The sequence below is a fragment of the Protomyctophum bolini genome (assembly GCF_963924005.1).
Source record: "Protomyctophum bolini genome assembly, chromosome: 4".
Taxonomy (NCBI): Eukaryota; Metazoa; Chordata; class Actinopteri; order Myctophiformes; family Myctophidae; genus Protomyctophum; species Protomyctophum bolini.
The window spans coordinates 30668356-30724726 of record NC_137865.1 but is presented as its reverse complement, the minus strand read 5'-3'; the positions used below and the strand labels follow the sequence as shown (position 1 = coordinate 30724726).

Here is a 56371-nt window from a genome sequence, read left to right as displayed (position 1 = left end):
AAATCCCTATGTTCCAGAGTAACATTTCATGGTCTCTGTCCCCCTCATGTGGATCATCTCTTCAGTTACAAATTCCATGCAGTGTGCTTGTGACATTTTTCTCATAGTTATACTTATATCCAGATGGAAAGTGATTTTCCAAGGATGGTGTTCCAACATATTAACACATAAGCTGTAAAGATGAGTCGCAGCCACAACAAAGATGTATATTGTGTGCATTATGAAACAATCACCCATGCCAGAAGGATGTTTGCAACATTTTGCACTTTAATATTTTCTCCAAAACAGACAACTAATTTCTTCCACATTTTTACACTATGTAAATAGGAAATAAAACACCTTTGATAGCATAAAGAAAAGATATATGTAGAAAAGTATTAAAAGTTTTTGGATGTTTCAATTAAATGAAAGTAGCTGCTTCTGTTACGTTCAATGTTATCTTGAAATGTTGATGAAAACTACTAGCAGACACGAAGAAAACATTGAGCCCTGTTGAGCGTGTTAGCCTAAGGACCACAGCAGTAGCTGGTGTGTTCTATAACTGCAAGACAGCTTAAAGAAAATAAATTGCCCTTCTGTCATTATCCAAACTGAATTGTCATTAGTTTGTGGCTGATACACAAAATGAAGTTGGAAAAAAGTAACATTTTACAAACAACCACATCCTCTTATGAACAACCTGCAAGTCAAAATGAAAACACCTGCAAGTAAAATAGGTGCAAAAAGGTTAACATTTTTCCCAACAGAAAATAAAAGGAAAAAAAATCTTATTGACCATGAATTACCACATTTATTCATAAAGCTACTATTCTGGAAGACAACCACAGTTCTCTGTAAAGGATTGTAGAATACACTACATTTCAAATACAAAGCGCAGAAATGCATCATGGACATTTGGGTAATTCATGATCGAGACCAAGCCTACTCTAATGACTCACACAGTACTCCCAATAATTCTCATGACATTTATTCAAAGAAACAATACAGTTTTTTTTATTTTTGCTAGGTTAAAATAATAGTTTGTTGAACACATAAGAAGCAATTTGGGCAAGAATTCCCCAAAGATCTGATACTGGGGGGGGGGGGGTTGGGCAAAGGATGTGTTTGAAAAATGTCTGACACTTTGTCATCTTCCCACTTGCACTAGTAGCTGTATATTTCGTGTCTCCCCTGCAGTTAGTCTTGTGAAGACTGCTGCAGTGCCGAGACATATGCGAGCATTTACAAGCAGAGAGCTTGCTATCCAGAGCAACCAACACAGAACAATGCAATACCTGGAGGGGCACTGACATTTCGTTGCCAAATCCTCAATACCATGTGCAGAAAAACATCTCAAAAAACGCAAAAGCATAACAGCAACAGCATTATAAAATGATCCTAGAACCCTCAGAAATTTGAACTATCACTCCTCCGCTGTCTACTAAGGCTCATGCGAGTCCATCTATGTCACTCGTGTTAAAGCAATGTCCAGGTTCACTGCAAGGTTAAGAGATCTCTTCTAAGAGCAGCACGGCCATCATGAGCCCCACGCCATCCATAATTCTCAGCTAGAGTGATGCAAGTGCCTGACCCTGTTAGACAGTTATCCAGTCCCAAATTACCAGCACCCAGAGCGGTGCTGCCTGGTGCCAGTACATTCCATTACCTTCATCGTATTCCTCAAGGTGCGAGCAGAGCTTTGAGAGGGCTACCTCAAGCCACGTCGAGAGAGAGAGAAAAAAAGAAGAGTGAATGTCACTCAATTTGGCTCTTGTAAATAATTAGTAATGTTAAACATCTCTAAAATCAACTAAGGGAGGGTACAGCAAAAATGTGGATTAGCATAGAGGGAGACAGAGCAGGTACACTCCACCTAACCTGTACATTTTACACTTTTAAACCACCTCTTGGATTTCTAAACCCCGCTGTGCACTTTCAAAGTCCTCAATGTCATTGCTTGGCAAGTACAATGAACCCGTTCTATCGTTCCCCGTTTAGAGTTAACCGGTAGGGTGTAACTTGTGCACCACTCTGGAGAGATTGGACGATGATGGAGGGGGTTGTGTTTTTTACCATAATGCCAAAGACTTGACATAATACCACACTTGTATGTAAGTTGCGGTGGGTAGAGAGACTCAAACCGTACACAGCAAATATACACCTTCTCGAATATTGGTAAAGAATAAATATTTTTAAATTTAAAAATTATGCAAACACGTGCCACTCTTGCTCTTGAACTTCCATGCATATGGAGTATTTACAAATTGAAAAATACAGACTTACTTTTTGTTCTTTTTTAACTTTTTTCCTTCAACCCCCTCCCCCTGAAATGTCTTTGCCCCATTTGCGATCAGCTTGATCAACATTCAGCAACCCAGACAAAGGATCTCACCACATATAGCAGACATGGCCAGGACAATTAAAGCTGTGTTGAAAACATGTTCACACAAAAAAAAGAAAAAAAAAATCAAAACCTAAAAGATTCACAAGGATAAAAAGAAAAAAAGAAACAAAACTGAGGGGAAAAGGAGGTGTTACAATACAAGCCTAGTGGATGTATTCTGGTTTAGATGGATCTTCTGCTTTCTCAGACTTCACTCTGTTGCTAACAATACTGTAGTACACTTACTCTTTTTTCATTATTCTATTTATATATAATTTACTTTGAAGATTTCATTAAACAAATCCAGGGAGGGAAAAAACAAAAGATGCAAAAAAGTGGTTGCCGGGGGAGAGGCGGCAGAGGCCCGTGCTGCCCAGTTAAATTGCATCAGCGCTCTAGGTTTTGTCGAGATACTCAAGAGTCCGTTGCATGGGGGGGGACGTGTCCTCAATCCTCGATGTACTCCCACAGGTCCTTCTCATAGCCTTCGTGCACGTGCTGTAGCAGCACTCTTCGCCTGCTTTCGCAGTATCTACAGGCAAACGAAAGAGGGAAAGCCACAAAAGTAATAATATTAATAATACATCTGCTTTATAAAGCATCGTCAAATCTCAAAGTGCTACAAAGCACGGACGGCAAGGACAAAATGAAAGGACAGCTTAAGTTGGACAATAAACCACAACCCATGCCTTTACTTGAAAGCTTTTTTGTGTATAGTGTTGAAGCTCTTTCACGCATCTTTTTAAAATATATATATATTCACCAAAACCAGAACCGAATTCCCACCACGGGATTTAGCCAATGGAAAATTTAATATCGGTATATATATATATATATATATTTTTTTTTTGTATTAAATCCACAAAACAGTACACCAACATCTCCTTCAACTGAACTTGAGCCACTGGAACTGCTAAAAGTGGAAGTTAGATGCAAAACAGCTGAACAGTGATTGGACCATGTGGAGTGGTGCTAGTTCCTTCACCCACCTGTACTTATCTTGTACTTTCTGCTTGATGTCCTGCAGGGAGTCCTGAGAGATGTCCCTCTCTAGGTAGCCAGATAGCACCTCGGTGGCGTTTTCCAGATCTGCCTGGTTGTTCTGATGTCAAATGGAGACCAAAACCATATTATTAGTCAACTAGACTACTCAATGTTGTATCGAAAGGTGTGAGTGAAGCCTAAGTCCTCACTCACACCTTCGCATCTAGCATACAACATTGTTGGGTGCTAGATGTAAACAAAGGGTAAGTGTCATGGCCGCCCCAATGCATTTCCAATGGAAGTCACATGGTTTGACAACATTTGTTGTACGGCATTAGTCTGTGTTTCGACTGCCCCCCCTCCCCCTCATACAACAAAAATGTTGTGTCAAACCATGTGACTCCCATTGGAAATGCATTGCGAGCTTGCATCAGTAAACAAGTCTCATGCATCAGCTATACACCAGTAAGACGCGCATATTTGGGTTTTTTTAAGATTTATTTTTAAGTTATTATTTTTTAAGTTAAGTTATTTTTAAGTTAAGTTTTTAACTTAGCCATAACCATATAAGGAGTCCCCAAAGCAGATATACGTCCAAATATGGAGTGTGTTGCATCAATCACAAACAAATCACTCAGCTCCATATATGGGCACAAAGGGGGGGGACACGGACACACACACAGACATGATCTGCTAGGTCTCATAGTAAGTGCTCACTGCGTTCGCAATCAATCTGTTGTGAAGGTGTGAGTCAGGCCTAAGGCTTCACTCACACCTGCACAACAGATTGTTGTCCATTGGAAATGCATTGGGGCGGCCATGACACTTACCCTGTTTACATCTAGCATGCAACAATGTTGTATGCTAGTCCTGCTGTCAAGGTGTCAAGGTAGTCAAGGTGGGCCAACACTTTTCCACTCGTCTTTTCCGGGTATTCAGGCCTAAATTTATGGTAATGTTTGGAGCTGGGCAGAGCCTCGGGCCGGCCCAATTTGGACCCAGTATGGTTGGGCTTTAAATTTCAGGCCCGTTGAGAACTCTACCCCAGACCCCGACCAAATGACCGGTAACATTTTCCAAAACCAGAACATAACTCCCACCACGGGACTCAGGCAATCAATTAATACCGTAAGTTTGCAAACACTATATTAATGGCAAGTATTTCCTACAGCTTTAAGTCCAAAAATCATCTGAACTAACCCTTTAAAGACTTTGGCAAGTCCAATTGTTCACCTTGTGTAGAAGTATTCAGCTTCAGTTAATCATATGCAAAAGTTGTGCCTTCTTGTGACAGTCCGAGTCACAACACGTGACCTGACAAGATAGCATTTCTCAGTACCTCAAATATAATGGACTGGTTGTTCTTCTTGAGGTAGAAGGCAAAGACATAGGTGAACATGAGTGTTGACCGGCACTGGCACAGCACATCCACAGCCTTCTTCAGGAACTGCACCTCGATCCAGGACATGTTGTGCTGCTGCATCTCCTCCATTTTCTGCTTAACCTGAGCATAGAGCTTGTGCTCAAAGCGTAGGCTCTGCATGTGGTTCATGTAGCGGTTACAATAGAACAGGTACCTCTGCAATGCTGCCCTGGAGCGCTGCACATGACACCAAACACACCAAACTTGATTTAGTTACATTGCAGAAGCAACGCTGCCCTCCACACTGTCTGTATGTACTGGCAGCAAACACAAATTATGGCAAATGAAATCAGGGTAGATATTGAACAAGGCATCCCATGGAATTCTGAATTTGAGTAAAGTTTCACCAAATGATTAGCAGACATCAGTCAACCAGTGAAAAGGGGGGACGGGTTAGGCAAACCTTATGCAAAAGACATGTCTTGGCGACATGTCAGGCTCCAATGTAGCCTGACAGCGCGACGCGGGTTCGAGTCTCGATCGCGACTGCCTTTGCTGCGTGTCACTCCCCCATTCCTCTCTCCCCGTTTCCTGTCTGACTTCATCATCAATAAATGCATAAAAAGGCACAATATAAAATATTTAAAAAATAAAAAGACATGTCTTACAGACGTTACCTCTTGTGCATCTCTGGCCGCCTTGGCATCATCTTCATTGTAACGATTGCAGTTATACCTACAAGACATCAGAATTCACATAATATACCACTATTAAAGTATCATAGTATTAAAGGAGATAATCATTACTTAAATCACTACTTAAAGTGGGTGTTATTACTAGATACTAGTGATGTGCGGGCCGGCCTGTTGCCCGCAGGTCCCACGGGGCGGGTAGACGGGTCAAGGTTTTCAGCGGGGCGGGCCCCCCCTCCCAAAAAAGGAGAAAAAAAGTATTCCGGTACCTGCTCTCCTGTGTCTACGGTCTACTCCTGCTGAAACCACCAGCTTGTTCTGTTGTTCATCAATGTGTAGCTTATGAAAGGGCGCGTTCTGAGGCTCTGAACCTGACCATCATCAGCGCAATGAGCACATCTGCACCAAATCTTTCTTAATTGCGCGCGGTGCTGTGCAGGCGTGCACAGTGGGCTGCACGCACAGAATTATAGGAGATCTATGAGCTCACAACACGTCGCAGGCGACGCGTAGAGAGCTTGTAGAGTGGCTATTTTGGCTGTGCAGTACCGCCGCAAATAAGTAGCCTATACACAATCAAACTAAAATGAGCACGAGATTCATTCATTTCGAGCACGACTGCAGTGCACACAAAACCCAAACGAGTGAAGTGAACCTCTCTCTCCTCTCCTCTCCCATATGGTGCCCTCCCCAGCTGTCACTCTCTCTCTCTCTCTCTCAACACAATTGAATGGACTAGACTTGCTGGGTGTTGAAAAGCCGGTTGTTAGGCTACTTTTTGTTTTTTCAGGGCGGGCGGGCCGTTGATTAATATATTGTTTTGCGGGGCAGGTGGTGCAGGCTGGCTCCCGTGGCGGGACGGGCGGGTTATGAAAAAAAGCCGGCCCGCGCATCACTACTAGATACTATATGGTTGCAGTTTCTTTTTTTAACAATATATTTATTGACATTCTTTTTCAATTATATAAAACATTACAGTTTAGCTCTCTTGTTAATAAAATGTCCAGAAAAAAACAAACAGATACACAAATACAATACAATGACAAAAAATTAATAAAAAATACAATCATAACAAACAACTAAAACAGATATGGTCCCCATTTTCCTCCCCACATTACTGTGGATTATCTAATACAGGTCCTAATGGATTGCTGTCCATAACTGTCCCAATATTTCTTGAAAGTCATCAGATTTCTCTTTAATGGCTAAAGACCATATGGTTGCAGTTTTATAAAAAAACATTTATACCTCTATATTTTGCAGAGAAGATTCAGATTTTTGTTTCAAAGTAGTTCTGCTCATTAGATTGATGAAAATATAGTACAAACACATTATACTAGAGTGAACAAATGACTTCTGTGGTATGCATGTGGGTAAAGCTATGATCCAGATAGATGATGAACGAGGTAAGGGTATGCTACGTTAACAAGACGCACTGCTTAAGTGAGGTGAAGTGATGCAGTGGCTTAGTGTTTGAGGGACGCTACCCTCTTATGCTCAGCTTTGTGTGTACCACATTTGTGATGATTTGATTGGCCAGCTCCGTGTGTTTGTAACTTTGTGTACCACATAGTATTAATGATTGAATTGGCTGAGCACGGAATGTGATGTACGATGATAAGAGAGCCCCTCACTTCACACAAGTGTGATTTTCTTTTTTTTTAATGACTTACCAGGCAGAGCCATGGGGTTCCCATGGACCCAAGCAGACCCAACAAAACTCAGCTTTGCAGTTCTGGTTCCGACAAACCATGTGATTGCAGCCACCATCTTTCTCGATGGTGACGTGGCATTTTGGACACTCCTGGTTGTGGGGCAAAGTGTGATTGAGTGAGTGAAAGTGAGTGAAAGTAATAAATAAATGAAGCAATTCTATTTTTCTTTCCCCCAATATTATGTTAAATTAACATTTAGAAAATAGTTTTGTGCATCGATTCACTATCGGCCATGTCCGCATTGCAATGAATCCAAAAATCTATGTTTCCACCCCACTACCTGTATGTGTAGTAGCATCTGCTTTGTCACAAGATGGGGCACTTTCCTAACATTCTGTGCAGTCTCATTAGTACAGCATGTCCAAAATAAAACGTTCTATTGCATACACCACTCAAAAGTATGTTGAAAAATAGTATAATATATTTAGTACCGGTATGTGATTTCGGACGCAACCAAGGTTTAATAAAGGCATGTGGATCTCAGACGTCATGTGGCAAGTCTGTGACGACCACAGCCATCTCCATATTTTGGCTGCTCCAGCTCAATCTGACGTCCTCTGACTTCTACTATAAAAATGGAAGCTGCGACATTCTCTACCTAATGGCAGCGTGCGCAACAACAGATAATTCTCTACCTAATGGCAGCGTGCGCAACAACAGATCATTCTCTACCTAATGGCAGCGTGCGCAACAACAGATCGACACAAGAAATCCCACCTCCACCCAGCACCTACTGCAACGACTTATAGTTTGTAGCCTAAATCTTCTACAGTTCATTACTTATTAAGAACTTGCAATGATGTAGTTTACGAATTAATAATTTGTGGACTATGTAAATAGCTTTATGACTAACAAATTGCTAACCCAACCAACCTTGCAAATGGACATACCTTGGTATTTGCTGCAATCCAGTTTGAAGTTTCACTGTCATCGTCACATTTCTTGATCCATTTCCTCAGCCACTACAAAATAAATGAGAACTAAAAATGACTTAGGCCTTCCCTTCAATAGTGTGAAAACATTCAGGTATATCGCTTTCTCAGTTTTACACTGGGACTCAAGAGGCATTGTTGCTGCCAGGACTGCCTCTGCAATAACAAGGCTAGTCTTATGAGTGTCCTCCATCAAAATGTGTGGGAGCCTGGCAGTCTGCTGTCTTGCTCTATGTTAAGTAAAAGAAAAAAATGTCTTTTCATGACATGTTTGGCCATATAAAAAGGGGCATTCCACAGCTCATTGACCATGTATGTAATTTAATTACATTAAATTACCTGCCATTTGATTACAACCACCTGTATAATTTACAACCAAGGTCGTTAATATTAATTTTAATAATGTCATGGATTTCCTTGTTGAATTTACTCAATGTCAAATTTTCTGACAAATATTCTTGAAATCAATTGTGCATACCTTGCACTTGACAGGATCGTGCCAGTTTTCCCCACAGTTGAAGCTGCAAAAAAGAAAAAGAAAATAAACACTCATGTTCAATTTAGTAGTGTACAGCATTTCAACACATCCCTGCTGGGAAAGAATTCTCTTGCATGAATGCACATCATTCATTACCTGTGTGCAAAAGAGGAACAGCTTTAACTGATCGTTTTGGAAAGAGATTAAAAGCAAGTAATAAACCATGACCCAACCTGCCACAGCTCCTCACAATAAAGAGATTTACATTGTGCATGTTGATATGACTCCAGGTAATCTGTGATAAAATTTCTCCATGTTCTAGTTGCAGGGATTAGGAGAGCTATGACCTGCCAACAGGAAACAAGGATGCAAGGGGAGCGTACTGCAGCGCCAGGTGGGTACAAGCTCGTTTATGGCAAAGCCTTGGCATAGGGGATGCCAAACCTGGCTACTGGCTAGCATAACTAAATAAGCCGGAGGGGTGTCTTACCAGAACTGACGGCCACACTTGCACCTCACAGGCTTGGCATCTGGATACTGGACTTTGACGACATGATGGCAGTCAGGTGCTGGACACCACTTTAACAGTCGATTACACTATGAAGAGGAAGCAGAAACACAACATGTGACATGGAGCACCATGAGGGTCATAGTTATAACTTAAGCTCATATTCTTGATGCCATAAACATATTTCAATCAACATACCTCTACAAAACTATTTGTGATTAAATGCTGGTACTTCAACTTCACTTTTGAATCTGTTATGAGGCGCCTGGAGGAGAAACCAAAACAAAATGTTAGTCAACACGAAGCCCAAACCAATGAGTTCATGAATGAAGGCTATGCCGTGTACTCATAGGCAGACATGGAAGGTAACCCCTATAGTAGCTACAGGGGTCGCACAGTGTGCCTTTGATAGTGGGTTGTAGTAGTGGGTAGTAAAGCTGAAGGTAGACACATGCTGATGACCCTCATATGGACATAACCAATGTGGGAAACGAACAGATCCAGCTGCTGGAAGATTATAGAAACGTCTCAGCAGGATGGAGAAAGACGTTTCTTTTTATATTATTGTTCTGTCCACCACTGCTGCTACAACTTCATCCTAGGGTAAACACTTAATTTTATACTTTTACTCAAGTAAAAACAAAATTATTCAGAACTTACTAAGCTTGCTATCAATATCTAGCCGGATAATGCACATTACCATAGTACAATTTATAAAATCAACGTGTCTCCTCCTGCGCTCTGCCTCAACCGAGCCCGTCTGTGCAGATTGCAGAACAGAACAGAGAGCAGGCAGGCAGCAAGCAGCCCAGAGCAGATCACGTGATGGGAGTGGGGGAGGAAGAAAGAAGGCTCTTTACATGAGAAGATGGTAGAGGATTTGGGGTCAAAGCCCAGGTCAAAAGCACCCACTTGGCAAATTGGGGAAGATTTAAGACGATATAAAGAGTTAATCTAAAACTCTAGATGTAGTATAATGAATAAGTTGTTGTGAGAAATAATTATTAGAAACTACTCTTCTGTAGTGAAGCTTCAACCTGGGTGTGTTGAGGAGGACATCTACTGGTTGACAACTGCAATGAATTTAGCAGACGGCAGCTAGAATAATAAGAGCACTTGGAGTCAAAGTAGGCTATGCAAATTCTTTGATACAGGTAGTACCGGTGTTGACGAGATTTATTTATTGTTGGAAAATGTCTCACCATGCTGACCCTACTTCTTAGTTACACCATTAGTCAGACTCTCAAGCATAACTAAATGAACACACACAGTTACACATACACACACACTAAACTGTAAAAGAAAAAGAAAAAAGAAAAAGAAGGATTGCTCCAGAAAATAATTAGGATCACCAACCATAATGTAAGGAGCACCAATATGTAATTGATTTGTTTAATTATTAATAAAATCAGACGCCTATGAACTGAGTGGTGCTGTACTGTACTTGTGCTGTACAAGCCCTCTTCCCTGGCCGCTGGGTGTGTGTGTGTGTGTGTGTGTGTGTGTGTGTGTGTGTGTGTGTGTGTGTGTGTGTGTGTGTGTGTGTGTGTGTGCATGTTAGGCTGCACAACAGTGACACTTGGTGGTCAACAAATGCTATTTCCGTTCTTGGACGGACAGAGCCAGCCAGCGACACAATGCTGTCGGAGTGGCTAGCACCACTCAAAAATATAACGTCAAATGTTTAAAGTAGCCTTAAAAACATTCCGCTCTGTTGTGTCAATGAGTAAACAATCTACACGCTAACGCTATTATAAACTAGAGCTACCGGCGGCTCAGAGGGGAATGCACGTTTGATGGCAAGGAGCGCTTCTTTTGTTTCACTTGACGTACCGTTTTGGTCGCACCACAGAAATTATTTGCAGACTTATAGGTGCTCCCAATTATTTTTTTAGGTCGCACAGATTCAATTCCAGGCACATTGGCAACCAAAACGGTTGAAATTTTGAGCTCTGCACTTTATAGTAGCTGCAGGGGAAAAGTTTTAGTTTCCTGCCTGGACCCAACTATACACTGATATACAAATAAAGAGTAAATTGATGTAAGCCTAGCCAAAGACCATAGTTACATACCCAGTCTTTTATGTAAAGATTGATGTGGAATCTTACCATGATGCCACATTAATGTTTGGTCCAGTGGTGGCACCTGGTTTTGTGTTTGGTTTATAATGTAGCATAACCTAACACCAGCACATTAACCTTACTAGCTACGGGAGACCAGGATGTAGGTTAAAGCAATTACAGCCTTAACGCTAGGTCAAGAGATTAGCTTGCAACGCATTCAATATGGGGCAAATTCAAATTAATATAGGCCCCACAACATGTGGTGTGAAAATACAAAAAACATAGCACTTTCATTTGAATAATATAATTCTTGGATGAAATTACATGAACTTACGTAAGATCACTTTAACCAACTTAAAGTATGATCAAAACCTGTTAACACAATTTTGCTTTTCTTTGGGTTAAAAGGTCACAAGCTCAGCATGTCACAGTAAGACATGTGTTAAAGTGGGCTGTTCCAACAACAAATCAGGACTGACCCAGTTCAAGAGTAAACTGTCAAAACATACAAATTAAAATACGAATAATTCAGCATGTCAAAACAAGCCAAAACAAGGTACTCACATGACTGTGTTGTCATCAACCAATATGTCACAACTATGGGCAGGACAAGAAATGGTCTGAAACAGAAGCATACAAGGCCATAATTTAACTTCCGTAATAACCGTATGTTGTCTATAATAAAAATAAAAAAGTCTTAATAAATACCTGTCCCATTCCTTCTTCTATGATTTTGGTGGTCAGGTAATCTCCCCAGCACTGCATACAGAACTTGTGTCCACACTCCAGGCCTGTGAAGTACTGTGAAGAGCACAAATATTCTGAGCATTGAAGTGGTAAAAGTCAGCAAATAAAGGGCGCTAATCTGGCGCCAAAACAACATTGAATAGGGGTATGTAAAATACATGACAAATGCCAATTCTCTGTTCTCACAGTCCAATTATAGCAATCCAGTTAGTTTTTTTCAGGATTTAAATGGAAGCATTGAGTGGATTTGTTGCTATTTTCTTTTTACATTTATGCAGAGAAAAAACAACCAGCTAATAATTCACAGAATCAACTAGGATTTGGTTATCATCACTTATCATATCGTAGACCATATCTGATCCACAGAGACAGCAAATTGCTAATCACCCAAATGTGTACCATTCGAAAACACAAGACCCATGCCATGACAGCAGGTTGACAACAAGCAATCTCACCAGGTAGTAGACAGTATACAAACATTTTACCACATGGCACCCATAATATTACTGGATTTCTTTTTAAATGGCAAAGGGAGTGGATACTTATTCACAAATTTGCCTGCATTCCATGTATAACTTCCATATATGTTTTTCTTAAATTGGTTGGTTGCATTACAGACGTGTGGCTTCTCTACAGGAGCATATACTTCACAGTACGTTTCCCATCCCATTCATTAATTTCCCCATAGATAGAGAATTGTATTATCAGCTACAATGTTGTAACAATCTAATGGAGACTTTGCAGTAAATGATGGTATATAGCTGCAGTGTTTTTTTGGTTGCATCAATTTGGAAGTTAGATGGAAGTATAATCTGGTCTGGGTCCCTTTCCTTCAAATAGGTAGATATTGCGTTTCACCACAGCCAAGGCCGGGGAACCTGAGCTTAAAATGGTTAATCAACTTGGGCACGTTTGGGATTCTCCGTACATAGTCTTTACAAAAAGAGACGCAGACATACACATAGATTCCTGGATCTATAGATAAATATGAACACCCCAAACTAGTGCCTGTCATATATTTATTAAATTAGTTCACTGGTGAGGTGACCACACACCTGAGCTGATAAGTGATAAGCGTAATTAAACAAGCTGAAATGTTTAATGTGCAACCCAACAAAACAGGAAACAGTTGTATAACTATTTATTCAGGTCAAGCTGTAAAGAACAGCGGAAAGTGTTTGTAATGCTCAAAGACATTACAAATGCAAGTCATACCCCAGTTTATTTGCCTCCTTTGCGGCCAATCAATTTATTATTAATTAATTAAAACTATCCAAAAAAACACTATGAATCATTACAAGCCAGCCACGACCTGGGCTCTCCACCATGTGTCAATAACATGTACTCTAGTCTACAATCCAACCATCAGCAAACTGAATAGGTATGAAGCCGCAATTAAGTGACAATGAAATATTTGATATATTTATGTATGACTGAGATTTTGTTCACTTGTAATAATGTAATATGCTTCTAAATACCTTTCTGGTGTTTATATCTTTATTCCATTTCTATAAGGACGAAAATTTCCTTTCAGAGTTTCACCTTGTATTATAGCTGCTGTATAATATAGAACCAGTCATATGATGGAACTCACAGTGTTGGGGTAGTTTAGATAGCAGATCTGACATGGCAAGTCCTGTGCAGATGATCTTGTGTTGATCGGAGGACGGGTCCTAGATTTCTTACTGGGGTTGATGACATGACACTCAGAGAAAAGCTTGTCCAGGTTTCCATCAAAGTACCTGTACAAATTGAGATTAAAAACATTAATACCAGTCAGAGTTACAATCAAGACTTGAGACTTACTGGGCAAATAAATATACATGTTGTTTAAAATGTTGTGTGCATACTGTGTGTGTGTGCGTGTGTGTGTGTGTGTGTGTGTGTGTGTGTGTGTGTGTGTGTGTGTGTGTGGGTGCGTGTATGTTATATAGAATTAATTGCAGAAGTACATGCCTTTCCATCAGCTTCTCTTTATCCCAGTTGAAGTGACTAAGAAGAATGCGTGTAATTGTCGCAGGGTTCTGGAAGAAAGGGAAATGGTTGTCCATAGATCAGCCCATACTTTACAGACATGCGATTCATCAGATATATGAAACAAATAAATGAAAAAACAAAACTTACGGCTAAATTCTCACTTTGATCATTTTACTTTGTGTACAACATGAAAGCACGGCAGAAAAATACAAAATTTAAAGCCTCTAGTTAAGAGGGCGGAAACACTGATTACTCGCATTGCAATTGATGCGGTTGTCACACAGTAACTAAAAGGATGCATCTAATATAACGATAACCCACCAGAAGAACACAGAAGAGCTTTTTGTAATGTTATAATTTTCACCGGGTTGGATCTCAAAACTCTGTGCTCGTTTTGGTTGGCATGATAACTTATTCCATACGCACTACAGCTAACCAACTGGGAATGATGCCTTGATCGACACACAAGGTCATTGGCTGCTCTGTGCGGGCACATGCTCACCTAGCAGCTTGCCTGGGCACACTTTACGAGCCTCAAGGCCTCGCTTTGTCGGCACACCTGCCTTAGTTGTCGTCAAGTGACTTCAAAAGTTATGCATTTGTTGTGAAACTAACATTATGTAAGACACTGAGTGAACCTAAATGAGCTTGCGCTTCAGAGCTTAACCCGGTAGAAATGAAATGTATGCATTTCATCCAGTTGATGTGGTTCTTCAGTTTACCTTACACAATGGGATAAGAATTACTTGAATTAAATCATTGAGCTGTAGGTAAGTATAATTATGGGACTTTTTTTTCTCTCCAAAAAGTACGTTTGGACTTTTGATTGATCTCATTGTCGACAGTCGGCAGCAGTGTGGGTTGTGGCCAATGGCAGTAATAATTATTAGCACCAAACATCGGAAGTCAGCCGGGGCAAATGGCAAAAACAGACATTGCCCCCAACATCCAAGATTGCTTTCAGAGTTGCGCAAGAATGGACAGCTGGCACTACTATGACACACACGAAACAGCTATTGTTCACACTACATTGCTGTTACAATACCTAGTAGAGGCCAGGCCATCTTTCACACACAGCTGCAGTGAAGTTCAAGTTAGCTTCTGCATTGGACTAGTACCTCATTAAAAATCACATCCGTGTGAACTGAGTGGTGCAACTCTCTCCCCCCCCCCCCCCCCCTCTCTCTCTCTCACTCACTCTCTCTCATTAGCAGGCAACAGTGCAGCACTATCTCTCTCTCTGTTTCTGGCACAACAGCGCCCCTACAGGTACTCAGTCATATACTGGTGCTCATTAACCAACACATAGGTAGGTGAACACTGACATTGCGGTTCCTTGGAGTGGTTGCACCACTCAAAAATGATCTTCCGTTACCAAAGAAAGGGATAGCCTGGGCCGTCATAAACACCAGAAATAGATAATATAATTAATCCAGATTATGGAGTATACTGCATGTATCACTGATGGTGATTTCAAACACAAATTCCAACAGTTTTGTTTGTATCATATTATTGGCAAAGAGCCTAGATGATACATAGTTCTTTGTCCTTACCCAAATTTCATACTCCAACTACGGTAGTGAGGAGGCTGTATTAGTCAAATCGATCAAAACTGACCCCAATATTACAACACAAGTTGCCAGTAGGTTTACCATAAGTAAAGTACGGTAAGCAGTTATGCACACTATAGACCAATTCCGTAGCGGGTCTCATGGTCTCTCTCAACTTACGTATTTCCTGTAGGCGGAGACGACACATCTGCAGTTTCCCCGCACCAAGCTTCTACTACAGTGAATGTAAAAGTGACTGATGTTAGTCTAACATTACAAAGATGCCCAGAACATCGGGATGAACCCGTGTAGTTTATGGCTGCTCCAACAGTAGTGGCAACATTACACAAAAAAAACCGGAATGTCAAAATATCTACCGCGGTGGCTGAGACCAGAGTTTGAAGCACACTAACATCAGTCACTTTTCCATTCACTGTAGTAGAAGCTTGGTGCGGGGAAATCGCAGATGTGTCGTCTCCGCCTACAGGAAATAAGTAGGTTGCGACCATGAGACCCGCTACGAAATCGGTCAATAGTAAGAGTCTGACACTGAAATAATGCTTGTGCCACCTAGAGGGCAGCGCTCTGTGGATTTGTGTTTATTTGTGAAATTTAAATATAGTTTGCTTCCGAGCATAGTCATGGTAACGCCCGCCTGCCTCTGATTGGCCTACCGACACTGCCCGTCTTGACTGTACTCCGAGGTGGATATAGCTATGCTGGATAGTCTGATGCGAGGTTACTCTCCGTGGTGGGAAATAATTCAAGTACGGTATGATACAAGAGAACCGTCTGTAACTTGTAAGTTTTATTTTTGTAGAAGAGGTAAACTAATATAATTATTGTTTATACCGTTTGCTTTAATGGAATAATTGATTGAACACACGTGTACGTTGTACTTATACTATGATATGGGTGTGTTCTAAATAAAGTGTTAGTGTTGATTCGTGTATTAATCTAATTAGTAATTATAGTAAACTAATACTATATTATACTAAAAAGGATAAAGGTGAACGGAAAAGAGACCTTTTTACAGTACAATGTTTCACGTTTACTTAAACATACAAATAAATTACACAATCAACACAAACTTTATTTAGAACACCCAAATCAAATCATATTACGGCGTACATACATGTTCAATCAATTATTCCATCAAAGCAAACGGCATAAACAATATTAGCTTGCCTCTTCTACAAAAATAAAACTTACAAGTTAGTTACAAGGCTGCATTCTCGCATTCTGTCGAGTGTGCCAAGCTCGCATTCTCTTGTATTATTAATTATTGATTATTTCCCACCACAGAGTTACCTCGCATCTCGGAGGACAGTCAAGACAGGCAGTGTCGGTAGGCCAATCAGAGGCAGGCGGGGCATTACCATGCCCAGACCATGCCTATGCTTGGACGCAAACTAGATTCACGCTTTTTATCCATCCTAGTGGCTGCTCACTGCACAGTGAGCAGCCATTGTAAAGCGCTTTGGGAGCAGTTAGGGGTTAAGTGTCTTGCTTAGTTTGACACATTGCTGAGAGCTGGAATCAAACCTGGGACCATTGCCTTACGAGGTGGGCTCTCTAACCATTCAGCGATGGCATATGTGTGTAGGAGGAGGGGGCGGGTAGCCTGGAAACCAGACGAATCTTCCACAGGGAAAAAAATCCCTGGAGAGATTGGTCTGGCACTCCTCTTAGTTTGAATGACATTTAAACTTACCCCAGAGTTGTGGGTGACCAATCAGAGCCCACTATTCAAAGTGAGACTGTTTTGCCGTGACGTTGGAACCTGTAAAGGCTCATAAATAGTCTGGATTTTCGGTGGTGAGGTGCCCACCGCTCCGGTGGTGAGCTGACCACCGGCGCTGAAATAACGTTGAGCGGTGATGAGTAAAAACAGAGAGAAGGGCTGGGGCGGCTCGTGACGTGATGTCATGTTGTAGTTCGGTGGTCACCTCACCACCAAAAATCCAGACTATGAATGAGCCTTAAGAGTATCCGGAGAACTCGCCAGTTTACCAACTCGCCACAGTGAAAATTCTGCCCATTTAAATCGGTGGTTGATTGATCAGCTTACTAGTTCTAGTAAACTGTTTACTCTCCAAATTTACCTTAAAAGTTAAGGTTACGGTACTCTAGTTTACCTTACACCGGTCAGAAATTATAATTGTGGGTGCAGCGCAGATGCAGACTTGTAAATAAAACAGTGCATAGGGCGCCCGCTGGCCTAGTGGTCCAGGCGTCTGTCACATATAGACTCTGGCCTGACAGCCCGTCATGTGTCCGAGTCCCGTTCATAACAACATTTGCTGCATGTCTCTCCCCTTGTCTCTCTCTCTCCCTCTTTCCTGTCATTCTTCACTGTAACTATCAATAAAAGGTATAAAAAGGGGAAAAAGTGCATTTTTATTACCCGATACATTAGGCCACTGGTGCACATATTAGTTAAAAAAAAAGTTAAGATTGTAGTGAATATGTAGTATCATTTATTTATTTTACTTAAAACAGTTTTCCAACTTGTTTAAAAGATTTCATTACTCAAAAGTAACTAAAGCCACTTAGTTCAAAAACTTAAAATGTAAGCTACAGTATCCAAGCCAACTGTACTGTACTGTCTTAATCTATGCAACTGGTGACATATCGTATGGAAAACAGTAAGCCATTTGTCTTTCATTGCCTGACAATATTTTGCATATTCAACCTAGTTCTAAAACAGGCCCACAGGACAGAACAAAGATATAGGAGTACCTCTCCATTCAGCACTGAATTGATACCATGTCATTTCCAAACAGCTGACCACTTACCACCAGTACAAATTCCTCCTAGTATTAGCCTTTATTTAAAATAATCCCATCTCAACGTCCTTTCAGAATACAAAATGTTAACTAATTTTTTGCCCATTGAACATAATGTACAATGTCAACTAATTTGTCCTACTGATGGATGTATTTGTGGAATTAATTGGGCTGCAAAGATCCTTTCCATAAATATTATGGGATCAGTGAAGATTGATCTCCCTCTATTCCTGGATTAAACATAATTGACTGCTAACATTAACTCCAAGCCTCTTCACAGGCTGAGAAAACTCCTGATTGTGTTCAACTGCTAAAAGCACAGGCAGAATAATAAAATGTTTATACAACAGTACGTTCATGTCTGTCCACCTTTCCTGCATCTTTTATTTAATCAAGTAAACTCGGCCGTGCATCTTTTCTGTAACACTTATTCCATGATATTGCATAAAGAAACCTGAAACGAAGCAGGCCTGAAATTGCTATTTTTAGAAGAAGCACTATGGCAATTGTATTTATCTTAATCTTAAATTTCGTATAGAATAATGTGGTAGTGTTGTGATTCTTCGCCTCCTATGTCACCTAACTGAAGTGCGACGATGACAAACAATCAAGTTGATAGTGAGGGTATCGTTCAAATGTAACAGTTAATGAGTTTGTCAGGGCCTAAAATGGGGTCAGTTCAAGACGAGTTCACTGGGAGCCATGTAAGGGTATTTGAAGTGAGTGCAGGGTGGGGTGTATACTGTGTAGACGATTCCATTTGAATGTTTAAATTGGTTAACAAGTCAAATGTCTCCGATGGGCCTCAAGTAAACAAACTTGTAAGCCACTCGTTAGCCAACACGCTAGCTGAACTTGCTAACTAGCTCAATGACCAAGCCTCACTCTCGCAGCATGAAACTAATCGCAAATTAATGTTAGAATGAAAACACACCCGCTGAATGCATGACAAAACGCAATACTACGTGACAATATGGTTGACAAGTAGTCAACTGCGTTAACGTCACTTCACTCCGCTGTCCGTCTTTATCTTCTAGGTTAGCAAACTGGCTAATCCTGCAAGCTAGCAGCATTCACGTTCGCGTAGGAAACATCAGCTAGCTGCCAACTTCTGTGGCTGCTGGCTGGGCTCTGGCTATTTCCTGAAACACAATCCTTCTGAGAGCTGTTCCACGTCTCAACTCTCAACTATCTCTAAAACCTAATAAAAAAAACGTACATCCATGGAAGACAGTGGAAGTACTAAATCACAATGCAAGAAACCGGTCCCAAATATATCTGTGGGTTATATTTCATTGGCACTCCCATTTTAGAAACTGTAAACGAGCATGTAAGGTAATTTTGGTAGTCAAATCCTCAAGTGTTCAATTGTAACTCCATTTATAACTCCCGGGAGTGTACAAATGGACCGTCCTGGGTCTGTACGCTCTCGGGAGTTATAGATGTATGTACAGGATATAAGTTAGCTAACAGGCTAGGCTAACAGGCCTGTTGGTTGAGACCACGGTGTTTCCTGCAGCTCGCATACCAACAATGCCTACCTGGATGACCTCGTTGACCTCCCGAATACACTCCACCATATGCTGGAGGATCTGCTCGGCGGTCAGCACCTCGAAGCGGTAGTCCTCCTCCTCCTGGCCCGGGCCGTGGCCGCTGCCGCCCGTGTCACCGCACGAGTCGTCACGCTCCCCTCCGGCGACCACGGGGTCGACGAGCTCCACCTCGCCGAGCTCCAGGGTATCGTCCTCGGGTTCCTCCTCGGCGCTGTCTTCGCTGCATTCCTCCTCCTCGTCGTCGAATTCATAGTTATAACCCTCGTCCGAGTCCATTCCTAGTCCTACTACCAGAGGGTCGATGAGGAACCCGCGACGACGACGCCTCGACGGCCGTGGGAGCGTCGTGTGAGACGGGAGGGGGGATAGGGGATTATTTGACAACACAATACGAGTGGGTATCAGTTTGATCCGCACCTATTTTTTCGTTCAACTGCAGCGAAAAATAACAACAAACCGTCGCCGCTGCTAAGCCAACAAAGAGACACGGCGTCACGGACTGACGTCACGGCGACCTGGCGTCACATGGTAATATGTTGCGTTCACACAGGCAGACGCAAAGACGAATGGGAGTATAATTTGGAGCAGCTACATGCAACATTACGTCTTTGCATCGTCATGTAGCTGGTTTCCATTGAGAATGAATGGTAGACTGCATCTTTTACATCTGCCCGTGTGAACGCACCAACCACCATTATATATTAGACTGGGCTGGGGTCGATTCACTTTGCAGGTTGTTGATCCGGTCGGTCCCCCACTCACTACTGGCTTCTACGGCGAGCGGATAGTGTGTGCGTGCGTGCGCGTGTGTGTGTGTGTGCGTGTGTGTGTGTGTGTGTGTGTGTGTGTGTGTGTGTGTGTGTGTGTGTGCGTGCGTGCGCGCGCGCGCACGCAAATTACCGGATACGGAAGGCGGGCTCTAGACCGGATCACACTGGGTAATGATCACGCCTCGGAGTCGGAATGAAAACCAGGTTTTCCACGGGATGGGTACTGCGGGAAGCCTGGTGCGTGCCCCGAGTTACAGTTGAATAAAAAATCACACCTGTGTGAACTGATTGGTGCAACTCCGTGTGGGGGTCCCCGGAACTTACAGACTTCAAGAACGTGCGGCGAGCTACCGAAAAGGTCGAGAAATGACAGCGTTCTGTGTGGGGGAATTTTACAAAAATATTTAGATTTTCATTATCGTGAAGAACGATGACTCCCATTTTCGCATTGCAACTTTTCAGGACTAGAAAGCCTGCAGTTTTTATTAGCTTGTATTCCCCATTGATGATGTCACTGGAAGACGGTTTCTGAACTGCCCACAGCTCTCCTACAGACCGAGTAGAAAAAAATTGCACCATATATACCAATATATGGCAAGTAATGCAGAATATAGCCTATGCTGCATTATATTATGCCATATTCAGGATAAAAAGGAAATATATGTCTCTATATAGCTTATGCAATTAATATTTCCATGTGAGGGGGTGCATCAGCTAGGTCGGGAGGTAACAGGGGGTGCATGGCCAAAAAGGTTTGAGAACCGCTGGCCTACTAGAATACAATGAATAGGCATTGTACTTGCTCTCTCAAAGACATGCAACATACATAAAAGGCACACGGACACACACACACACACACACACAGGCCTGCCCTACATACATACATACTGAGCTTTTTAGTCATGTGACTATAACTGTTGTACAGCACCTGTCCTGACTCAGTAGTCAACAACACACGTGAATGCCCTTTCAGAGTGGAAAGGACCTTGGAAAATAGATGTAATGTCGAATGTCCGTGTGAGGCCTTATTCCAATCCAGAAGTTAGTTTCTTCTTGTTTATAATTATCTTACAGTTACGTCTGCACACAGTGACAGGAGTATGGCCTTTACCTCAGTCTTTAACCATCTCAATGGAGCGATATTCAGTGAATCCAAAGGATTTTAACTTTGGAAGGAACTCATCCACGCAAATATGTTCTGTCCTGGACGCTGCATTCAAGAGATACTTCTCTCTCATTTTTCCAGATTACATTTCAGGTACGTGAAATACTGTTGGCTTCAAGGAAATCTCAAGTGAGTGAAACTCAAATTCACTCAATATTCACTCAAATAGCGGACATGATGAAATTTCAAATAGGCTATGTAAGATTTCCCCCTTAAAGGTGCACACAAAGTGATTTTATGTTGTTAAAATAAGTTTTGAATAGTCCTATACTGTGATAGGTATCCTGATACACAGTTGTCAGTATCCTCATTAGTATACCTAAACTGAAAATGCTTTAAAAGGTTGAGAAAGTCAAACGCTATAAAATAGAAGCTGATATAGGCACTCTCTCCTGAGTCCTGATTGGATGGAATTGACAACCTATACTGAAAATGTATTCTCTGGAGAGTGAACCGAGACCACCCCTGTTACTGTTAGCGAATAAACACTGTTCAGTGAAGTGATCAAGGGCTCCCACTGTTTCTTGTATGGAAAAATAATATTACAAGATGTATAGCCAGATGACTTATTACGTTATCATTTACTGCTCTAAACAAACATTAAAAGTCCATAGACTTGGCTGCCACATCTCAAAAATATGATCCACCTAAAAATATCACTTACACAACACAATTTATGGTTTTGTTAACTGGAGACGTGGTTTTGTTAGGTCCATTCTGTTTGCTTTTAAAATAGATCAATGGGCTTTGTAGAGGCAGCAACTTTGTGTGTCATTCAAAGCAGTGGTCATTCTTCTGCAACTGCTCTGAAAACATTAGAAAACTGTTTTAAAAGTAAAATAAATAAAGAATACTGTAGCAGTTAACTACAGTGTTATAATGTTCATTTTTGTGACCAGTAGAAAATGATGGCCTGTCATCACATGATGCCAAACCATTTCCATTGGTGGTTAGCTTGGACCATGATGACTGTGAGGGCTACCCAAATGAAAACTCTTCAGAAAGATGTAAGTATAGGCTATTGAGTATAGTGACCCTGCACCTATTCTAACTAAAGAAGTCTTAAGAAGGACAACATGTCCCTCAAGTGGCTCAAGTTGCTCTTCTACACATTGTAGGCTCACAGCAGTAGGCCGTAATGTGCTTGTTTTTGTCTTTCAGACACACTAATTGTATCCGCAGGTAAAGCGTTCCTGAATGCAGAGACTGTTTGGGGTGCGCTGAGAGGTAGTTATGATTTTTTTCCCCCAAAAAAGTGTTAAAATTATGTTTTTAACTTTTTATATGGCCACACCCACCAGTTCATTCTAGAAAGTAGGCATATACAGGCCTGGTTTTCATTAAAGTCCCAAATAAAAATAATTACACATATATAGCATAGACTAGCAGGTACAGTATGTAGGCCTACTTGTGGTTAGACCTATGGGTCCACATTAGCAGGAGTTATGCACATGAGATACTTTAAAGGGATAGCCTTTATATTAGCTCTGTTCCATAGCCTTCCTGCTTCCAGGAAGGCTATGCGACTTACCGGTTTAAATCTCAAATCGAAATCAGACCAGCCTCTCCTCTTTAGTGGAAATCTCACGAACATTTGACCTACTCACCAATACAAAGACGGGTTGTGTCAATAGAAAGCCTACTTTCCTTAGTGGATGCACTCTGAGCCCCCCACCACACGTATAAACTGTACTTTTTGGCCAAAAGGGGATTTTGTTTCCATCGGGAAAAAAACATTTTTAGTTACTCCGCTGCGCCCTCTACTGATATTGTCCAGAGAACTGCCTCATAGAGAATATTTTTCCTCCGGTGGAAAAAAATCCCTTTCTGCCCAACAAGTACCGTTTATATGTGTGGTGGGGGGCTCAGAGTGCTTCCACTAAGGAAAGTAGGCTTTCTATTGACACAACCCGTGTTTGTATTGGTGAGTAGGTCAAACGTTCGTGAGATTTCCACTAAAGAGGAGAGGCTGGTCTGATTTCGATTTGAGATTTAAACCGGTAAGTCGCATAGCCTTCCTGGAAGCAGGAAGGCTATGGAACAGAGCTAGCCTTTATATAGAGTTTATGCTGATTTATTTGTATCCGTTAGCGGTAGGAGACTACAAGATACACTGCTGGTCATCAAATTATTTGCTTATATACAACAAAAACACAAAAATCTCCATGAAATCAAGGCTCCATGGGGTGGGTAATCGATAGGGATTTTATTTTTATTAGTGTAAAACCAACAAATGAATCAGTGAAATGCGACCAAGCATTCACTTTATGTCAATTAGAACCCTATAACCATCATTTCATCAGCATTTCATTTTTTTCTCAATACATATTTATTGATTTTTAGATCAAACAAAACATATATAATCATTTCAAAGCATACAAAATTGAACTTAAAACATACACACACTCACATGCACAGACACACACACACACACACACACACACACACACACACACACACACACACACACACACACACACACACACTCGCGCACACACACACACACACACACACACACACACACACACGCACACGCACACGCACTATGCACGCACGCACACACACACAAACACACTCATCAGCATTTAATGATATGCCAACTCAATGTCATTTAATTAACTCCAGGTTTGGAAACTTTCAGTCAGCTGGTGTATCAAGATTACGTTGGCGCAGTAAGTATTTATTCAAGTGACCATCATTTTTTCAAGTAATCACCAGTAATAAATTAGTCTTCAAACTGAACAAACCAAATGGCATCTTGATACCAGTACTTTGTTGAATGCAGAAATGGCATTGGTACACATTATAATCCTCAGTGTTCATTTATACAATCCAATCCACTTTATTTATAGAGAACATTTAAAACAACAGTGTAACTCAGAGAGTGTAGTCATATGGTTACATACACTCAGGATGTTACTTTGTATATCTCTGCTGTCGGGCAGAAACCACCTAACTCCAAAATGTAAATTCTTCAGGAAATTTAAAAACATCCAACTTAAGTATGGAGTTGGGTTTTGGCCGAAGCGCTTTTTAATACTTCTCGGTTCAAGATTTGTTTTAACCAACACACAGACGGGTGTTCAATAGCACAAATGTATGGGGGGGGGGGGGATCTAAAACCTGAAAAGTTTAGTTAGCTGGTTTCTGCCAGACAGCGACACACTTTACCCATCCTGGCAATATAACTTTTTTTTTTCTTTTTTTTCAGTTTTTTGTTAACAAGACTGAGATTGAGGACTTTCCCCGTTTCCAGTTCAGAGGGCTTTTGTTGGACACTTCCCGCCATTACTTGCCACTAAACACCATCCTAAAGACCCTGGTAATAATAACTTAATAACACACAAGGTGCTTCAAGCGTTGCAAAGTGGTAAATTCCCAGAAATGTTTGATGAGAAATTTGCCATTTTCAATTATAACACCTCATCATGAATCATGAAACGTATTTTTGGAGAAGTCTTTTGGCATGCTTAATATATCTCTATTTAATTGAAATTCATGTTGAATTACAGCCATGCAGTGTGCACTCAATGTATTCTTACATCACATGTACAGATCATTTGTCAACATCCCATCTTGGGAATTCAGTAGAATGCATAGTGCATGCCATGCACAATCACACTGACAGTACAGATGAGTCTCCGCATTACTATTGTACTATTATTTAGCTCCAAATAAATAATGGAACATGATTGAAAATGGGAGGGGTTAATGTCCCATATGCTACATGAAAAAAAAAAAATATATATATATATATATATATATATATATATATATATATATATATATATATATATATATATATATATATATATATATATTTGGGGTCTCAGTTTTCTGATAACTGCTATATTTCCACTTTATTCAGTTCCCTTATCCCATGTACGGTTTAACTCCTTTACATATCCGCCAACTTTTGGATCCCAGTACATTTATACTAAATAATTTCAATTATACAATTTTTCTTGTCAGGATGCAATGGCCTACAGCAAATTGAATGTGTTTCACTGGCACATAGTTGATGACCCTTCCTTCCCATACCAGAGCCGCACCTTTCCAGGCCTCAGTGATAAGGTAAGATGAGAGGACCGCCACAGCAGAGAGAGAATCAGTATTGTGTAACACATTACCACTACTATTCATGAAGCAAGACTGATGTATTTTATTTATTTTTTATCATGACCTTATGTTTGTCATAAAATACTGTGAGATCGCCTCCACCCTTAAACAAAGACCGTTGGCTCTGGTTCAGGGGGCTTTCCACCCGATGACTCATGTCTACACTCAGGCTGATGTGAGAAGGGTGATTTCACATGCCAGGCTACGAGGGATCCGAGTGCTCCCTGAGTTTGACTCACCCGGTCACACCCAGTCATGGGGAAAAGGTAATATTTCTGCTATGAGGAAATATGTTAATATGCTAATAAATAACATTGTGTCTTTGGATCGCCTCCATCTGAAATTCCCTTTGAGTGCATATGCTGTAGCAGTGTTCCTACTTCCTGGTTTAGTTACAACACCACTGTAAATCACCACAGATTAAATCCTGACTGAGTTCACCTATATGTCGTCTAGAAGATTCTTACCTATCTCAGTACAAAAGGGGCCAGGTCCACATATACAGTAACAGCGGGACAGACACACACACAGACAGACAGACAGACAGACAGACAGACAGACATGATCTGCAGGGTCTCAGCTGCGTTCGCTTCCCGCATTTGCGCGTCTTACTGGTCTTATGAATTACTGTAAACCACATTCATGGACATGGTTTTAAAAGAGTACACCAGAAATATATTAAAAGTTGCGGTTTGGACCGTTACATGCAGGCCCTCACACTTACGTTGCACCCCCGATCTGACCGATAAGCCCATATATGGAGATCTCTGTATCTGTCAGTCTTTGTCCCATTCCCATATAAGGGCATGCCCCTTTTTGTGTCTAAATGTGGACCTGAGCTGACTGATTTTGTTTATCTGATGCCATGGCGACACATTGAGGTTTGACAACACACTCCAGCTGCATTGAGAACTCCTTATATGGTTATGGTTATGGCTGAGTTGTATAAGTGATGACATGGTCATCCTCCCATTACTTAGCCAATTTTAATATAGGACAAGTTAACAAAGTTATTTCTTTGAGGGGCTCCTCCTATGTCCAGCTTTGAGTGTTTGTGTAACTGTAAACACAAACATTGAATGCCATTGACAATGAATGGTCAACATTGCGTAAACACAAACATTAAAGACAAAGGTGAGGACGCAAATTCTAATTGGCTGGAATGAGATGATAAGAATGACTGATGATAAGAGTCACTTCACACAGGTGTGATTTTAGAAATCTGATGCAGTCCAGGTGGTGCACGCACATCAAAAATAATCGTTACGGATGCTGTATAAAAATGACAAATAAACTTTGAAGAAAAATATTTGCAAACTGACTTCTAAGCTCTCATATAACTAAATAAGAGATAGTTCACAACATTTCGATCTACACATGGTCTTCGTCGTCAGTGAAATAACTGTTTTTTACCCATCCTTTCATTCTAGGGCAGCCTGACCTGTTAACCCCCTGCTTCAAAGGGGGTATTCCGTCAGGGATATTTGGCCCCATCAACCCAGCTTTGGACTCTAGTTACAAATTCATGACCCGCCTTTTTAAGGAAGTGACCTCTGTGTTCCCTGACTCCTATATTCACTTAGGAGGAGACGAGGTCAACTTCACCTGCTGGTAGGACAGAATTGAACAGCAATGTACAGACAATACAATGATTCTTTTTTTCTGTTTTTTTGTGGCTTTCGCCTTTATTTTTATATATATAATAATAATAATGAATTGCATTTTTATAGTGCTCTTCCAAGTGCTCAAAGCGCTTTACAATGGTTCATTCATTCATACATTGGGAGGTGAAGCGGCGAACAGTCGATGCCAGCGTCCTCACTTCCTATATTTAGGGACAGACAGTAGGCTGACAGGAAAATGGGGGAGAGAGATAGGGTGGTGCCATGCAGTAAAGGCCGTCGGGATCGGGAGTCGAACCCGCGGCACACTACCAGACTTGGACTACTGGCCAAGGTGCCTGGACTGCTGAGCCACGGCCTAGGCTGATGTTTTTTTTAACGACCTTACAGTACATAATGTTCTTTTTTAACGACCTTACAGTACATGATGTTCCTTAAGGACCAGGGCCTTATGTTTTGGATCACTATCATTTGCTCCCCATAGGAAATCCAACCCCTATGTCCAGGGTTTCATGCAGAAGATGGGGTTTGGAAGTGATTACAAAAAGCTGGAATCATACTACATGGAGAAGTAAGTACCGGTAGTCAAAATAGGAAAAGCACCATAATACAATTTTCAATTTAGCAGACTTATCCAGAGCACTCCCTTTGCATGTAGCCTACCATACGTATGGTACATGCAAAGAGAGTTCATGCGAAGAGTGTATAGTGCTTCAGGAAACTAGAATTGTAGTTAAACCACCAACCTAGCATCAGTATAAACAATATACTCCAAATCTAAATAATTAAATCTGTAGATTGAAACTATATGATACCAGGTAAATGTATCTGTGTAAATAACATCCTCTCTAAGTACATTCATAAAGTTAGCATAAGTGGTATATTTTGTTTAAATCCATCCATCACGTCCAATTCCACTTGTTTAATCTGTATCCTGTGTGAGTTCTCTATCCTGAATCCTGGATACAATATTGTTATCCCGACCTGAAAATAAATGTTCTGTTTAATAAAGAGCTGGGGGGACATGGAGACTCATGTTACTGAACAAACACCCTATAGCAATGAGTAGCCTACTAACAGATTATAGAGCTATTTAACATAACCTTTATGAGACCCAAGTCATTATCTATATTTTCAGCATGGTGAACATAACGTTAGCTCTCAACAAGACACCCATTGTGTGGCAAGACGTCTTTGACTTCCATGAACCGGTAAGTACTGTTCATACTAGCAAATGATCAGCTATAGTTGTGTTGTACAAATAAAAGATTGAGAGAGATTAAATGTATTGTCAATGTACAGTACAGCGAAAGGTATTTTCGCATCTCACTAGAGTGCAAACATGCCAGTAAAAAAGTGATACATTAAAGATGGAGTGCCACGATTTTTTCCCACCCTAAAACATGATCATCAGGTATCAATCTAATAATTTATCGGACTGTCTGTCAGTCAGTCAGTCAGAGTACTTCCTTAGCATAGAGCAAGACAGCTACTCGCTTTCCGCGCCATCTCACAACGCCACGATGCACGGACCGCCTCACGGAACCTAAAACTGCCCTACATTACACACGAAAAAAGGGGGATTTTTTTTTTTATGTAATATTTTCATGTGTGAAAAAGTAATAAAAAAACTTTGATCAAAAAAAAACATTACCCACACTGAACATCATTTGCTGTTCATATATTCAGAACGGGTAAGGTCTAGTTATTATAATATAAGGAGGAAGAACTTTTTACAAAAAGTGTACAGTATTTGTTAAAACCATGCTTTTATATGGACACGCCCACCAGTTCATTAAATATGCCTGGTTTGGCTGGTGGTTGGTGATGGGTGGTGATCCACCTGAACTGAAGCCGCACCCACAGCTGTAGTTGTATGATAAAGGGGGAGGGGTTAGGGGAGGGGCTGATAGTGTGATGTCACTATATTACTGTTTATTTCATTGGCCTGTTTGACTGTTAAGGGTTCAGCCTCCAGGAAGAAATCCTAAATACAAAGTTAATACACCATTGCACATAAAAACGACTCCAGGGTGTATAATGAAGTACTGTCACCTCATAGACACATGAAAAACTGGAAAAATACAAAACTTGTGGCACTCCATCTTTAAGTGCAGGTCAGTAAGTAAATCGGCAAATAAGACGACAAACCGTATCTTTTCTTGAATATATCACAGTAGACCAGGGTTCCCCAATAGGCAGGCCATTTGCGGCCCGCGGAGCGCCCCCTTGTGGCCCCTGGAATATTTTTTTTTTGGGGGGGGGTCCCAGATATGTCATTAAATTAAATGGGGGTCAGTAGCCTATGCATGTCAAACTGGGCATCCTTTTCAAATGGGGTCTTGCCCCTCGACCTCGCGCGTGCAGACTCGGCCCCCAGCCTGGTACCCTAGTCAAAATATGGCCCTTGAGGAAAATTAATTGGGGAACCCTGCTGCAGAGCCTCTCAGTGACTCACATCACCTTCAGATGTCACACATGCACGCACGCACGCAACAAATTTATATCTGACCGACTAGAGGATTATGTTGCAGCACAGGTGCCTATCAGTGGTGGTGGTTTGGAAAGATGGGTGTTACCTCTGTAAGGTGCGCAGGGTGACTAAAGCAGGGCATAGAGTGATCCTGGCCTCTCCATGGTATTTGGATCTGCCTGGTCCCACACACAACTGGGCCCGTTATTACACTGTGTGGCCCCTCGCCTTTAAAGGTCAGAGCACAATCTGTGTGGAGTGGACAGTTGTGGTGGTGTGCTATGTACTATGTTTTGTTTGGTTTTGTGTTGTTTACCATTGATGTTTCTTTTGTGATTTTTCCCTGAATATTGACTGGCAAAATGTCTTTGTATATATGCTTTTTGTAGTTTCATACCACCAGGGGGCAATACAGTCTAAACGACTGTATACTATTTGCATACTGTCCCCTAATGTAGGGGATAATGTACTTAAAGAGTACATTATCATTATGTGTGTATAAATTAAAAAGGTACTGTGCTAAAATGAAGAGCATCCAGTGGAATACAGCCATGTCAAAATTGCTAAGTTACTGGCAGTTAAATAAACATTTACATTAAGTAAGGCCACTGTCAACTATATATATTAAAATTAACCAACACACAGATGTAGACAGATAACTATAGATTTGAGCTTCTATACTTGCAATACTGCTGTATCTTTCCCACCATTTTCCCTATAGTGCTGTGAAATCTAGTTGAATGCCTTTGGTTTCGCAGGCATTAAAGCATTGGATGCTTGGAATCATGAACAAAATCATGATACCGTACCATGACCATGAGGCTACACCAGATTGTGATTTAAACCAAATATAAGCAGAGAAAACAATACCAGTAGTCAGACACACTGATCAATGGCAGCAAGTATGAATGACCACACAGAAGGGCCAGACAATGTCTTGTTTGTCACCCTGCATGGTCAGATCGTCAAGGATGTTGCACATCTGGAAAGGCCTTCATGCTGAGTACAAAGGCAGAGCTGAGCAGGATTACCAAAATTGACCACATGGTCCGGCTGGTGGCCTCTATTATATCAACCGCATCACTATATGGTCAAGACTGGCGTAACTACTAGAGACTAAACTGTGCTGCCACAGAACTTCTCTGGTGGATGCAAGGCCTGGTAATAACAATGAAGTAAAAGATTACAAATTGTAGTCTAGTAAGCTACTGGTAATGATAATTTCCCTCTAGGCAAACCCAGACCTAATCAAGATACATGTTTTAAAACTATGAACTAAAGACTGCTAAATTGAGCGAGAACCTCGTTCAAATATTTAATGGATGGATTTGACCACGGTACTATTGTCTGAGTGATGATTTGCTGTGCTTTGGTATATATGTGAATGCTGTGAATCTCTCTGCCTTGGAAAACCATGAATACAGTACAATAATACTCAAACCACACTCTGTCATACTGTAGCCTGTATCCTCATTCATTAACGGATCTGTAATCCAGGTATCAAAGCCATTTGAAACCCCATTGAGTTAACAACACATTACTAATTGCAGGTATTGCTTTCCCTTCACAGGAACAGAGGAACAGAAGAAGCTAGTTATTGGGGGGGAGGTTTGCATGTGGGGAGAATATGTTGACGCCGCCAACCTCTCTCCACGGCTTTGGTGAGACTCAGTGAGAGTGAGAATTGTTTTAATCACTGCATCACTCAATGTACCATAACGGAATTGTTATTAATCCAGCTAACACCCTGATTGAGTGAGAAACATTATCACTGCATCACTCAACGTACCATATCTGTTAAAGGACAACTTTTTTTCAACCAAGGTTCATGTTTTAGGTTGTGATTAGAGAAAGTAAAAGGTGAGTGTACATTCTTTTTTCATTTGCTGCTTTCTTTCGTTTTAGGGATTTTAGTTGTTTGTGACAGGGGGGCGGGGGCATTCGAGCATGGGGCTAAATATGTATTTTTTTTGCAAAATGTTATAGTGATTTATTGTTATTATTATTTACTATAGTCCTACTAGACCCCAATAATTATATCTGGCCACAAAAGATCACAGGATCTATACTGAATGTGAAGGTAGTCTACTGGGGGGAAGCCACACAGTCACTATGTCATAGGCTCAATATGTCAGTTTGTCACATTCAGTAGACCCTGTGATCTTTTGTGGCCAGATGTAATTTATTGGGGTCTAGTAGAACTATAGTAAAGAATATAAAAATAAATTGCTATAAAAAATTGTAAAGAAATACATATTTAGCCCCATGCTCGAATGCCCCTGTCCCCCTGTCAAAACAGCTAAAATCCCTAAAACGAAAGAAAGCAGCAAATGAAAAAAAGAATTACGCTCACCTTTTACTTTGTCTAATTTCAACCTAAAACATGAACCTTGGTTGAAAAAAACTAAAGTTGTCCTTTAAGGGTACTTGAAGTACTTCCATGGCCTAGCTGGCTGCAGGCACAACAAGTTTTCATCAAACATGCAGTCCTGGTGTTTCTGACATTATTAGTCATTTACACATAGATAGACACACACACTGGTGTGTGCTCAGCCTTCAGCCTGGCAGAGATAATTAATACAGCTAACTCCCTGATTGAGTGAGAAACATTAAATCACTACAAATACTCAACATACCCCAACTGCAGAGTTACTTAAGTTACTCTATCTATCTCCTTGTGTCCTCCCCAGGCCAAGGGCAAGTGCAGCAGCAGAGAGATTGTGGAGTGATGAGAAGCAAACCTATAGCGTGGAGAAGGCTTTACCTCGGCTGCAGGAATTCCGGTGCAAGCTGCTGAGGTAGTTGGGTTCTCCATGTATTAGTATTATTGTCCTTTTATACAGTTACTGACAAAAATCTGTATATTTACCATGGTCTGTTCAGTTTGTTTATGCAGTCATTTGAATCAATGTTTTTTTTTTCCTGTTCCATTTCTCTTCCTCTCTGAGGCGTGGCGTCCAGGCAGAGCCTCTCTTTGTTGGTCATTGCAGGCAGGAGTACCATGCTATATGAAGACTGTGGACAGATGGAATCTGTTCTTTTTCAGATGAAATACATTTCATTCAAGAACATGGCTGCTTCCTTAAAGTATCTGGATTGAGTTGCTGTTGAAAACCTCATGATTTCAGTTTGGGTTAGGTAATGAGACTGAGATAGTCTGATATATAAGGAGTATGTAATAACCAGTAAGACGCGCAAACGCGGGAAGCGAACGCAGCTGATTTATTTTTAAGTTATTATTTATTTAAGTTAAGTTATTTTTAAGTTAAGTTTTTAACTTAGCCATAACCATACGAGTAAGACGCGCGAACGCGGGAAGCGAACGCAGATCGTTAATTGCAATAACAATTACAATAAATTACGAATTAGTGAGAACTGTGTAGTACTGTGAAATTAGTGATGTCACCATGACTCATGCGTTCGTGTGTCTGTGCCCTTTGTGCCCATATATGGAGCTGAGTGATTTGTTGATGCAACACACTCCATATTTGGACGTAGCTCCATATATGGGCACAAAAGGGCCAGGTCCACAACAAACAAATCACTCAGCTCCATATATGGGCACAAAAGGGGCAAGGTCCACATATACAGTAAGTGATGCAACACACTCCATATTTGGATAGCGGGACAGACAGACACACGGACGGACGGACGGACACACGGACAGACATGATCTGCTAGGTCTCATAGTAAGTGCTCACTGCATTCACAATCACTGCGTTCGCAATAAGGAGTCCCCAAAGCAGTTATACGTCCAAATATGGAGTGTGTTGCATAAATCACAAACATATCACTCAGCTCCATATATGGGCACAAAGGGGGGGGACACGGACACACGCACAGACATGATCTGCTAGGTCTCATAGTAAGTGCTCACTGCGTTCGCAATCACTGCGTTCGCAATAATGTACCTGTAGCTGGCCTGTTCTGACATTACAACACTTCATATTTGGGCATGCCTGACACTGAACTCCATATATAGGAATAAAGGGACACAGAGAGACAGATACAGAAATCTCCATATATGGGCATAAAAGGGACCCAGACAGATGGGTGGAATGGGTACTCCGACACGGGTACAACGGGTATTGCATAGCGGGGTGGGGCATGGATCTCCAACTTCCATCGTTTATGGACAACGGTGTATATCCCACCGACTCAAGGCCGGGCACTGCACTCGTGGTGTGGAATGTGTGTGTGTCAAATTTGAAGTCGGTGGGGCTAACGGTTCTCCAGTTACGTGGATTACAACCGTACACACAGACAGACAGACAGACAGAGACGTGGTGCATTTATAGTTAGATTATTATTATTTCTTGCGCAAGCAGAGAGCGCACGTAATCGGCTGCGTATTATCATGCAAGTCAGATTCAGATTCCTTTTTTTGCCATTGTGTAAAACACATAGGAATTTGCTTTGACATTTGTGTGTGTGCATTCCATTTTCCTTTTTTTTTTTTTTTTACATATAACAAATAAAACAAACACAAATACAACACCGTGTACCAAGTACTGTAATCGGCTGCGTATGTCGGTTGTATGTCGATGTTGTCCGTTGGCCAATCAGGGATCAAGGTTCAAGGTTCTGACATTACAAACACTTAAAATATTTGGGCATGCCTGACACCGAACTCCATAGGAATAAAGGGACACAGAGAGACAGATACAGATATCTCCATATATGGGCATAAAAGGGACACAGACAGATGGGTGGAACGGGTACTCCGACACGGGTACAACGGGTATTGCACAGCGGGGTGGGGCATGGATCTCCAACTTCCATCGTTATCGACTCTGTGCTCTACAGCCGAGCATGGTCTAGTTTTATTAAATAGTAGTTTAGTATCGGTGGTGACACTGGTGGTATAGTATTTAGAGTGGTACTGATAATGATATTTAGCATTAATATAGAGAGGATATACTCCTTGGTCAGCATTGTTGACACAGACCCAGCAACAGCTCTAACCCCCACATTGTTCATAATTTAGGCAAGAAAGCCTTAGTTAGATTATTTCTTGGTTTTGTCAATCAGGGAAGGGGGAGCAGCTTCATACCCCTCCATTCTATTAAGTTTGACCGGCATCTAGCCTTCTTTTGTTTCATCATTCATCAAGTTTTTGTTTTTCTCCTCAATGATTACCTTTAGTTATTATTTGGTTAATAAAACCTTAAAACTTTCCATTTGTGGTGTCCTATAATTTATGTTGGGGTCTCCACTCTTGAGCCACTTAAGTGCTCACTGCGTTCGCAATCATTTGGAGACTGTAACAAGCATTAACATGGAATTTGAGATAAGTCTCCCTAATGTTTAATTTACTTGTTGAGTTGAGCTGCCATGTCTTTGATATGCACTAAGACAATTGATTTTTCTCATTGTGTGGATTATGTTAATGGCAGCAGATGGCAGGGTGGGGCAATCCCTGGTGTACATTGTGCTGACAATTCAACCCTGCTTCCAGTCATCATTTGACAGGGGCATGGGATGCTTTACACTACAGCACTGAACCAAACCAAAGACTGCTTAGCCATGCAATCTTTGGTTGTGTGTGTGTTTTTACGTTGACCACCTCAGTGCAATACAACAGAAGTCCTGGCCTTGACCATTATACCTGAGAATCATGAAAAGATCCAGATAGATTACTTCTTGAAGGTTCTTAGATACAATTTTGGTTTATAACACGACTATAAAATCTAATCTGAGTGGACCTGGTGAGACGTAGGAGGGGCCCAGACAGGAGTCAACCCACAGAGCCTAATCCTTCCATGCGCCAGAAGCGTACCTCCCTGGTAGAGTAGTTCTGGAGTATTTCCAACGGATTGTGTGGCCCTGTCTTTCCCTAATGGGACTGATCGAGGGTAGCTACCATTCTACCATTAGTCTAAGGGTGGCACAAGAGAAAAGGTCATAGGGTTACTAAAATCAGTAGAGAGAATGATTGTCCTCAACATGGGTGTGTATCCTAGGAACAAAATGAATGGAAGGTACATGAGGTCATGTGACTGGACAGTGGACACCAGGGCTCATAGACATAAAGGTAGACGCCTCTTCCGGCTCTGGGGCGGATGCTCTCAAGAGAGGGCAAGCTTCTGTGTTGGTGCCAGGGAACATAATGAAAGGAAGGGACGTGAGTCACGTGACTGGAGGCCGCCATGACGCTCATGTCTCTGTCCTCTATGGGCGCACTTCGATCCACCCTTTGTGTGAGACAGTTCGCTCCAAGGAACTGCAGCGACCAATGAGGCATCTATTATTTTAATTATCTATGGTGCATCCACACAGTAGATTCACGAAGATGCCAGTTGCCGCTTAGAGCAGGAGTCTCTCCAGGTTTTAGAACGGCTGGTGGATGGAAATGAAGCTCCACCCACGCGGCAACTTGCAGTGCCAGCCAGAGAAACAGAAACGCTTTGCAGACGGCGGTGCAAGTTACAGCATGGGTGGAGCTTCATTTCCATTCACCAGCTGTCTAAAAACCAGGAAGAGATTCCTGCCACTCGCAGGATCTGGCATCTTCGTGACTCTTCTGTGTGGATGCAGTCTCTGGGCAAGTTTTCTTCTAATAACTTGCTTTTCGACGTGCACAGTACATCATTTTATTGAGGCATCTAAACAGCGGCAGATATCGCAAGATGTGGTTGCCAGACAGAGAATGATGGACAGTCTTGCGATACTTGGCACGTTCAGAAACGTACTTTGTGCTCTTTAGATATACCTCTACAAAATTGCACAGTGTACCCATCGAAAAGCAACACAGCAGACAATAATGTATAACTTTTCTCTATCTATGCCAAGGACAGGGATGCTATACACTTTGCTGTATTGTATTATTTGATCCATTCCATTTGTACAATCTCATTTGAAGGTCGATTTGGATATCTGGTGGTCCCCAGACCAAACGATGAAAGACAGTGCATTAGATTGCAGACCTAGTATTCTTTTGTCAATGATTGCATGGTAAAGGATTATGCCAGTTATGCCACAAAACATGGCATCAAATTCATGCCCTTGCATCTTGAGACACCTGTTACTAATACACAAAGAGGCCACCTACCACTTATAAAAAGTTAATCTCACTCTTTGACAATAGCTGACATTCAAGGAGATTATACATAAAGCTGCTTAGTCTGATGCATAGATTTGTGAACTCGAATTCAAGGGCATCCACTCAAGGGCAGTAACAAAGTATGCCATGTGCAGTGAGAGTTCCATTTGCAAGTCTTGCATCCCAAATTCCCAATGTGCAGTGCACTGGACATTGATTCCTAATCAACTTTATGCTGTATAGAAAAAAATTCAAATACTCTTAGACAATTCAATGGAAAAAACACTCTTTCATTCACGGTTGCTCATCTTCATCCATGTCCACTGCAGTAGGCTTAGGCTAATACATTGTCCAGTCACCTGTGGTGCTGCTGTCACTGAAATTATTTATCCTTAAAGCAGTAGTAGCCCACAGTCTCTATCTTCGCACTACCTTCATGGCAGTTGGCCATTTAATTTGTGACTGGATCCATTACAGTAAAGTGTAAACGATCGGAGAACAGTTGAGCTCCATCCCAGTGCTCAGGAGAGGAGGAGTCTGACAGTCATCCGCTCTTGGGCCCAACCTCACCGACTACAGATTCCGCTGAGGGCAGCAACACCTCACTGCAGGACCTGCAGTTGGGGTGTCAGAGATCTAGATCGAGACAGGGACGGTCACGCAGAGCTTAACTCATATTTCATCCTCACTGTGACACAAATCCTAGTTAATACCCGTTACCGGGTCACATATCCGACTTCCGGCATAATGATATACACTATATGGTTGTGTGCGCCATCATTGCCTATATTACAAGTTTAAATTCTCAAATGTGCTGATATTCTGGAACATAAAATTGCCACATAGGCACACAAAAGATCCAGAAATGTGTCCTGCACCATGTCAATTATTTTATTGTTTGCAGTTTAAGTTTTGGTGTGGGGATGGAGATGATCAGCTTTCCCCAGACATGCAGGTGAGGTAATCCAGTCCATGTAGCTTCTATTTCTCAGGCCGGCAGGCTCTAATTTATGTAACCCACTTGCTGCGGTAGTGGTTCTCAACCTTTTCTGGATCAGGGCCCCACTTGAAAATCGACCCACTCATCTGACTACTGAGCTGTTAAGTGGACAGACAGCTGGGAATGGGTTGCTTGCATTTTCAGAGCATGTTTATTTTAACAATCAATCAATCGATTGTGGCCGGCTTGGATCAATGGGAGTAACATATAATTATATAATTTATAATTGATCAGTATCACAACGAAAACTCACTTTTCAAAGTTTAAAATAACCAATACCATGTTTTTTTTACATGTTTTTCTATCTTAATATTTTGCCAATCATTTGGGGTCCCACTTGCAATATCCCCCCGTCCACCACTGGACCACAGTGTCATTCAGCATTACTTAGATTAGATGTAATAATGTAAGGTTAAGCATTTTTATTGTGTGATTTACAGTTTGTGTAATTACGACAGATTCTGTCAGCACCACTGCCCATAACATGTTGTTCTGGGTTTCCCGAACGCATTTAGTGTAAGACTTGTAGTGCCGCACATGCTCAGATGCCCTCTGAACATAGACATTCCGTGCATAGATGTGCCAAGCAATGGTAGGCCTCAGGTCTACCATTCTGAAATTCAATTTAATAATATTTGGACTGCTGGACAGCTGACAGTAGGCCTCAGGCCTACCATTGCCTGGACCATCTATGCACGGAATGTCTATGTTCACAGGCTTCTGTGTGTGGCCTAGAGAGCATCTGAGCATGTGCAGCACTACAAGTCTTACACTAAATGTGTTCGGGAAACCCAGCCGTTAGTGGGAATAAACAAAGAACGACCTGGGAGGAATGTTCTAAGAAGAACAAAACCGAGTTCCTGTTTCTACACAAAAAAGTAGGTGGTACCCCCAGAGGCAAAAACAAAGGGAACACATATTTTAACTGGATGGGTAAAGCACTTTAGATTAATTAGGCATTTCAAATTAGAATTCCTAAAAATACTGTCTGGGAAAGATATATCGCTGTGTGTGTGTGTGTGTGTGTGTGTGTGTGTGTGTGTGTGTGTGTGTGTGTGTGTGTGTGCACGTGCCACATGTGCACGCGTCTCTGTGTGTGTGACTGATCCAATGAGAAAATGAGTTCTGAGGTCAAATAGCTCTATCAAACAAGCCCTTCAAAATATTTAATCCTTTTATACACTCATTTAGGCTAACAGAGAGGGCTCTGTTTTGGATACAAACCCTAAAAACCAGTAAGACGCGCAAACGCGGGAAGCGAACGCAGCTCGTACATATTTGGGTTTTTTTAAGATTTATTTTTAAGTTATTATTTTTTTAAGTTAAGTTATTTTTAAGTTAAGTTTTTAACTTAGCCATAACCATATAAGGAGTCCCCAAAGCAGCTATACGTCCAAATATGGAGTGTGTTGCATCAATCACAAACAAATCACTCAGCTCCATATATGGGCACAAAGGGGGGGACACACGGACGGACACACACACACACACACACACACACACACACACACACACACACACACACACACACACACACACATGATCTCCTAGGTCTCATAGTAAGTGCTCATTGCGTTCGCAATCAAGAGTGCTGTAATAAGGATTTTAGACATAAAAGAAGAAAAGAAAATTAAAAAGGCAAATTAAAAACTGAGCAGGAAAAAAATAATACTAGTGCTGTTCAGTATTTATACCACCTGACCAGCCATTGGTTGTAGTATAAAAGAACAATATGGACGTGTTTTTATCCACTGGCTTGGAAAAGAAAACAGCAAATGACTGACCTTTAATTAGCAGTATATTGTGCATGGGTCACTAATTGGGCAGCCTGGGCTTTCAGAGAGCAGCCACCATATGGTAGAAGAATAGACTTGAAGTCTACTCACGACACTAAGTATGAATCAGCTGGCTTAAGGGTCAACTCTTTGGTGCTCTTTCAACCTTAGCACTAATTGTTTTTCTTCTCATCATCCCCTTCCATGATCCCTCTCAAGGAGGGAGACCATGTTTGGTGGTGGCATAAGCTTCTTTGTTGATTTGGGATAGTAGCGTTCTCCCAATGCCACATGGAAAGAGATAGCACTGCTAATTTGGACAGGACCAAAGCAATACAATGCTGAAACAGTCTATAAGGTCATTTCCATTTGCTTTTGTCAACATCCCAGTAGAGCAAATTTAAATAGGAAATAATGAGACAACTAAGATAACATTACTGTTTTACTGGCAACTAGATGCTCAAGCAAGTGCATTAGATACAAATCTAGATTAGTATGACTTACACTGACTCATACGGAAAACAAGAATGGATTAGTTGGTGGAGGCAGAAAACCTGTCTGAGCTCTGAGGGAGATAAGATATAAGAGTAGAAAATTAGATGAAAGCAGGGAAAATAAAATTAATTATGTTAAAACATTCAGCCACAGCATTACACATCATGGGAAAAAAAGTTAAAAAAAAAACATAACAATACAGCACAACTCAAAGCAATTTGATTCAAAGTGCGGGCTTTAAAAAACCAAAACACACAGACTGGATATTTCCTTGTCCTTTTTCATTGTTAACACTTGTTGAGTGTGGTTCTGCCTCTGAGTGGTGTGACTGATTGATCCACCCTTATGGACAGTAAAGATTAAGGGGATGACAAATCAGTATTTGCTTACACAGCGCCTGGTACTAATCTTCTTGTCTTCCTTCAGAGAGCCCCCAGACGACACAGGCTCACACGATCAGTCTGGCACATAGAAAAGGAAGAGGTGGCAGACCCACTTCTGTACAAACAACGGAGGCCACTGACCCGGGACAGCAGCACAGGACCAAACACTTGATGCACTCCAGGAGTTACTCCCCGAGTATCTCTGTGCAAGGTGTGGACAGCATTGGTGGACAGTACTAGAATATTCTTGTTTTGGCAGAACATCTATTTCTGTCATTCTCAACTTAAAAGGTTGCTTTGAGATTCTCAGGAAAGACTGCATAGAGGACAGAATTGTATTAGAGTATTTCAAAGAATACATTCACATCTCACAATGGAGGACCACATGGCCAAGATCAACATGTTACCTTCTTCCAACTCGAAGGACTCACGACAACACAACACAGATGCTGCTCAAGCAGGTGAGCCAGAAACAAAAATGTGTTGCAGTTTCACTTCTGAAACGAACTATGATCCGAGTTACTCAATCTTGCTCTCTTCGGCTAAAGCTCTAGCTCCGGGGAAATCACCACCTCAAGGCCTGTTGTGTAAAGTTTGCTCTGACACAAGCAGTGGGAAACACTATGGCATCTATGCCTGTAATGGATGCAGTGGCTTCTTTAAACGCAGCGTGAGACGCAGACTAATCTACAGGTGAGGACGGGGATACACATGTCTACAAAAAAACAACAGTTATGCTGAAATTATTCTCTGTCATACAATGGTGTCGCTCACCAGATATAGCTGATCTAAAAGCTCACAATGTGTCACATTCCTGGCAAATCATAATACAGGTAGATATTGGTTAATTAGAACATGGCTCTGGTCAAAACTCACAGGTGTCAGGCTGGAACTGGTATGTGCCCAGTTGACAAGGCTCATCGCAACCAGTGTCAAGCATGTCGACTGAAGAGGTGCCTCCAAGCTGGCATGAACAAAGATGGTGAGTAGAAAATGAGCCTACAGTGGAAAATAGACTCCCCACCCCAGTCATACATACTGTACCCCAGTAATATATGTTTCAAAATGAGCAAAAATACATTTTGGAGAAAAGACATTTGGAATGTTCAAAAGAAAGAAAGAAATGTATTCTGAAAACATACTACATACTACTTTTCATGTTTTGAAACATTCAGTATCAGTGTAATAAGGGTATGATTCTTTTTTGGATGTCCATGTGTCAAAGTGTATTCCTATTTGTTCACAGCTGTGCAGAATGAGCGTCAGCCTCGGAGCACAGCGCAGGTCAGCCTGGACTCCATTAATATGGACGCAGAAAAGGAGCACCTGGCTACGACAAGGGAGCCCACATACTCCATCATCAGTAGACCACTGGTCAACACCTCCATCACACCTCCTGCCCCCACAAAGCCCAGCGACGGCCCACAAAACAACCACCGCCTCATGGTCAGCCTACTTACTGCTGAGACTTGTGCCAAACTGGAGCCTGAGGATGGTGAGACCATGCAGGGATATGTGAAGATGGAGCATGGTTTATTATAAGGATGTCAGGCAGAAACCTTGTATCTATCTTTTTATGCTTTTTAAATAATTTATGGCCTGTTTTATACATCGTTGACGGTGTATGACAGTTTTGTGTAAAAGTAGCGAAAATAACCGATCTACAAGCTGACAACACGTTGCAATGTGACAATTTTAGAAAATTTTGAAAACACTTCAGTGTTAACACATTCAGGTAGAAAGTCGGGTTAAGTCTGTCTGTAGGTTTTATAAACATTTAACCGATAAAACATTAACAAGAGCTTGTGACTACACACACACAAGGCTCGTGCCCGGCAGGGATAAAATGTGTCTAGGGATCGCTGTATGATTTCCCTGACTCTCTTTCTCTGTGCTTTGCAGTGGAAGAGAATATTGACGTGACAACGAATGAGCCAGAGAGAGATAGGCCACCCTCTGAATGTCGCTCGTCTTCCTTGTACAACTCCTGCTGCCCAGAGAGTGTGTATGAGACATCAGCTCGTCTCCTCTTCATGTCTGTCAAATGGGCAAAGAACCTGCCTGTTTTCTCTCACTTGCCATTCAGAGACCAGGTAAGGTTTGTTTTTATTTGATATACTTTGTTGTAAATTGTAATTTACACTCAAATGTAATCCTGCACCACTTCCCGTGGTGGACAGTACCGGTAACTAAGTACAGTATTTCCAATTTCCAATACTTTTACTTCTACTCCACTACATCTCCAAGGCACATTTTGTACTTTTACTCCACTACATTTATTTGAAAACTTTAGTTACTATTACAAAACAGTAACCACTTCAGCCCTATTGCAGCTTGTAGATCTGCTATTTTCAAAAGCTTTTTATACATTTGAAAAATTGAAATGGGACATTCTACACGAATGATTACTTCTACTTTTGGTACTTTAAGTACATTTTTGAAGCCAATACTTTTGTACTTTTACTCAAGTACATTTTAAATTCCTGACTTTTACTAAAAAAAAGTACTTTTTCCACCATTGTAATTTACACTCAGATGTATTCCTGCGTCATTTCCAGGTGATCCTGCTGGAGGAAGCTTGGAGTGAGATGTTTCTGCTGTGTGCCATCCAGTGGTCCTTACCCTTGGACAGCTGCCCCCTCCTGTCTCTGCCAGAACTGTCCCCCACGCAGAGTTCCAAAGGCAGCCTCCCCTCCAATGACCTGCGTATCCTAGAGGAGGTCTTTAATCGCTTCAAGAGCCTGGCTGTTGATCCCACTGAGTTTGCCTGTCTCAAAGCCATTGTACTCTTCAAGCCAGGTGAGCCAGCATATTGCTTTGCTATTTTCTTTTTTTTGGCGTGGGTGGTCATTGTAACTAACATCAGTTGTGTGACTTCATTGCAGAGATTCGAGGTCTGAAAGACCCAGAACAGGTGGAAAATCTGCAGGACCAGTCACAGGTGCTGTTGGGTCAGCACATCCATTCTGTATACCCAGCCCAAGCTGCCAGGTACACCCAATAATAATAAAAAGGGCTTTAACCCCATTAAGACTTGGAACGCATCCGTGTCGCCTTAGCTTTTAAAAACTTTAACTATTATTTAAAACTTTAGCCGTTGAAAATAGCAGATCCACAAGCCACTGAGTGCCGTGCTATGAGCTTGAAGATATTCTATTTTTGATAAATCGTGAAAACGTGTGCAAATCTTTGAATCTATATTCTTTCACAGCAATCATTAATATTGGTGGGTCCCTGCAACAACATATTTTCAGATGGGGGGGGGGTCTGCGGCCAAATATAGATAATTCTGGGGGTCCTTGACATGAAACTGTGAGAACCACTGATATAGAAACATATAGGTTTTTCAGAAAACCATCATGATTTAGAAGACATTTGTAGAATCAGGTCTTAATGGGTTAATGACACCTACAGTGTGTGTGTGTGTGTGTGTGTGTGTGTGTGTGTGTGTGTGTGTGTGTGTGTGTGTGTGTGTGTGTGTGTGTGCGTGTGTGTGTGTGTGTGTGTGTCTCTGGGCACACTTTAGCGGACAGCCGCAGACAGAAGAAGCTGTGTTTTACGTCATTTTCACTCTCCTCCGCGGCAGTCAGCCACGGAGGTGGAGTTTCTTTTCCATCCACCAGCTATCTAAAAACTCGGAAATGACGTAAAACACAGCTTCTTCTGTCCGCGGCTGTCCGCTAAAGTGTGCCCAGAGGGTCTGTGTGTGTGTGTGTGTGTGTGTGTGTGTGTGTGTGTGTGTGTGTGTGTGTGTGTGTGTCATTTATTATGAAAACAAAATCATAATTTTGTTGTTGTTCAGGTGTGGAAGACTTTTGCTGTTGCTGCCATCCCTCCATTTGGTCAGCTCAGAAAGGATAGAGCAACTGTTCTTTCACAGGACCATTGGAAACACACCCATGGAGAAGCTGCTTTGTGACATGTTCAAAAACTAAATGAGCCCCATGCAGAAACGCAGTGGTTTTATAAAGCCAGCTCTCAAAATACATCTTGTTCCAGGAATTTTATTTCATGCTGTTTTTCTTAAAGTCATAATTAAATAATGCAAAAATGATGAGCCACCGCCCACCACCATAAGTCACAGACCACACACTGCAATACAATCAATAATTTGGTTTCCTTGTTTTTAATGTTACAAAATTTTTGCTTTTGCTATATTGAAGGAATTATTTATTTATAGATGCTGGAAAGTAGGAAATATTATGTGTTGTGTAATTTTTAATTTTGAATATGTATTTTTAGTAAATAAAAATAAACGAATACCTTTATTTGGTGTCAGTTATTGTTCTTGTGCAATGTGCACTGTGTTCATCCCTGATCATCGATTTGTTCTCAAGAGGAAGATTTCCTCCTAATCAGCTTATTTTATGAAGCTACATCACAAGTAGAGGACAGTCAGGGCACAGGTTAATCTTACTAGAGAATCTCTGCAGTGCTTTTTTAGAAGCAGAGGGTGGCGGTAATGCACCAATGTAACGCTAAGCACCACATACATAGTCTGATAGTCAACGCTCGATACACTCGATAGCCATCAGTAAAACCAAAGAAGAGTGGGGAATAAATAAACCAAGGACTGAAATAAACACGGAAGTGGACAACATTGACACTGGCCATCCAAGCAGCTCGTTTTTGTGCAGACAACCCGTCAGCAAATGTCTAAGAAATGGTTAAGTATAATATAGTAATAGTATATAATGTATCGAATTTGAGTAGTGCGTGGTGACGATGTCTAGCAGCTACCACTACCAGTCCCTTCAACAGAGCGACACAAGAAGACACCCAGGATTGTTCGTGGAAAGAGAGAGTCAGTCCCACCAACATAAAGGACACTCTTTTGACTATATACCTAAAGTCACTGACAACGACTTCACCGGTAGGTAACAGTTATTATAGGCCAGGGTATATCCCAATCCCACAAATAACCCGTAGTGGCTACGTTAATTTATCATAATAGACAGTTGTAAATTGTTAGCCATGGTTCACAACTTCACATGATATTCGTGCTTACGACGAGCATGTTTAAGTGCTAAGCACTTCGGGTCACGGGTGTGACTGTCATGGACTGGACTGGTAACTGTGTATATGCGACTCGAAATATAAGGCGCTTACCTTGATGCCCCAAATGTTAGAGAGGCCTGTGGGGTGCTTGTGCAATGTTACAGTCCGTAGTTTTCAATAAAGAAGTGTTTTAATTTAATCCCGTTTGTGGCCGAACGGCATTGCACCCTTCGTTTTACTTCCTGTTTACGTTGAGCGTAATTCCGGCTGTCACCGGATTCGCCCTCCCACTACCGCCATGTATATTGGGAATTTCCGACAGAATCGGCCACAAACGGGATTAAAACATTTTCACACTTTCTTCATTGAAACTACGGACTAATACATTGCACAAGCACCCAGCAGGCCTCTCTAATATGTGGGGCATCAGGGCAAGCACCTTATATTTTGCATTTGTACATGTTCGGACAGAGCTCTGGGCTCAGCCTAGCCCCACAAGCAGAACCCAAATGTAGTAAAGTTTCTGACACTTTAATTTCATAAAAGCTTTATGTAGGGTTCCGAGAGGGGCTAGGCTCAGCCTATTGTCCGTTCTCCAACCTCAGGGAAATTAAGCCTCTGTTTAGACTCTCGTAGCCTACAGTAGATTTAAAAAAAATGTCAAACTCGATCCAATACATCTACGAGAGTCTAAAATGTAATCTTAGGCTAAATCCAACAAAGAAAATGCATCATGTGTTGCAGTGATAAAGTAGTATGACTGGTTGACTGCATATTAATCATATAGTACTTTCTACCTCTCTTGTAGATTTGTCACAAGGATGGCTGTCCTGGATCTGCAACCTGATTGTCATTTTCTTGGTCCACATCTTAACCGTTATAAGTTTTCCTATATCAGGATGGTTTGTGTTGAAAGTAAGTGGGCATTCCTCCTATATAAGCTGTTATATTACACACATTTAATTTCATGTATGCCATACTGTACACAGGCTCAGCCATAGATCACCTATGCAGTGTCCCATGTCCTCTAGATTCTAATCCATTTGACAATTCTGGTGGAAAATGTGTTTTAACCCATTTAGGACTGACGTCAAAATTAAAAAATAAATCTTCAAAACCCAAAATGGGTACATCAATTTCCTAAGAGCTTCACCTGGACCACATTCTCATACCCGACTGGGCCTTAAAACATCCTTTTGTGAGCACACATGTATGGGCAGTTTTGGGCACACAGGTGTGTTTGGCACCTGCCAATTGTGTGCTCGATACCTACTGTATGTGCTCACAAAAATCAATTTTCATATGTCCAGACCTGTCGGGTAGGATAATCTGTGTGAAGCTCCTGGAAAAATGTATATATTTGACTTTCAACTGCATGGAACTAGAGAACAATAGCTGACTGAAGGGGTGAGTTGAGTACCCAAGCATCGCTACTACAACTTCTATTTGCCGCCGCGATGACTCTGCTAGTCTGCTACCTGGGAGGGTATGATATGATAGGTCAAAGCCATATAGGGCTAGCCAGTGCAATACAACTTTTAGATCAATCCTAACAAACTCTGTGTTTGGCATTGTCACTAGACGGTTCCTAACTACCAGAGGATTGTTGTGTTCCGTCTGGGACGGATTTGTCCTCCAAAAGGACCCGGAGTTGTCCTTCTGCTGCCCCTCATAGACCAATGGCAGAGGGTAGACCTGCGTACCCGAGCCTTCAACATACCTCCCTGTCAGGTACACCAACATACACATACTTTATTGATCACTGTGGGGAAATTCATTCTCTGCCTTAAGTTAACCCATGTCAATTACAGTGGTGCAGTGCCAGGGGACCTCTCCCTCCACTGTAGCTCCTGGATAAGTCCCACTGTGTTAAGATCCAGCTAAGGGCGCAAACTGGACCCTTTGCTAAATGTAAAGGTAGTCCCGGTGTCTTACAGATGTCTGTAGTTCCGATGGTCTGGAAAAACATAGTCAATTTGTTGAAACGACCTTTAAAGGATCACTTAATTTAAGTTGCAATACGTTGTGAGTTTGTAAATTTGCAAAGAGCTTTTGTGTAGGGGGTGGGGGGGGGGGGGGAGGAGAGTGGACCGAGTGTGGAGCCAACTCAGGTCAAGTTTACAGTATAGTTTTAATTAGGTTTAAGTGGTTAAACCAGCTTTTTGCCAGCCTGCACCAAATTTAACATGGATGCACTATCCTGATCTGGGAATGCCGATGCACGTTTAACATTGTGGCACGTATACAATTAGGAACACGCCTGCATATTAAACTTGGTGAAGGAGAGAAAACAGCAAGGTTTTTTTGCATCTTCTGAAATGCTACCATTCCAGGTGACTACTCGGGATGGTGGTGTGCTGTTGATGGGAGCAGACATTCAGTTCCGAATCTGGAATCCAGTCATGTCGGTGGTGTCTGTCCAGGACCTCAACGCATCGACCAGACTAACATCGCAGAACGTCATGACCCAAAGCCTGGGAAAGAAGACTGTTGGAGAAATCCAAACTGAGAGAGTGAAGCTGGGGGAATACCTTGGGGTGAGGACAAGAAGCTTCTTCAGAGTTAAATTAAACACTTTCCACCTGGTGTTTCAACCTGGTGTCCCTATTTTGGGCATCTCATTATAGGTGAACATCTTCAAAATGAGTTTGTAGATCATCTATTTTCACTATTCATCTTACAACGAAGTATCTTACTTTGAACTTTAAAGTAAGATACTTCATTGTACGATGAAAGAAAAGTTTAAAGCTTACCGAATTTGTTTACCTACTGACTGTTCAGTCTTAATTAATTTAAACCAACTATTTTTCTCACAGGTGGACATCAATGAGATGACCCGGTCCTGGGGTCTGGAGGTGGACAGAGTGGAGCTGGCAGTGGGATCTTTACTAAAGGCCCCACAGGAGGGCCCCTCAGGGCCTTTCATTATGCCTCCCTCAGTGCCTGGGCTGGAGGGCCTTGCTGGCCCCATTCAGCAGCTGGCCATGCACTTTATGGGTCAAGGTGGACTTCTTCAGCCTCAGAAAGGTGCTGCAACACACTCATGCTGCTTTCACACTGGCAGATGGAACATATACAAAGATGCAAAGCTACACAGCGTATTTATATCTGAAGTTGAAACCAGCTCAATGTTTTTGTAGCTTTTGCAGCAACTACAAACGTCTGATGCATCTTTGCATCTTCATGTCGCTGGCTTCCAATGACAAATGACAATGAATGGTAGACTGTATCTTTGCATCTGCCCATGTGAACGCAGCATTAGTCTCCACTCTCCTCCATCTCTTTTCTGTTCTGTTTGTATGACCAGTGTAATAACATGTATCTTATGTCTTGCATTTCCTTAGAGGACAATGTAAGTTTTGTAGATGAGCTTGGAGATGCTCCTCCTCTGCCCGTCATGGCCAGGCCTGGCTCTGTGGAGGAGCTGCTGGGGGTGGTCAAACTGCTGCTGTCAGACACCTTGGTCAGACGGGTGGGGGCCTGCTTCCAGTTCCACATCAGCTCAGAGGACGGACAATACAAAAGCTATTATGTGGATCTGAGTCAAGGTGACCATTCAACCAGGTTGCATTAAAAATGTCAACGGATGTAACGGATTACTAAATCATCTTCATATAATTATAGAGTAATCTAAGTAATGTCATCTGATTACTTTAAATTACAAAAAAAAAAAATACTATACACCATTACATGAAAAAATCAGAAGTTTACTGAAAGTAATCTCATCACATTACTTATGGTTACTGACTTGTAAAATGAAAATTTCCGAAAATATAAAAGATAATTAAAACAAAGTGCACTTCTTTGACCTATTTTAGTTTTTGTCTTTTTAAAGGAAAAGAAAATAGGAGGGCAGCAGCCAGAGGCTATGGATGACTATTTGGGGGTCCTTGGGATGGAAAGGTTTAGGAACCCTTGCATTAACTGCCCAATGCCACAAAGCACCCTTAACATTTGTTTTATTGTCTGTGTGCATCATAGGCAGCGGTGCAGCTGATGTAGGCTCCCCGTGCCAGCAGCCAGATGTCACCTTGAATATGTGTGACAGGGATCTACTGGCCATGTTTGAGGGCAGCCTGAGACCATATGCTGCCTACACCAGTGGGAGACTGAAAGTCCAGGGAGACCTGAAGACTGCAATGAAGTTGGAGGAAATCATAAAGTTACTTAGGCAATAGCTGTGGCAGTGTCCTAGTGAATCAACCACTTCAGTTAGAAGGTCCAAATTTCAGTCTTTGCTGCAGCCATGTGTCTTGTGGAAGAGTTTCTGAGTATGGCACTGCACTGTACTCCTTGTTCACATATTGCCTTAGTTGACTTGACAAATATATAATGTAGGCTCCAATTTCTATCCAAATGAGCTTACATGTTATTATTTATTTCAACAAGGAATTGGACTGCTAGTTATTTGACTAAAATAACTTCAGAATGCAATTACTGTAACTTGTGTTTTTATCTATTTATAGGTGTTTTCTATCGTGTAATGCAAATTAATTGCAGTTTAATGTTTTATTTATTATAAATCAGACATTGATGTGGAAATTAGTCAGACATGAGATAAAGCAACCTTTTCAGTTCCAACTATGAACAGTTCAAACCATGTAAGAATCACAGAAGCAGAGCAGAGGTATTAATATCAGCTAGTACTCTTACAGGGTGGTATATAAGAATGCACAACATGCAATGCTTCCTTTTGAAATGTATGTCAATACTCCAAACAGCATTAAAAAGTGCACTTCTATATTTGTGTCTGTGTTTGTACAGTACCAAAACAAAGATTTGAAACATCAGTTTCAGAGTCTCTTATTCTTTCTTTGTTTTGCGGGGCGCTATAGTCCCTCCAATGCATGGCTTTTGGAAATCACGTCATATGCTAGCCAAGTCTATGGACTTGTGATGTTTGTTTAGGGCAGTAAATGACAACGTGAGACTCCATCTGGCTGATATAAATACTGCCCTCGCTGCACCCCTCACTTCACATGAATGTGATTTTTTATTTCTGTGACGGTTCTATATCACAAGTAACTGATTTTTATTGTGTGTGAAATAGACCTCTTTGCTATTTGAGTAAAAGTCATGTCACTTTTGTGGAACATAATGTCAGTTGAGGTGTTTTCTGGGACACTTCCCAGGATCGCAGATGCATTTTGGTTATTTTTCCACCCAATGTCTTTGGAAATCTTGATGACTAGACATTACAAATGTCTATTCTCATCTCATTTAGTTTACCGTTTACAAACAGGTGGAATGGCACTGACTTATGTTGATGACAGTCACATTGTCACGGTTGTTGCTTGGTAACTCGATAGTTTTCCACAGGACAGTTGTAACCATAGCAGTGGCCTGTATATGTTACTGTATAATTGATCAGTTACGACTCCGAGAGTGAAAACATGGAGCAGGTAAGATGAGTTGTATTGAAACCATTTGCTTTTTATGTTGTTCCAAATAGTTTGCTGTTCCAATTTGCATAATGTGTTTCTTTAGGACTGTGTTGCCGGACTGTACTTTTTTTAAATGTGTATCTGAATTCTGAAGTTGAAACCAGCTAAATGTTTTTGTAGCTTTTGCAGCAACTACAAACGTCGGGTGTATCTCTGCATCTTCATGTCGCTGGCTTCCATTGACAAATGACATTGAATGGTAGACTATCTTTGCATCTGCCCGTGTGAACGCAGCATCAGTCTTCACTCTCCACCATCTCTTTTCTGCTCTGTTTGTATGACTGCAGTGTAATAACATGTATCTTATGTCTTGCATTTCCTTAGAGGACAATGTACGTTTTGTAGATGAGCTTGGAGATGCTCCTCTGACCGTCATGGCCAGGCCTGGCTCTGTGGAGGAGCTGCTGGGGGTGGTCAAACTGCTGCTGTCGGACACCTTGGTCAGACGGGTGGGGGCCTGCTTCCAGTTCCACATCAGCTCAGAGGACGGACAATGCAAAAGCTATTACTTGGATCTGAGTCAAGGTGACTGTCACGGGGCAACCCGTGCCCTATATACAAACACACATGAAACTGTTGCCTATAACATGCAAGGACTATTGTTTTAACCTTTATGGAAATTGTAATCACTGATTGGTTAGTTGTCTCTCCTGCACTGCTGGTGGCATTTCCCTTGATGAGGAAGGGGCCAAGTGCTATGCAGGAGAGGGCTGTTTCTCCTTATGCTTTGAGTAATTGTCATTGAGTGTTCATTCTGTTTTATACTTGTTTATTTGTAACACATTATTTAGAATGTTTAGGTTACTGTGTATTCAAGGTGTTATTTATGGAAGTATTTATATTGAAAGTATTTATTGAGAAGAAATGGTGCTAATTGATTCTGTGGCCTGTGGTAGGATCCACTCCTATTTAAGGGAGGCTGCAGGGACAGACAAGTTAGTTGGATGTGGGCATTGACACAAATAACATCCCTGAGGGAGAGCTACAGGGCCTTGTGTGATCAGGGTACAGCCTGAAGAGAGCTCTCATCCTGTTTGTGTTTTGTTATTGTTAAGGAGTGTTGCCTAAGTATTTAGGGTTAGGGTTAGTTGCCAGTATTACAGTTTGCTATTGATAATTAGTGCACTGAACAATTCTGTACGACTGGACTTTTGGTGGAGGAGTTTGGGGAGAATAAACGCCCTTAACTACCAGTCCTGACTGTTCTTGGAGCCTTGGCCGTTCGGGCAACTTTACAGTGACCATTCAACCAGGTTGCATTAAAAATTTCAACGGATGTAACACATTACATATAATTATAAAGTAATCTAAGTAATGTCATCTGATTAGTTTAAATTACAAAAAAAATACTATACACTATACACATAAGTTACTGAAAGTAATCCCATCACATTACTTATGGTTACTGACTAAAGACAACCAATTCCAAAATGCTTCGTCACGTAATAGGCACATATGTTGATTGATGATTTGGATGTGACGACAATATGCAATCTGATTCTTTAAATGTATTGGCTTTAAAAAAAATCTAATCATGTGGATCTCGGGACCCACATGGGAATGATGTGGCTCCATTGTGGATCTCGGATGCACATTGTAGGCTATCCACAATTGTATCTACAATGTTGCCAGCTTGTGTCTATGTATCTATGACGTATGACTAGAAATTTGTTTGGCAATTTTTCAGCCCAGTCAGAGTCCCATTGACTTCCATTATAAAATGAAAGTTACATTTCCGAAAATATAAAAGATGATTATAACAAAGTGCACTTCTTTGGCCTACTGGCAGCTTAACAAAATAAATTTGACTGATGAGTACAGCAGTTTGTAAGCTGAGCTATGGAAAAGCACACTTCACACACAGCCTCGTAGATCAGCTATTTTAGTTTTTGACTTCTTAAAGTAAAAGAAAATAGGAGTGCAGCAGCCAGAGGCTATGGATGACTATTTGGGGGTCCTTGGGATGGAAAGGTTTAGGAACCCTTGCATTAACTGCCCAATGCCACAAAGCACCCTTAACATTTGTTTTATTGTCTGTGTGTGCATCGTAGGCAGCGGTGCAGCTGATGTAGGCTCCCCGTGCCAGCAGCCAGATGTCACCTTGAATATGTGTGACAGGGATCTACTGGCCATGTTTGAGGGCAGCCTGAGACCATATGCTGCCTACACCAGTGGGAGACTGAAAGTCCAGGGAGACCTGAAGACTGCAATGAAGTTGGAGGAAATCATAAAGTTACTTAGGCAATAGCTGTGGCAGTGTCCTAGTGAATCAACCACTTCATTTAGAAGGTCCAAATTTCAGTCTTTGCTGCAGCCATGTGTCCATCTTGTGGAAGAGTTTCTGAGTATGGCACTGCACTGTACTCCTTGTTCACATGCCTTAGTTGACTTTACAAATATATAATGTAGGCTCCAATTTCTATCCAAATGAGCTTACATGTTATAGTTTATTTCAACAAGGGATTGGACTGCTAGTTATTTGACTAAAATAACTTCAGAATGCAATTACTGTAACTTGTGTTTTTATCTATTTATAGGTGTTTTCTATTGTGTAATGCAAATTAATTGCAGTTTAATGTTTTATTTATTATAAATCAGACATTGATGTGGAAATTAGTCAGACATGAGATGAAGCAACCTTTTCAGTTCCAACTATGAACAGTTCAAACCATGTAAGAATCACAGAAGCAGAGCAGAGGTATTCATATCAGCTAGTACTCCTACAGGGTGGTAAATAAGAATGCACAACATGCAATGCTTCCTTTTGAAATGTATGTCAATACTCCAAACGGCATTAAAACGTGCACTTCTATATTTGTGTCTGTGTTAACAGTACCAAAACAAAGAGTCTTTCTTATTTTTTCTTTGTTTTGCAGGGCGCTATAGTCCCTCCAATCATGCATGGCTTTTGGAAATTACGTCATATGCCAGCCAAGTCTATGGACTTGTGATGTTTGTTTAGAGCAGTAAATGACAACATGAGACTCCATCTGGCTAATATAAATATTGCCCTCGCTGCACCCCTCACTTCACATGAATGTGATTTTTTATTTCTGTGACGGTTCTGTATCACAAGTAACTGATTTGTATTGTGTGTGAAATAGACCTCTTTGCTATTTGAGTAAAAGTGATACATAATGTCAGTTGAGGTGTTTTCTGGGACATTTACGCCATCTACAGGATCGCAGATGCATTTTGGTTATTTTTCCACCCAATGTCAGTCATTAGATAATTTGAGGACTAGATATTACAAATGTCCATTCTCATCTCATTTGGTTTACCGTTTACAAACAGGTGGAATGGCACTGACTTATGTTGATGACAGTCACACTGTCATGGTGTTGTTGCTTGGTAACTCGATCCAGTTGTTTTCCACAGGACAGTTGTAACCATAGCAGTAGCCTGTATATGTTACTGTATAATTGATCAGTTACGAGAGTGAAAACATGGAGCAGGTAAGATGAGTTTTATTGAAACCATTTGCTTTTTATGTTGTTCCAAATAGTTTGCTGTCCCAATTTGCATAATGTGTTTCTTTAGGACTGTGTTGCCGGACTGTACCAATCTCTGGGAAGCTCTGTTGGAGGAGAGTTTTCATCTGAAGACCTGTGCGTTCTCTTCAACAAAATATTCCACTTACCTTCTACAAAAGAGGATGTGCACATGGCTATAAAGAAGGTACCTAACGTTCCACTCAACCACACAAAAGAAACTACAGATGCAACTGCAGATTAACATTGAGAAAGATATTCTGTGGAAATCGGTTGTTAAGACATTGTCATTCAGCTGTTTCTTGTTCAGATTGCAGGGGATGATAAGGGCTGGTCGTGCATTGGAGAAAGGGTTTTGGATGTTCTCATTGAGATGGAGAGAGAGAGACAAAAGAGAGAAGAGGTACTTATTTGGGTTTTTTTTCTTATAAAAAAAATAAATTAAACAATTTTGAATGTTATCAATATGACATTTTGACAACTTTTAGGATTTAGAAGGCATTTTTCGAATCAGCGTCGGGTCTAAATGGATTAAAGTCAAATATTTGAACAGTGTTGTCACTACCGTTCCTGCCGTTGCCTTAAGTCGGCGCTATTTATCTGTAGCTCTACTGGGACCTCCAGCTTCTGAATATGGGGAAACTCAACACTGTGTACACGATGGACACAAAGCATGGCATCAGTCGCCAGACCATGAATAGAATGCAGTCACACACAAAGAGCACCAAACAAACTTGGAACAGATCCGATTCTGAGCCTGTAACTTCATATGGCCTTGACACAGACCTTTCACAGGTATGTATTAGCCTGTGCTCACACTGAAACAGATGACCACTTGGTCGAAGGCATTTTATAATAGCCTGACACTTTTCTTGCTTTGAATGTAGAGAATGCAGCTGACACGGAAGTGGGACCAGGAGAGTAAAGGCACGTATAAATCAAGATTGAGGAGGAAAGCCAGGCAGCACTGGGCCAGGTAACCATGACCCTAAACATAAGAAATGGTTAGGATTCCTATTCCATTCTCGTTACAAGGCTATAAATAGCCTTTCTACAAGCTCACAGGTTGTGAGCTTGTACTGTAGTTGTTTTTGCTGTCGTTTTTATGCTCAAAATACTTACACTGGGGTCAAAGTGGTTGACTTGCTAAGTTATTTCTGCACTGTCCCAATCATCTCCGTTCCGTCTTCCCAGGCTGGTATCAGAGGGCGTGCACAGCATCATACCCTCTCTGTGGGTTGGACAAGGGCTAAGGGTCAGAGGTCAGGCCTGGGGTTATGTCTCCCCATCTGACCTCCTCCTGCTGGTGGAAGTGAAGTATGATGCGGTCAGCCACATGCTCTACACAGAAATGCTGCAGGAGCATCACGGTAAGGACCTGCTATCACATACGAGCGTTAAGGATACTTTATACTTTGACGCACAGCCTTTTCACAAGCTTGCACTTGACACAAATATTTGTGTTTACAACTGAAAGAGGTGTGGACTGACACTGTTTGTGTCATGAGAAATAAATAATATAAAATGTCATGAAATTTCTTCGCCAAATGAAATATGTTTTACTTTAAGGCTTTAAGCCACTGCCTAATGTCTTTTAGGCCACAAATGGTAGCCTGTCAGAATTACCAGATCTACAAGCTCACAACGTTTAGAGGGAAATATTAGCAGACCTACAGTATTGAGCCCTCTGGGACTCGAGTCAACTAAGTATATAGGGTTTATATGTGGTTAAAGGTTGATATTTTTGGTTAAAACAACAATTAAGTTAAAGCTCTACATTCTGATAGTAATCATTGCTAGGGTGTTTGTTCAATATCAGGGGTTTCCCCATCTCTCCAGCTCTTTAATAAACAGAGAATATACATTTTGAGGTGGGTTTCC

The 56371-nt window shown here is 41.4% G+C and overlaps 5 protein-coding genes across 6 annotated transcripts; 4 read left to right on the top strand and 1 right to left on the bottom strand.

Annotated features, from left to right (window-relative positions):
- Positions 1–201: 201 nt before the first annotated feature.
- LOC308313673 (E3 ubiquitin-protein ligase arih1) lies at positions 202–20268 on the bottom strand. 2 transcript variants are annotated; one of them, XM_080760937.1, is made up of 14 exons: positions 19702–20268; positions 13801–13868; positions 13439–13586; positions 11806–11898; positions 11662–11717; positions 9233–9299; positions 9017–9123; positions 8527–8569; positions 8007–8078; positions 7075–7205; positions 5387–5444; positions 4686–4946; positions 3352–3464; positions 202–2894 (listed from the first exon to the last, which is right to left on the bottom strand). In XM_080760937.1, the coding sequence occupies exons 1-14, from the start codon at positions 19987–19989 to the stop codon at positions 2810–2812; spliced, it is 1590 nt and encodes a 529-aa protein (XP_080617063.1). In that variant the 5' UTR covers positions 19990–20268; the 3' UTR covers positions 202–2809. The 2 variants fall into 2 exon arrangements, with proteins under 2 accessions (XP_080617063.1, XP_080617062.1); XM_080760936.1 differs by having other exon boundaries at positions 5378–5444; positions 19702–20267.
- Positions 20269–21485: 1217 nt separating this feature from the next.
- hexa (hexosaminidase A (alpha polypeptide)) lies at positions 21486–32888 on the top strand (the record flags this gene model as incomplete). The annotated part of the gene is made up of 14 exons (XM_080762172.1): positions 21486–21741; positions 22551–22655; positions 22810–22875; positions 24274–24320; positions 24860–24970; positions 25621–25722; positions 25901–26033; positions 27198–27378; positions 27874–27960; positions 28528–28600; positions 29924–30098; positions 31433–31523; positions 32553–32660; positions 32811–32888. The coding sequence occupies 14 exons, from the start codon at positions 21486–21488 to the stop codon at positions 32872–32874; spliced, it is 1599 nt and encodes a 532-aa protein (XP_080618298.1). The 3' UTR covers positions 32875–32888.
- An 8042-nt stretch (positions 32889–40930) lies between these two features.
- LOC308314541 (photoreceptor-specific nuclear receptor-like) lies at positions 40931–44492 on the top strand (the record flags this gene model as incomplete). The annotated part of the gene is made up of 8 exons (XM_080762171.1): positions 40931–41018; positions 41106–41250; positions 41436–41539; positions 41804–42052; positions 42460–42650; positions 43116–43356; positions 43443–43548; positions 44360–44492. The coding sequence occupies 8 exons, from the start codon at positions 40931–40933 to the stop codon at positions 44490–44492; spliced, it is 1257 nt and encodes a 418-aa protein (XP_080618297.1).
- Positions 44493–45097: 605 nt separating this feature from the next.
- stoml1 (stomatin (EPB72)-like 1) lies at positions 45098–50290 on the top strand. Its single transcript, XM_080761431.1, has 7 exons — positions 45098–45430; positions 46364–46470; positions 47137–47286; positions 47889–48092; positions 48372–48582; positions 48900–49103; positions 49537–50290. The coding sequence occupies exons 1-7, from the start codon at positions 45283–45285 to the stop codon at positions 49731–49733; spliced, it is 1221 nt and encodes a 406-aa protein (XP_080617557.1). The 5' UTR covers positions 45098–45282; the 3' UTR covers positions 49734–50290.
- A 1083-nt stretch (positions 50291–51373) lies between these two features.
- On the top strand, positions 51374–53267 carry LOC308314540 (stomatin-like protein 1; the record flags this gene model as incomplete). Its single annotated transcript, XM_080762170.1, has 2 exons — positions 51374–51524; positions 53051–53267. The coding sequence occupies 2 exons, from the start codon at positions 51374–51376 to the stop codon at positions 53245–53247; spliced, it is 348 nt and encodes a 115-aa protein (XP_080618296.1). The 3' UTR covers positions 53248–53267.
- Between the last annotated feature and the right edge of the window lie 3104 nt (positions 53268–56371).

Bases quoted from the DNA above. Each gene is read 5' to 3' on its own strand.
- LOC308313673 (XM_080760936.1), bottom strand. From the start codon at position 19,989: ATGGACTCGGACGAGGGTTATAACTATGAATTCGACGACGAGGAGGAG. The intron at 9,300-11,661 runs GTGAGTACCTTG...TTTCTCCTCCAG, and splicing joins GTTGATGACAACACAGTCAT to GCGCCTCATAACAGATTCAA. The intron at 8,570-9,016 runs GTAAGACACCCC...TCTTTTTTGCAG, and splicing joins AAGTGTGGCCGTCAGTTCTG to CTTCAACTGTGGGGAAAACT.
- stoml1 (XM_080761431.1), top strand. From the start codon at position 45,283: ATGTCTAGCAGCTACCACTACCAGTCCCTTCAACAGAGCGACACAAGA. The intron at 48,093-48,371 runs GTGAGGACAAGA...TTTTTCTCACAG, and splicing joins AGCTGGGGGAATACCTTGGG to GTGGACATCAATGAGATGAC. The intron at 49,104-49,536 runs GTGACCATTCAA...TGTGCATCATAG, and splicing joins TTATGTGGATCTGAGTCAAG to GCAGCGGTGCAGCTGATGTA.